At 39.3% G+C, this 72,089-nt stretch overlaps 1 protein-coding gene across 2 annotated transcripts; it reads right to left on the reverse strand.

The window, feature by feature from the left end:
* Nucleotides 1-10,982: 10,982 nt before the first annotated feature.
* On the reverse strand, nucleotides 10,983-40,324 carry LOC120880260 (dimethylaniline monooxygenase [N-oxide-forming] 3). Of its 2 annotated transcripts, none has more exons than XM_040263531.1 (9): nucleotides 40,220-40,324; nucleotides 39,226-39,363; nucleotides 28,208-28,396; nucleotides 25,160-25,322; nucleotides 24,533-24,675; nucleotides 23,266-23,465; nucleotides 16,478-16,833; nucleotides 13,793-13,865; nucleotides 10,983-13,086 (listed from the first exon to the last, which is right to left on the reverse strand). In XM_040263531.1, exons 2-9 carry the CDS (start codon nucleotides 39,355-39,357, stop codon nucleotides 12,744-12,746), a joined length of 1,599 nt encoding a protein of 532 aa, XP_040119465.1. In that variant the 5' UTR covers nucleotides 39,358-39,363; nucleotides 40,220-40,324; the 3' UTR covers nucleotides 10,983-12,743. The 2 variants fall into 2 exon arrangements, with proteins under 2 accessions (XP_040119465.1, XP_040119466.1); XM_040263532.1 differs by having other exon boundaries at nucleotides 40,081-40,322.
* Nucleotides 40,325-72,089: the final 31,765 nt, after the last annotated feature.

The raw sequence follows: 72,089 nt of genomic DNA on the forward strand, positions 1-72,089 counted from the left end.
CACTTCACTTTCACTTTCACTTTTCACTTTCATGCATTGGAGAAGGAAATGGCAACCCACTCCAGTGTTCTTGCCTGGAGAATCCCAGGGCTGGGGGAGCCTGGCGGGCTGCCGCCTATGGGGTCGCACAGAGTCGGACACGACTGAAGCAACTTAGCAGCAGGAGCAGCAGTGGTATTTGGGATGGGTTTAAAGAATGCTGGCTGATTATTTTCCTTTGACTCAAAGTCATTAAAAATTTTTTATTGTTTTTAACTTTTATATAATTTAAAAGTTAATTTTAAATTATTTCATCATTATTGTTATTATTCATTCATCATTATTAAAAAATATTGGCTATATGCCTCATGTTGTACAATACATCCTTAAACCTATCTTACACTCAGTAATTTGTACCTGCCATTCCCCTACCCCTATATTGCCCTCTACCCCGTAACCACTAGTTCGTTCTCTATATGTGTGAGTCTGCTTCTTTTACATTATATTGACTGGTTTGTTGTAAGATTTTAGATTCCACATATAAATGATATCATACAGTATTTATCTTTCTCTGTCTGACTTATTTCACTTAGCATAATGCCTTCCATGTCCACCCATGTTGCTGCAAATAGCAGAATTTCATTCTATGATTGAGTAGTATTCCATTGTATATATGTCACATTTTCTTTATTCAGTCATCTGTTGGTGGATACTTAGGTTGCTTTTATCTTTTGGTAGTTGTAAATAGAGATGCTATGAACATTAGGGTGAATGTATCTTTTTTAGAGTGTTTTTGTTTTTTTCTTGTATATACCCCGGAATGGAATTGCTGGGTCATATAGTAGTTCTGTTTTTAGATTTTTGAGAAACGTCCATGCTGTTTTACACAGTAGCTGCACTAATTTACTCTCCCACCACTAACGTATAAGGGTTCCCTTTTATCCACATTCTTGCCAACATTTGTTATCTGTAGAGTTTTGGTGATAGCCACTCTGACAGTTGTGAGGTGATTTCTCACTGTGGTTTTGATTTGCATTTCCCTGGAAGCAACAGTTAGGACTGCACATGGAACAACAGACTGGTTCCAAATAGGAAAAGGAGTACGTCAAGGCTGTATATTGTCACCCTGCTTATTTAACTTACATGCAGAGTACATTATGAGAAACGCTGGGCTGGAAGAAGCACAAACTGGAATCTAGATTGCGGGGAGAAATATCAATAACCTCAGATATGCAGATGACACCACCCTCATGGCAGAAAGTGAAGAGGAACTAAAAAGCCTGTTGATGAAAGTGAAAAGGAGAGTGAAAAAGTTGGCTTAAAGCTCAACATTCAGAAAACAAAGATCATGGCATCCGGTCCCATCACTTCATGGGAAATAGATGGGGAAACAGAGGAAACAGTGTCAGAATTATTTTGGGGGGCTCCAAAATCACTGCAGATGTTGATTGCAGCCATGAAATTAAAAGATACTTACTCCTTGGAAGAAAAGTTATAACCAACCTAGATAGTATATTCAAAAGCAGAGACATTACTTTGCCGACTAAGGTCCGTCTAGTCAAGGCTATGGTTTTTCCTGTGGTCATGTATGGATGTGAGAGTTGGACTGTGAAGAAGGCAGAGCGCCGAAGAATTGATGCTTTTGAACTGTGGTGTTGGAGAAGACTCTTGAGAGTCCCTTAGACTGCAAGGAGATCCAACCAGTCCATTCTGAAGGAGATCAGCCCTGGGATTTCTTTGAAAGGAACGATGCTAAAGCTGAAACTCCGGGACTTTGGTCACCTCATGTGAAGAGTTGACTCACTGGAAAAGACTTTGATGCTGGGAGGGATTGGAGGCAGGAGGAGAAGGGGACGACCGAGGATGAGATGGCTGGATGGCATCACGGACTCGATGGATGTGTCTGAGTGAACTCCGGGAGTTGGTGATGGACAGGGAGGCCTGGCGTGCTGTAATTCATGGGGTCGCAAAGAGTCGGACATGACTGAGTGACTGAACTGAACTGAACTGAACTGAACTGAAGATTAGTGATACTGAGTATCTTAAAAATTTTTTTATTCATTGCTTTGCAATGCTCTGTTGGTTTCTGTTACAACAACAGTATGAATCAGTTGAGTATCTTTTAATGTGCCTACTGGCCATCTGTAGTTCCCCATTGGAAAAAAGCCTATTCAGTTCTTCCGCCCATTTTTTAATCAGGTTGTATTTAACACTGAATTGTATGAACTGTTTATATACATTGGATATTAATCCCTTATTGTTCATATCATTGGCAAATATTTTCTCCCATTCAGTAGGGTGTCTTTTCATCAACCTGTTCTTTTCTGCTCTACTTTCTGGGCCTGGAACTCTGCAAACCTCATTCTTCTTTGCCAGCTGGCTCCTTTTCTGGGGGAGTTTAGAACCTAGAAAAGAAGGGACTTACTTCTTTCTATTTGCTTCCTGTTCCTGTCAGCACTACTGTAGCAATATACTTGTTCCATAGCTAGTTCCAGGTTATAGTTGTTCCAATACTCATAGAGCCAGTTTCTACATGCTGCTTCAAAGAGACAACACTAGCCAGCTGGCACCCTCCTCAGAGGTGCAATCTCAGGTCTGCAAGTTTCCTTTAAGCTTCTAAGTTCCAATTATCCCAGTCTCTTCCCTTTGTCTCTTAGGCCTGGAGGTGGTAGCCCTTTCTGCAGTTACTACCTCTATGATATTCTGTATCCTCTTTTTGTCCTTTAGGGTTTCTAGTATCTCACCGACAATTTTTAATATTATATTCTTTATATTAAAATAAATGGTGAATGGGTACTGACTAATACAAAAGTTGCTGTCAGGAATGGTCCAATAAAACAAACACTTAAAAATGACATTTGGGAGCTGGCCTGGTCATGTCCTTAGATCTGAATGTAGTGTTGAGCCCTTTGATAACTGTTGATTGGGATGCAGTAATCCATGGAAAATGGTGGTATCACAGCTAACCATATTATCACCTATGTTTGATTTTGGCAAATTGTGTACTAAAGCAAGTGCCTTGTAGGAACAAGTGGCTCTTATGCTTACCTGTGTGGCAACAAAGATGCTCAAAAGGTCAAGTGGAGGAATGGCTACTTCTGAACAAATTGAAGTGCTTAAGAAGGAAAATGACAGGCTTAGGTCTTTAGACTCTGGGCTCAATGAATGGCCAGAGAGGCAGAGCTTCTGTGGTGGACTTAAAAGAATCTCTTATTTCTTTTAGCTTCAGTGGTAATCTTGCTGGAAATCAGAGCAAATTTTACTTTTGCAGGTTTCAGAATCATAACATAAGCTGAATCCCCAGCCTCATCAAGTCTTTCAAAGAAGTTGAGAATCTTATACTTGTGAGTCACTCTACTCCTGGAAGCAGTCTACCTTCCATATCTGAGGATGCTTAAAGATCCTGTAATAACTGTGAAAGGATGGCTATTATCCTCAAGATACACCCCTATCTATCCTTTGTTGCCTTTAGATTCATAATTAGAGTTAGACCTTAGCATGTTCCAGGGGAACAGGTAAGAAGTCTGACTCAGCAGGAAAGAGTTTAGATTTAAGATGAGTTTGAAAGATGCTTAGACTCCAAGCAGAAAGATAACTGTATCTATAGGCATGAAGGGGGCTTCCCAGGTGGTGCTAGTGTTAAAGAACCTGCCTTCCAATTTTAATTAGATCCCATTTGTTTATTTTTGCTTTTATTTCCAGTATTCTGGGAGATGGGTCATAGAGGATACTGCTGTGATTTATGTTGGAGAGTGTTTTGCCTATGTTCTCCTCTAGGAGTTTTATAGTTTCTGGTCTTACATTTAGATCTTTAATCCATTTTGAGTTTATTTTTGTGTATGGTGTTAGAAAGTGTTCTAGTTTCATTCTTTTACAAGTGGTTGACCAGTTTTCTCAGCACCACTTGTTAAAGAGATTGTCTTTAATCCATTGTGTATTTTTGCTTCCTTTGTCGAAGATAAGGTGTCCATAGGTGTGTGGATTTATCTCTGGGCTTTCTATTTTGTTCCATTGATCTATATTTCTGTCTTTGTGCCAGTACCATACTGTCTTGATGACTGTGGCTTTGTAGTAGAGCCTGAAGTCAGGCAGGTTGATTCCTCCAGTTCCATTCTTCTTTCTCAAGATTGCTTTGGCTATTTGAGGTTTTTTGTATTTCCATACAAATTGTGAAATTATTTGTTCTAGCTTTGTGAAAAATACCGCTGGTAGCTTGATAGGGATTGCATTGAATCTGTAGATTGCTTTGGGTAGTATACTCATTTTCACTATATTGATTCTTCCAATCCATGAACATGGTATATTTTTCCATCTATTTGTGTCCTCTTTGACTTCTTTCATCAGTGTTTTATAGTTTTCTATATATAGGTCTTTAGTTTCTTTAGGTAGATATATTCGCAAGTATTTTATTCTTTTCATTGCAATGGTGAATGAAATTGTTTCCTTAATTTCTTTTTCTACTTTCTCATTATTAGTGTATAGGAATGCAAGGGATTTCTGTGTGTTGATTTTATATCCCGCAACTTTACTATATTCATTGATTACCTCTAGTAATTTTGTGGTGGAGTCTTTAGGGTTTTCTGTGTAGAGGATCACTGTTTATAATAGCCAGGACATGGAAGCAACCTAGATGTCCATCAGCAGATGAATGGATAAGAAAGCTGTGGTACATATACACAATGGAGTATTACTCAGCCATTAAAAAGAATACATTTGAATCAGTTCGAATGAGGTGGATGAAACTGAAGCCGATTATACAGAGTGAAGTAAGCCAGAAAGAAAAACACCAATACAGTACAGTAACACATATATACGGAATTTAGAAAGATGGTAATGATAACCCTGTATGCAAGACAGCAAAAGAGACACAGATATAAAGAACAGACTTTTGGACTCTGTGGGAGAGGGAGAGTGTGGGATGATTTGGGTGAATGGCATTGAAACATGTATACTATCAGGTAAGAAATGAATTGCTACTCTAGGTTCGATACAGGATACAGGATGCTTGGGGCTGGTGCACTGGGATGACCCAGAGAGATGATATGGGGAGGGAGGTGGGAGGGGGGTTCAGGGATGGGAACTCATGTACACCTGTGGCAGATTCATGTCAATGTATGGCAAAACCAATAAAAATAAATAAATAAATAAATAAACAATGCTACACTGGGGGGAAAAAAAAGAACCTGCCTTCCAATGCAGGAGACATAAGAGATGCGAGTTTGATCCCTGAGTTGGGAAGATCCCCTGGAGGAAAGTGTGGCAACGCACAGCAGTATTCTTGCCTAGAGAATCCCCATGAACAGAGGAATCTGGTGAGCTATAGTCCATAGGGTTGCAAAGAGTCAGACATGACTGAAGTGACTTAGAACACACATAGCCACGAAGATAGGTTTATTCAGAGAGTGAAATGTAAATTGTCTAGTTAGTTTGGAATGAAGTTTTCTTTTAGTTCTGTCTTGGTATATGCTTCTTGGAGTACCCTGGACTAATCCTTTCTCTTATGACTGGAATTTTACCCTATTTGTTTTTAAAATCAGAAAAGTTTAAAAAGACCCTAATCTGGTCTCCAGGCCACTTGAGTGGTACTCTGAGAGCCTGTCTGGTTCTTATCTATAATCCCTTATTTCCATTCAGTAGCTGGAATTTTTCATACCATCTACTTCTGGCTGGATTCTTACTCAAATGGGTAGACCATATTGAACCACAGTGTTTTTTGGAACCATTTTTAAGACTTTGACTATTGCTACCACTTGGAAACTCAGTCTTGTCTTCATTATTGCTATGAGAAAGAAATTACCACCTTGCCGTCCTCTTGAATATCAACTGATTCACTTTGTTGTACACCTGAAACTAGCGCAATAATGTAAATCAGTTGTTGCTGTTCAGTTGCCCAGTCATGTCTGACTCTTTGTGACCCCATGGACTGCAGCATGCCAGGTCTCCCTGTCCCTCACCATCTCCTGGGGTTTGTCCAAGTTCACTTCCATTGCATCAGTGATGTCTTCCAGCCATCTTCTCCTGCCCTCAATCTTTCCCAGCATCAGGGACTTTGCCACCAAGTCAACTCTTCGCATCAGATGACCAAAATACTGGAGTTTCATCTTCAGCATCAGTCCTTCCAACGAGTATTCAGGGTTGATTTCCACTAAGATTGACTGATTTGATCTCCTTGCTGTCCAAAGGACTTTCAGAAATCTTTTCCAGCACCACAGTTCAAAGGCATCAATTGTTTTGCATTCTGCCTTCTTTCCGGTCCAGCTCTTACAACTGTACATGACCACTGGGAAGACCATACATATCCTTGACTATATGGAAATCAACTATACTTCAATAAAAATGTACAGAACAGAATTAAAGTACTAATTGTGTAAATGAGATGTTGAAATATACATCTCAGCAGAGATGACATTGTCAGCTGTTTCAGTAATCCTTAATGAGAGTGAATTACAGATTCTTTGTTGAGGTTAGTGTGAAAGTAGGAGCAGTATGAAAGCATGTTATTGGAATAACATGGCAAATATACCAAGGAGCACAAAAGCATAAAGGGAGATCTTGTAACTCCAAAGCAAACCCCATTGCCTCTATAGTTTCTCCCAGTGTCAGGGAGTGCCTTGGACTTTCTACATATCTGTGGCATGGACTCAACACAAAGTTGAAACCTCTGTTTACCAGACTCCCACATAGTTACACAACAAGCAAGATGCTTTACATTTCCTCATGGGGTATGCTATTACAACTTAATCCTTTTGGCAAGAAGAAATGGGCAATTATTCTGACCAACTTATGTTTCCAATTCAGTAAGCTGTTTTTTTTTTTCAGGGCTTCCTCCATAGCTAAGTCTAATAACTGAGTTTGTGAACAGCAATCATGAATACAGTAGGTACAAAGTCTGTAAGAAAAGGTTTGAGTGCTGTAGGAACCATCTTAAGATTGGAAAAGGTAGTCAGAATTTCCTTTGTTTAATAGTGTTGTCTTAACCCTAGAAAAATGGTCAACAGAGAACTGGGCTTGTGGACTATAGTTGCTTTCCTTCTATTTTTTGTCAAAGAATTAACCTTTACTTTGCCAGGGGATTGAAAGATTCTTGGCTCTGCCACTAGCTCTTTGTATATTTATTTCCTCCTCTGCAATATAGACATGGAGACTATCCTGGTAAGCTTACATACTGCTCATGTGTTCATGAAAAGAGGATGATAAAGTAAATTTGAAAGCCCTTGGAGAACAGTGTGATGTCCTAAAAATACAGGGAATGCTATCTGGATGAGGATGGTAATAATAAGGAACAAGGGCAATCATGTACTTCTATACTTTATATAACAAGTTAATTAGCCTCATAAATTAGTAACATAGGTTTCTTTCCATTTGTTGTTCATTGTTCAGCCACTGTCATGTCTGACTCTTCACAACCTCATGGACTATAACACTCTAGGTTTCCCTGTTTGTCACCATCTCCTGAAGTTTGCTCAAACTCATGTCCATTGAGTTGGTGATGCCATTGAACCATCTCATCCTCTGCCATCCACTTCTTCTCCTGTCTTCAATCTTTTCCAGCATCAGGATCTTTTCCAGTGACTCAGTTCTTTGCATCAGGTGGCCAAAGTATTGGAGCTTCAGCTTCAGCATCAGTCCTTCCAATGAGTATTCAGGGTTGATTTTCCTTAGGATTGACTGATTTGATCTTCTTGCTGTCCAAAGGGCTCCCAAGAGTCTTCTACAATACCACAGTTTAAAAGCATCAATTCTTCAGTGCTCAGTTTTCTGTATGGCCCAGCTCTCACATCTGTATATGACTACTGGAAAAACCATAGCTTTGACTATAGGGACATTTGTCAGCCAACTGATGTCTGTGCTTTCTAATATGCTGCCTAGGTTTGTGATAGATTTTCTTCCAAGGAGTAAACATCTTTTAGTTTTGTGGCTGCAGTCACCACAATCACTTTTGTGATTTTGGAGACCAAGAAAATAAAGTCTGTAACGTTTCCTTTTTCCCCCCGATCTATTTACCATGAAGTGATGGGACCAGATGCCATGATCTTAGTTTTCTGAATGCTGAGTTTTAAGCCAACTTTTTCATTCTCCTCTTTCACTTTCATCAAGAGACTCTTTAGTTCCTCTTCACTTTCCACCATTAAAGTGGTATCATCTGCATATCTGAGACTGTTGATATTTCTCCTGGCAATCTTGAATTCAGTTTGTGATTCATCCAGCCCAGCATTTCTTATGATGTAGTCTGCATATAAGTTAAATAAGCAGGATGATAATATACAGTCTTAACATACTCCTTTCCCAGTTTTGAACCAGTCCATTGTTCCATGTATGGTTCTAACTGTTGCTTCTTGACCTGCATGCAGGTTTCATAGGGGGTAGGTAAGGTGGTCTGGTATTCCCATCCCCTTAAGAATTTTCCACAGTTTGTTGTGATCCACACAGTCAAAGGCTTTAGTGGATCTTGTGTTGTATTCCAATTATAATGGCTCACTATTGTGGGGATTTAATCTTGGGGGTGATAAGATCCTATATGTGTTTGAGAAAGATCACTTGTGTTGCTGCATAGAAATTGGAATGTTAGGATGCAAGACTGGAAGCAAAGAGACTACTCGGGAGGCTCTTAGAGTGATGATTAAGAGTTAATAGTGTTTTGGACCAAGGCAGAGGCTGTGGAGGTAGAGAGAAGTACAAACATCTGCTGATGATATAGGTAGGGAAGTAGTGAGGTGATAAGGGCTGAATTGTGTCCCCTCTCAAATTTCTGTATTGAAGTTCTAAGCCCCAGTGCCTCAGATTGTATTTGGAGAAAGGGTCTTTAAAGAGGTAACTGATTTAAAATGAGTTTTTGGTATGGGCCAAGTCCAGGATATCTGTGTGTTTATAAGGAGAAAAGATTTGGTTACAGGCACACAAATTGGGGAGACCATGTGATAACAGAGGGAGGAGAGAGGCTGTCTACAAGCATAGGAAAGACTTTAGAAGAAACCAATCCTGCTGATAACTTGGTCTCAGACTTCTAGCTTCCAGAAAGGTGAGAAAATACCTTCCTGTTGTTTAAGCCAGAAAATCTCATTTTGTTAGGGCAGTTCTAGCAAACTAATACAGGAGGCAAAGAAAAGAATGAAGGATCATGCTTTAGTTTTTGGCCTGAGAAACTGAATATTTAGACATGTTATTACCAGGGTGAATAAGGCTGAGGGAGGAACAAGTTTGGGGTATATATGTGTGTTAGTGGTGAGTAAAATGAAGAGTGGGATTTAATAGTTTTATGTTTGAGATGCCTATCTATGTGCCAGATAATACATCAAGTAGGCAGGGTTATGTATAAACAGAAAATTTATAAATGGTTATATAAGTACTTCAAATAAAAGAGAGTCCAGCCAGTCCTCGTAGCCTCTGGATGTCAATACAAAGAGCTGGTTATAATAGCTAATTGGAAGGAAAGCTGTGACCAACCTAGATGGCATATTAAAAAGCAGAGACATTACTTTGCCAACAAAGGTCTGTCTAGTCAAGGCTATGGTTTTTCCAGTAGTCATGTATGGATGTGAGAGTTGGACTATGAAGAAAGCTGAGCACCAAAGAACTGATGCTTTGGAACTGTGGTGTTGGAGAAGACTCTTGAGAGTCCCTTGGACTGCAAGGAGATCTAACAAGTCCACCCTAAAGGAGATCAGTCCTGGGTGTTCATTGGAAGGACTGATGCTGAAGCTGACACTCCAATACTTTTGCCACCTCATGCGAAGAGTTGACTCACTGGAAAAGACTCTGATGCTGGGAGGGATTGGGGGCAGGAGGAGAAGGGGATGACAGAGGATGAGGTGGCTGGATGGCATCACCAACTCGATGGACATGAGTTTGAGTGAACTCCGGGAGTTGATGATGTATAGGGAGGCCTGGTGTGCTGCGATTCATGGGGTCACAAAGAGTCGGACATGACTGAGCAACTGAAATGAACTGAATATCACTTATCAATGTCAGCAAGTTGGACTATGATTTGTATATAATTTGTACTGAGGAAAAATATGTGTTGCATGATTTCCATGTCTGCAAAGATAAACAGATCTTGGACAAGACACAAAAAGTTCAGATGTCACCCTGAGAAACCATTCCAAATGCAGAGGCAGTTGTGACATGCTGACACAATATACTGGATTAAATGTCGTATGATGTGGCTTTGGATTTGAACTGTGCTCTTTCTCGATGAGTGTATGATCCTGGATTATAATCTTTGACTCAGATTTTTTTCAATCACTATATAATGATTCTTATTAGGGGTGATTTTGTTTCATTTAGGATGAGACAAGAATATTTGAGTGGGTAGCCATTCCCTTCTCTAGGGGATCTCCCAACCCAGAGACTGAACCCAGGTCTCCTGCACTGCAAGCAGATTCTCTACCATCTGGCCCACCAGGGATGCCCTTTTTCTCACTTCTCTTCAGATATTAGAAACCATTTAAAATTCTGTTCAATGATTTTTCCAATATTTCAAACAACTTTTGAAACCCAGTGTATGTGTATTTTGTGACCCTATGGACTTGTAGCGCCACCCCCCACCCCCAGGCTTTTCTGTCCATGGGATTCTCCTGCAAGAATACTGGAGTGTATTGCCATTTCCTCCTCTGGGAGATCTTCCTGATCCAGTAATTGAACCCATGTCTCCTGAGTCTCTTGCATCGGGAGGCAGATTCTTTACCATTGAGCCACCTGGGAAGCGCTTGTTATGAGAATAGAGTGAGGTTAATAGCACTATTAAGAGAGTATATCTCTACTTGATGCACTGTGGGGACCTGAATGGGAAGCAAGTGCAAAAGGGAGAGGATATATGTGTATATATCAGTGATTCATTTTTCTGTACAGTAGAAATTAATAAAAATAAAAATTAATTTTAAAAAGAGTGAAAAGAGTATGTTGGCTATAATAGTTTAGGAAGAATATTCTATCCTTCATGAGCCAATTAATGTTTACAGAATTTAAAGAATCATATGAGGAAGAATAATATAAACTGTATCATATCAGTTTTAGTCTTCAATTTATTTTGTGCACTAGTATTTATAACTTCAACAAGATACCCACTCCAGTATTCTTGCCTGGAGAACCCCATGGATGGAGGAGCCTGGTGGGCTACAGTCCACGGGGTTGCAAAGAGTCAGACATGACTGAGTGACTTCACTTTCACTTTGATTCCATTTAGGCCATAGGGTTTTCGGAAAAGTTCTGCGCCACTTGGTAATATTTAGGAATATTTCACGTCTTGTAAGAACTTCAAAGCAGAATGCTACTCTGCTTTGTTGTTCAGTCACTCAGTCATGTCCAACTCTGCAACCCCATGGACTGCAGCACGCCAGGCTTCCCTGTCTTTCACTAGCTCATGTCTATTGACTTAACAATTAGGAAAAGGGAATGATTTAAAGTTGTGTACCACAGCATCCACAATAAATCTTAGCTCTGAAGATTAAAATACCAAGAGCATTAAAAAAGGAAAAGAAGAAAGTGTTAGAGAAAAACGTGGTCCCCTTCTCCTCCTCTTCCTCTTGTTGCTCTACAGGCTCTAGCTACAGATGAAGGTATAGGCGTGTCCTCAGTCTCTGACAGGTTAAAGCGGCTGTCCTGCTTAGACTATGCTGACTTCTGAGCCTAGCAGGACTTTTTGTGTGGTTATTAGGAACTGGTAGAGATTTGACAGGTTCCAGGGTTTTGTAAGTATTCTATCTAAAGAAGCATAATAGAGAAAGGAATAGTGGATAAGAAAGATACAATAGTATTTTCCCCCAAATCTGTGTCTGTTCCTTCATAACCAAATATAACACATTTTTTAAAAATAATAAAGTTTGTTTGGGAAAAAAATGGAAGGTATAGTAAGAAATATAGAATTTAACAATATGAAGAACCCCCTGGTAACTGATGATGCTAATGGATTATTTTATCTGCTCCATAATGTCAAATGTAAACATTTTTAACTATCAAAATTTAATTGTAACATGTAATAATACTTTAAAAATAACATTTTAGATTTATTTTGGTACTACATTCCATACGGGATATAATTCTATATGATCCATATCAGGTTTTATTAGACTTGGATCACAGCTTTGGCTAAAGATTTAATTTTTTATGACTTTCCATTCAGTTAAAAGGTATATTTGGTGCTCCACTCGTTATTGTTGTTGTCCTTATCTTGCTGCTACATGTGGAAGTTTGTTTCTTTATTGAGAATATAAATAAAATGAGTTACTTCTTGCTAACTTTCATTATAGACAGGGTCTTCATGCTACTTTTCTTGGCCAGGGAACAGGAGGAATTTCCTGGAGGACACAGCAGAAAACAAAAATAGAATATAATAGTCAAATAACCAAATTCCCCCCTTGATCCTGGTGAATAGTTTGTAAAATTAGGCTGAGACTATCATATTGTGACTACTCTGATTAATTTACTTGTTGTTTAGATTTGAAATACATATTTCAAAGACTGTTAAAGGAGAAAAGGAATCATGTCAAATATTTCAGATGAGTTAAGTTAAAAAGCATATATCTAACCATAAAATGTTATGGAAATGTTATGGAATTATGAAATGTTAGTGAAGATTAAGGGAAAATGATAAATGCTCTTTAGATCATGACATGATTCTCATATGGGCTTATTTAGAAGCCTAGAGATAGTACTGTCTTACTAATGCCCACTGAATAGGAAAATAGAAGGTGTGAAATTCTTAATTTTTAGTGAAGCTTCTTCCCAGATACTGTTAGTAATGTTCAGAATCCTAGATTGAGTGATGGCTAGAACAACACAATGAAAGCAGCAATTGATACAACAGAAATAAGAACAGGTCTGAACCAGTTGCAAAATAAGCAAGGCTTCAGAGGACTCCCAACCACTCTTGTCGTCATGGGTTTCAGTAACCGGTCCCACTGGGTCAGGATGGCGTTTCTGGCTCCTGGCCACTTTCCTGGGCCCACCAGCCTAAACTGGTATGGGGTGCAAGGGCCAAAGTAAACCTCCAATGCCAACTTTGGATCTGTGAGAAACAGCCATGGGATGTTGGGCTTTGCCCCAATGAAGGAGGCAAGTTCATCCATATAAACAACATAATCCGTCTGTATGGTATCACTTTTGCCAAACCTAGAGGAGGGAGAGAAATAAGACTGTGGCTATCCGAGCTTCGTGTAGAAACAAGAACAGGGAAAATGCCTTACACCTTTTTATCCATGCAAATCAACATCGATCCTTTTGTTGGTAAGGGAATTATTACTCATTATCCAGTACTTTGTAGATTTTACTGAAGGACTTTCATACTGATCTCACTTGGACATTCCACAACACAACAAGGCTGCTGAGAAAGGCAATTTTATCTACATTTACAAGTAGAGGAATTGTCTCTTGCTCAAGTGAAGTTATTAATTCATGGCCACTGAGCTGATTAGTGACAGAAGTAGGACTGGAGCCTAGTTCTTCTGACTAGTTCTTGTGTGGCTGAGTCATTTTATTAGAGCCACCTGTTGGAAGGCATCCTTACATTTTAGAGGATTTATGAGCTAGAAAATAGAAGTCCACATCCATGTGTTCCCAAGCTCCTCTGATTTTTAATCTTTCTGGGTCTCTTTTATGATATATTGCAAGAGATATGGAGGGCTGAAACAGGATTTAGTGGTATATCAGGTGCAAAGTATATCCTTGATAACTATTTGTTGAATGGCTGAATTTAGCTCATAGCTGTCACCCTAATGGCCCCACTCAGGAGTATTCAAGACTAAAACAGTTCTAAGTATTCACAAAGTCAGATTTTGCTATGAAAATTCTAGATCCCCTTTACCATAGATGCTCTTACAATTTGAGCTTTTTCCCCATTTTTTCATCAATATCATTCATCATGTCCTTGACAGAAGGCAAAGGGCAAGTTCCTAAAAAAAAAAAGTGGAAAGACATGATAATAGTTAAATAAGTCTGGCATAGGACTAGCCTGCAGTGTTTCTTTTTAAATAATGAGTTGTGAATCGCATTAGTATTTTCAAAATTTGTTGTCATTATCTAGCAAAATAATATCTTGAACAAATAACCAGGGAGTCATTCTGAGACAAACATATAAGTCATTCCTAATCTTTTCAGAGATGATACTTGTCACAGTGATTAAAACCAAATAACCTTTTATCTTTCTATCTTTGCTCTTAAACTGGTTATTGGATTTAAAAATCAGTTTGAAGGATTATATTCTACTCTCTCAGCTTTATTTTTAAGTATGTCATCTAATAAATTATAGTCAAAAGTATATTGACATCTCTTTTTTTTTTTGCTGTTACTAAGTAATTTGCCAGTGTTTATTTATTTATTTTAAAAATTTGTTTTTAAATTTAAATTTGTTTATTTTAATTGGAGGCTAATTACTTTACAATATTGTATTGGTTTTTCCATACATCAATATGAATCTGCCATGGGAACAAACAGATCTTCATAGGAAGTTATCTTGCTTTGCCCAAAAAGGGAATTTCTAACAGATAAGAAAGAGAATTTAATGAAGCTACAAGGTTCTCTCTGGAAAGCCAACAGCTCCTGAATGAGACTGTGGATGTGGACTGTCCACAAGTCACCAAGGATATAGGGAGGTCCTAGGAGGCCAAATCTGAGTTGGGGCTGCCCCAGGATTTCAGGCTCTTCCTGGCATTAACTAACAGAATTCTCTAAAACTTAGACCCAAACTTTTGTATTTGGAGATGCTTCAAATCTAGTGTGGTTTCTTTGGCAACTTTGGGGTCACCTGGAACAAGACTAGAATTTCCAGTCTAGCTCTGATTGCTCAAGACCTACAGTGACTCTCTGTTCCTGAAATCCCTACAGGCAGGATCATAAAAACAGTTTGTCAACATGGCCTTGTTCCAAACCTTGGAGCTGGTTCTGTCCTTGGGCAAGAGGAGAGATAGAGAAGAGGCTATATTCTTTAGTCCACCAGCTATTGCCATTGGGCTGCTTGTAATTGACCCCTTGGTCTGGTAATCCTATTCCCCCAAATTGGGTTGTTTGCCTTACCTCTCATTTTCCCTAAGACTGAGTCTTTGCATCTATTCTCTGTTGGCTGGGTCTCTGCCCTCTCTCCTTTCTTCAGAGCCCAGGTTATAACTAGTATCTTCACAGAGAGTAAGTGAATATTTTATAAACAATTAAGACCTACATTTTAATGCCAGTCTTTCTGAATCTGAATCCTGAGTTCAATTCTAGGTAGGATTTCATTCCATCACTTTCCTGGCTGCTGCCTTGCTGGAGAAACATCACCCTGTGACACATCTCTGCTTAGGACCAGGGGAGTGAAGGAGATTTAGAGAGATTGCTGATATGTAGGACCATAATGATGTGGTTGGGAGCCTGGTGGTGAGTGATGATGCAGGACATGTAGTTGCAGGTTCAAATATCCAGGATAAAAGAGCATTTAAACCCCAGCAAGTCAGGTAGGACTGGAAGCCTTACATGTGGCTTCAAAGGAAGCAGACCTGCTAAGATTCATTATCCATAAGTTTCAAGTTTAAGACCAACCAGACTTTGCACATTACACTTTGACATCTCAATTTGTTCTTTAACCATAGCTTAGTTTTATTTTCTGAATCTGCCACAATGGCATTCAGACCTTAATGTGAATCTGATTCTAGTACTTGGCGCTGGATGATGCTGTCTGCCTTCTTTCCTCGACCCTAATCAAGTTCACTGTTTCTTTTTTCTTTTTAAAATACAGGGAGTTAGGATTCCTTTCCCTTAGAGACTGTCTACAACACCAAATGCTTTCTGCTTCTACTGATCCACCACTTGTCCTTATCTAATACATGACAAGGAAGAAAACAGAGCAAGAAAGCCACTTCCTTTCCAGAAATCATACTTTTTTTTTCATGAATGTGGATATTTAAAGTTGCTGGATATTGGCTTTGAAATATCTTCTTTCATTAACCTTTCAAGCAATATCATTCTATTGAGTTTTGAAAATCTTAATTTTATAAAGTTCTTCTGGACCTAAGATGAGAAGCTCTGGTATTCTCAAGTTTAATGAAAGGTCTTGGATAATTGACAATTCTAAGGAGTTATAGGGCTTAACAGGTGGTGCCAGTGGTAAAGAACCCATCTGCCAATTCAGGAGACATAAGACATGTGAGTTCAAGCCCTGGGTTGGGAAGATCCCCTGGGAGAGGAAGTGGCAACCCACTCCGGTTTTCTTGCCTGGAGAATCCCATGGACAGAGTAACCTGGCAAGATATGGTCCATGGGGTAACAAAGAGTTGGATATTACTGAAGCGACTGAGCATGCAAGGAGTTATAAATCATAAAAACACTCTTGAATCATTGTCTTGTACTATTGTTTATGACAATCCAATATATTTTTAATTGCTTATAGAATATAGTGCCAAAAATATAGAATTATAGATTCTGGAAACTGGATGGGACCTGGGATTTTTTTCTTGTTAATAGGAATATTGTTTTCCTAAAGACTCAAAGGCATTCTCATCTTTCCCATCAATGAGATTCTTTGTCTACTTACCCTTAATTACTTGTACTGCCCAGCGAGACTGCAGGTCAGTAGTGGGGATGACAGCTCCAAGGGACTGCACAAGGCCAATCACAGCCAAGGTTGGCTTCTCCAGTGGAGGTGGGAAGATGCCTTTAAATAAGGTGACCTCATTGTCTCTGCTCTTAATGATGGAGTCATCAAGGAAGGGGTAGGCATAACTATAGCCTGTTGCAAAGATGACACAGTCAATGGACTTAAACACTGTCCCATCCTCAAAAATAGCTGAATCCTCTGTAAACTCCTTCACATTTGGCTTAATGGTCACAACACCACATAAAATGCGAGCTGGGAGTTCATCATTGAACACAGGCTCTTTCCTCAGGGTGCTGTACGGAAAACAGAAACAAGCACTAGAAAAGTACCATTTCCTTTGTTTTATTGGTCCATAATTAATTGATAGAAAAACCTACCTAAGATTTTTTAATGTGCCATGGAGTGTCATCAATATGGCTGATAGATAAAACTTATGTAGGGCCACATTGTGGAGTAACAGAAGTTGGTTTTTGCTAATCCCGTCTCTATTTCCTTTGATCTTTCTCTCTTTTCCCACAGAAGTCTCCCCAAATTCCAGAATAAGCACTCAGATCATATCCCCTATATCAGGAAAAACAAAGATCAGAGTACCTGGGTCTTTAAATTTCTTTCTTTGCTACTAATCAACTGTGAACCTTGATCAAATTAAATTTTCTTATTTTCTCTTGCCTCATCTTCCTCACCTGAAGTGGTAATAACTGCTATACCTATCTCAGATCATCGGCAGACCTAAGTAATATAAAGAATTTGGCGCAGTTTGTGGCACATAGATAGTGCTCAAAATGTTAGCCATTATTCAAGAATTGATGCTTTTGAACTGTGGTGTTGGAGAAGACTCTTGAAAGTCCCTTGGACTGCAAGGAGATCCAACCAGTCCATTCTGAAGGAGATCAACCCTGGGATTTCTTTGGAAGGAATGATGCTAAAGCTGAAGCTCCAGTACTTTGGCCACCTCATGTGAAGAGTTGACTCACTGGGAAAGACTCTGATTGGGGGCAGGAGGAGAAGGGGACAACCGAGGATGAGATGGCTGGATGGCATCACGGACTCGATGGACGTGAGTCTGAGTGAACTCCAGGAGATGGTGATGAACAGGGAGGCCTGGCGTGCTGCGATTCATCAGGTCGCAAAGAGTCGGACACGACTGAGTGACTGAACTGAAATGAACTGAACTGAACTGATTCTTAACATAATATAATCCAAAATGACCATTGTGATGTAAAGAAGATCAAATAGGAGGAAGGAAGCCAAAGTGGAAGGCTGCAGCCAGGTTCTATCATAGAGGGTGAACCCCATGCAGACAAAACCATGTCAGGTGAGGAAGTGAGGGTCTAGGAATTTAAATAAGGTCAGGAGAAGAAAGAGGAAACTGGAAATCTGGAAAGAGAGAGCTTTTGATTATTTTTTATTCAGTAATATCTCTAGTGAGTGCACAGAACTCTGCCTTAGGGGTGAACGGAATAATGTTGGAAGAAAAGACATGGTTCTTATAGGATGATGGGAACTGTGTGTGTGAGAGAGAAAGCCATAGGTAGATGCTGCTGGGGAGGAAACTGAGCCAGACAATGAGAATGGTTGGACTGCTGGTTGGGAGAAGGCTGAATTCAACCGCTCAGATTATCTGCCATTTATCTTAAACCCACTTCCATGTTGAAACTTCCTTTGTCAAGGCCACTGGGATCTTCAAGCCACCAGATCCAGTGGTCCACTCTTACTCCTTATTTTACCTAATTTATTAGTAAACTCACACTTGATGGTTTCCTCCTCCTTGAAAAACTGTGTTCGTTTTGCTTTCATGTCATCACTCACTCTTGATTCCTTTCTACCTACGTCACTATACCTCACTATTACTTCTCAGTGTCCTCTGCTGAATTCTTCTCTTCCTGACCTCTAAATAGCAACATGCCTCAGGTCTTTTGTCTTCTCTGTTGACATTCATTCTTCAAGAGATGTCATCTAGTTTTCATTTATTTAAATACTATCTATATTCTGACCAGTCCACATTTTAAACTTATGGTTTGAATCTCTCTTCTGTTTTATGTACCCACTGGTGTTCCACATTCTTCTATGCAAATACCAAACAGGCATTCCAACTTTAATACATTTAAAACTAAACTTCTGCTCCTTCCATGGTTGTCCACGTCTCAGTAGACATCACCTCCATCTTTGCTCCCTTGCTCAGATCAAAAGTCTGAGAGACATCCTTGACATTTTATTTGCTTTCACATTTGCTATTCAATCAAACAGAAAATCCTGTTCGCTTTACCTTCAAACTCTATCGCAACCTGACAACTTCTGAGCACTGATGATCCTAGTTCAGGCCACCTTCCCATCTCATCTGGGTTTTTGATAATAGCCTCTTAACCAGTCTTTCCACTTCCTTCCTTGACCTACCCCCTACAGTGAGTTATGGTCATAAAAGCCAAAGTGATCTCTTCAAACTAACTTAGACTTTGTCTCCGGTTTGGTCAGATGCCTGCTATGGTTTCCCACTGCATTCAGAGTAAAGGCCAGAGTCTTTACAGTGGCTTCCAAGACCCAGCATCAACTGGCTATTTTGATGTCTCTGGATTCAATTCCTGCTATTCTCCCCAGTCTTCTTCTCCAAGAAAAGAAGCCGCTGTATTTTGTCAAACATGGCAGTCATACCCCTGAAGAGATGATGTCCTAGCTCTTTCTACTGTCAAGAATAGTCTTCTCCAGACACCCTTATGGCTCATTTTCTCATCTCCTTCACAAATGTGCTTGAAAGCTTTTTCAGTGAGACCTTCTCTAAGGGTTGTTTAAAATTGTCTTGATGTCATCCCCTGTTACCCTTGTCTGCCTTATTTAGATTTCGTGCTGTTTGTGTCTGTTTCCCATTATTAGAATGTAAGCCCCATGAGGATAGGGATTTTATGAGTTTGTTCACTGCTATATCCACAGGTTCTGGCACATAATAAAAGCCTAATAACTATTTGTTGAGTTAATGAATTAACTTTGAGGTAAACAGCTTAGAACTTGGGTTTTTTCACCCATGTCAAAGTAATTTATTATCATGTGATTGGCTTGGAGGATATTATAGGAGAGAGTGAGGAGAAGGCTGAAGATGAAAACATTGTGGCCATAAATCAGTGGGAGTGCTCCATTAAGGGGCAGGTAATGAGAGCAACGCACTCATCTCACACGCTAGTAAAGTGATGCTCAAAACTCTCCAAGCCAGGCTTCAGCAATACCGTGAACCGTGAACTTCCAGATGTTCAAGCTGGTTTTAGAAAAGGCAGAGGAACCAGAGATCAAATTGCCAACATCTGCTGGATCATGGAAAAAGCAAGAGAGTTCCAGAAAAACATCTATTTCTGCTTTATTGACTATGCCAAAGCCATTGACTATGTGGGTCACAATAAACTGTGGAAAATTCTGAGAGAGATGGGAATACCAGACCACCTGACCTGCCTCTTGAGAAACCTATATGCAGGTCAGGAAGCAACAGTTAGAACTGGACATGGAACAACAGACTGGTTCCAAATAGGAAAAGGAGTAAGTCAAGGCTGTATATTGTCACCCTGTTTATTTAACTTACATACAGAGTACATCACATGAAATGCTGGGCTGGATAAAGCACAAGCTGAAATCAAGATTGCTGGGAGAAATATCAATAACCTCAGATATGCAGATGACACCACCCTTATGGCAGAAAGTCAAGAGGAACTAAAAAGCCTCTTGATGAGAGTGAAAGAGGAGAGTGAAAGAGTTGGCTTAAAGCTCAACATTCAGAAAACTTAGATCACGGCATCTGGTCCCAATACTTCATGGTAAATAGATGGGGAAACAGTGGAAACAGTGTCAGACTTTATTTTTTGGGGCTCGAAAATCACTGCAGATGGTGACTGCAGCCATGAAATTAAAAGACGCTTACTCCTTGAAAGGAAAGTTATGACCAACCTAGATAGCATATTAAAAAGAAGAGAAATTACTTTCCCAACAAAGGTCTGTTTAGTCAAGGCTATGGTTTTTCCAGTGGTCCTGTATGGATGTGAGAGTTGGACTGTGAAGAAAGCTGAGTGCCAAAGAATTGATACTTTTGAACTGTGGTGTTGGAGAAGACTCTTGAGAGTCCCTTGGATTGCAAGGAGATCCAACCAGTCCATTCTAAAGGAGATCAGTCCTGGGTGTTCTTTGGAAGGACTGATGCTGAAGCTGAAACTGCAGTACTTTGGCTACCTCATGCAAAGAGTTGACTCATTGGAAAAGTCTCTGATGCTGGGAGGGATTGGGGGCAGGAGGAGAAGGGGGATGACAGAGGATGAGATGGCTGGATGGCATCACCGACTTGATGGACATGAGTTTGAGTGAACTCCAGGAGTTGGTGATGGACAGGGAGACCTGGCTTGCTGCAATTCATGGGGTCTCAAAGAGTCAGACATGACTGAGTGACTGAACTGAACTGAAGTGAATGAGAGCAAAGGTAATGAATGCTGCAATGAGATAATGAATGTGAAGTCAAGTGGGTCTTAGGAAGCATCACTATGAACAAGCTAGTGGAGGTGATAGAATTCCAGTGCAGCTATTTCAAATCCTAAAAGATGATGCTACACTCAATATGCCAGCAAATTTGCAAAGCCCAGCAGTGGCCACAGGACTGGAAAAGGTCAGTTTTCATTCCAATCCAAAAGAAAGGCAACACCAAAGAATGCTCAAACTACTGCACAATTGCTCTCATCTCACACGCTAGCAAAGTAAAGCTCAAAATTCTCCAAGCCAGGCTTCAACAGTATGTGAACTGTAAACTTCCAGATGTTTAAACTGGAGTTAGAAAAAGCAGAGGAACCCAAGATCAAATTGTCAACATCTGTTGGCTCAGTGAAAAAGTGAGAGAGTTCCAGAAAAAGATCTACTTCTGTTTTATTGGCTACACCAAAGCCTTTGATTGTGTGTATCACAGCAAACTGTGGAAAATTCTTAAAGAGATGGGAATACCAGACCACCTGACCTCCTCCTAAGAAATCTGTATGCAAGTCAAGAAGCAACAGTTAGAAATGGACATGGAACAACAGACTGGTTCCAAATCGGGAAAGGAGTACGTCAAGGCTGTGTATTGTCACCCTGTTTATTTAACTTACATACAGATTACATCATGTGAAATGCTGGGCTGGATAAAGCACAAGCTGAAATCAAGATTGCTGGGAGAAATATCAATAACCTCAGATATGCAGATGACACCACACTTATGGCAGAAAGTGAAGAGGAACTAAAGAGCTTCTTGGTAAAAGTGAAAGAGGAGAGTGAAAAAGTTGGCTTAAAACTCAACATTCAGAAAACTAAGATCATGGCATCCGGTCCCATCACTTCATGGCAAATAGTTGGGGAAGCAATGGAAACTTTGCTGAGAGACTTAATTTTCTTGGGCTCCAAAATCACTGCAGATGGTGACTGCAGCCATGAAATTAAAAGACGCTTGCTCCTTGGAAGAAAAGTTATGACCAACCTAGATAGCATATTAAAAAACAGAGACAGTACTTTGCCAACAAAGGTCTGTCTAGTCAAAGCTATAGTTTTTCCAATAGTCATGTATGGATGTGAGAGTTGGACCATAACGAAAACTGAACGCTGAAGAATTGATGCTTTTAATCGTAGTGTTGGAGAAGATTCTTGAGAGTCCCTTGGATTGCAAGGAGATCCAACCAGTCAGTCCTAAAGGAAATCAGTCCTGAATATTGATTGGAAGGACTGAATCTAAAACTGAAACTCCAATACTTTGGCCACCTAATGTGATTCACTGACTCATTGGAAAAGACCCTGATTCTGGGAAAGACTGAAGGGAGGATGGGAAAGGGATGTCAGAGGATGAGATGGATGGATAGCATCACCGACTTGATGGGCATGCATTTAAGCAAGCTTTGGGAATTGGTGATGGACAGGGAAGACTGGCATGCTGCAGTCTATGGGGTTGCAAAGAGTCGGACACGACTGAGTGACTGAACTGAACTGAATGAGTGAAGCACCAAGTCCTGCTTTGCTTAATTTTGCAGTTAAGAAAGAGGTTTTAGAGCAAGATGGCTAAGAGTGAGGCACTTTGGAGTCAGCAGATCTGGGCTTGTTTCAATCACTATTTCTGACTTCCTAGCTGTGGGGCTTTGGTAAACCACAGTTTTCTCATCTCTCAAATGAAGATTATAATAGAGCCATCATCATGGTTGCTGTGGGTCCCCTGGTGGCTCAGACGATAAAGAATCTGCCTGCAATGCAGGAGACCAGGGTTTGATCCCTGGGTTGGGAAGATCTCCTGGAGAAGGGAATGGCAACCTACTCCAGTATTCTTGCCTGGAGAATCCCATGGACAGAAGAGCCTGGTGGGCTACAGTCCATGGGGTCACAAAGAGTTGGACACGACTGAGATTAACACTTTCACTTTTTCATAGTCGTCCTGAGAGTAAAGGGAGATAATGCATGTCTGAGACTTAATAAGGCTCTGACATGTATTAAGTACTTAAAAACATGTTGACTATTATTATCATTACTCTAGGGAGTAAAATTCTTGACCTGTTATATAACTTTCCAGCTGTGCAAATCTGGTAAGGGGAATTGTGAAACAGGAAAACACTCCTAATTTTTGCAATTCTTTGTCCTCTGAAATGTGAGAGGTGATTACTTCACTTTGATTTGTCTAGGGGTTATTTCACACATTAGGGTTGTTGACAGTGAAATAAAAGTTAGCAGGCATTTTGTATTTAACTCTGCTTTACCCGTTTAAAGGCATCAAGCCATAGTTCTCGTGCTTGAATCTGGCATTCATTTGCTTCATGTACCACCAGTCAGAGATGACTGTCGGTAAGGTGTTCTTGAGGAATGTTTCAAATCGAGTGATAAACAGCATGTCCCATGGATAGCCTTCATCCCAGACCCGGCTCATCACCCAGGAGCCACTTCGGGAGCTGATGATGACCTTGAAAAACACCAGTTCAACTGTTAACATGGTGACTGTCTGTAGTGGATATGCCTCTCAGATCTGCCTTTAGGAATGGAGTTATTACACCACTGCTGGCAGTGCCCGGAAGGCAGTCCTCAGCTCTCAGCCCTCTTTGGGAGTTGCTTTGGTGAAGAGGGGGCCTCCCCCAACATCTTATAATCTTTTTGGATCCCCTGCATTCAGTGACCGGATGAGGGAGGAACACAAAGACCTAGGGTCTCTCAATTTGTCTCACCCTCTCCTTCCCCTGCTGTGTCCACAAACCCATTCTCTCCATCTGTATCTTTATTCCTGCCCTGCAAATAGGTTCACCTGTACCATTTTTCTAGATTCCATATATATGCTTCAATATATGATATTTGTTTTTTTTTTCTTTCTGACATTTCACTCTGTATAACATGCTCCAGGGGCTCTGTGATGACCTAGAGAGGTGGGATGGGGGTGGGATGAGAGGGAGGCTCAAAAGGGAGGCAATATATGTAAATAAAAATAAACATCTATACTGGTAAAAAAAAAAAATGACCCAGCCTCTCACTTCAACTAGGGACAATTCAGAAGGATTATCCTAGCTTCAGAGTAAATAAAGGAAAACTTCTTTCCCTTCCCTCAGTGGTATTCATACAGAGAGCACTCCCAAATAAACTTCCTGCACTATAACCTATATCTTAGGGTCAACACCTGTCAAATCATTTCTGTGGTATTTTCATCTTTCAGCCAGATCTTCTCTGGTGTAGGTGACCAATAACTGAATACTGGTCATATTTCTTCTAGTGCTTGTCTGATGATCCCACTGGTTTGGGAAGAATTTATTGGACACATTAGACACCAAACATCCCAAAGAATCAGCTTGTTGAATGACATCATTCCAGCTGATGTTCTGCCTTTGCCACATCAAGCTATTTAAAATCCCACCTGTTACCAAAGGGCATTGAGCTATATGAACTGCTACTTACTTTTTGCATCAAGGACTCTGCCCTCCCCGATTTCTTTCACACTTTTCAAATCGTATTAAAGATAGTTCCCTGAGTATCAGGGAGGCATACTTTTTCGGCTATGTGGCTGAGTTCTGAGGCGATGTCACAGCCCGAGTTCCCCAGACCAATCACCAGGACTCGCTTTCCCTTGAAGATTCCTGGTTCTTTATAGTCCCGGCTGTGGAAGCATTTGCCTTTAAAAAGTTTTATTCCTGAGTGAAAAAGTGGAAAACACATGAATTATTTTGATTTTCACTTTAAAAAACTGCTATAACAGAGCTTGTTAGTGAATACGGTTGCAGTAATAGGAATTTTAATACTTAAACTATGTCAGATACAGTGTATCTAATTGTATAGATATATGTGCTCAGTCGTGTCCAGCTCTTTGCGACCCTATGGACCATAGCCCACCAGGCTCCTCTGTCCATGGGACTCTCCAGGCAAGAACACTGGAGTGGGTTGCCGTGCCCTCCTCCAGGGGCTCTTCTCGACTCAGGGATCGTACCTGCATCTCCTGCATTACAGGCAGATTCTTTTACCACTGAGCTGCCTGGGAAGCCCACTAGATACAATAAAAGGATATTTTAATTTAATGTGTACTTTTATAAACTATACTTCTGTATACATAAGAAAGACATCATCAAGGTCACTTCTTCATGCAAGATGTATGGATGGCAGCGTAAACGTTGGCCTTACCTGGAAAGGACTCTTTAGGTATGTTGGGGTACACATGATGTCCAGAACAAATCATCACGGCATCAAAGACAGCTGATTCCTTTTTACCATCTTTTTCAGTGATAACATCCCATTGGCCAGTGGTTGAGAAATCGGGACGCTTATTTACACTGGATACAATTGTCTAAGAGAAACACAGAAAGATAATCTTTATTCAATGCCTAAAGGCAGATTTGGCACCAACATCATCAAATAGTATGAAGAAAATCCTTAATAGTGCCTTAGGAAAAATACTTAATTCATTATGAAGGTACATATTATAAATTCAAAATTCCTTTTAAATAAGTCAAAGCATAAAATAAGCTATATGATTATTAAAAATATTTATTTATTTTTGGCTGGGCTGCATCTTTGTTGCTTCACAGGCTTTCTCTAGTTGCAGTGAGTGGGGGCTACTCTCTAGTTATGGGGTGAGCGCTTCTCATTGTGGTGGCTTCTTTTGTTGCAGAGCACAGGCTCTAGGGGGTATAAGTTTTAGTAGTTGTGGTGCAGAGTGTAGGCTCATTAGTTGTAACTCTCAGGCTTAGTTGCACATGGCACAAGGGATCTTCCTGGACCAGGGATCAAACCAGTGTCTCTTGCATTGCAAGGCAGATTCTTATCCACTAGACCACTAGGGAAGCCCCTATCTATATATGTGTATGTGTGTGTGTATGGGTGTGTGTGTGTGTTTTTAAATCCCCACATAGTTCCTTGTGTATGACCAGTATTCTCTGCAGTACAAGAATGATTCATTTTGGGGCTCTGACGATTGAATTATAGTTTACAAGAGGCAGGTAGCCCATGTAGTAAATAATCTGGTGGCCAATAATTTACATAGTAACAGCAATTTTCTAACGTATTTCTTTAGCCATTTTATTTTTTTAAACTGCTTTAAAGCCTTTATTTGATCTTCAGAATAAGATACATAGTTGCTTCATTTTATATATGAAATGGAGACTTAAAGAAGTTAAATAATGTGCATAAAATCCAATAACTAGGTTCAAAATTTAAATATAGTCCTTGATTCTACAGCTGTTTCTCCCACTGACTTTCCAATTTCATTCTTTAGGTGGTTCATATTTTGGTCAAGACACAGAGTTTACATGAAATAGATCCTGTAAAAATACAGTATTTCTTTACTCTCATCCTTTTGCTATGTGTTTGAAGTCAAATTTACACTTGACAAAAAGTCAGCCAAGGAAGCTGATCTCAATCACAGTGCCTGCTACATGATGAGGAAGGTACTATTTAGGACTGTTCTCTTCCAAAGGACGGGAAACACCCAACCCTGACTTGATAACATTTCTGAGGCAGTCTCACTCAAGTGACAACATGCTTTTCTTTTTCTTCTTTGTCCCAGTTATACCACACTGTTTCTTAACAAAGTAAGAGAATGAGCTGGACTGAGAACTGAAGGCAGAGTTAAAAGCGCTTGCAGGGTTGTTGTTCTATTGCATTTCTCTCTGTAGGTTTGAAGATGATGCCAACTGGCCAAGAGTTACAAGTTTCCTCCCCAAATGAATCATGTAACTTTCACTATTTCATAACATGGACACTCCCTATAAATTGGAACAGATGGCTTCTCAGGGGAAAATTTCCATAAACAATATCAAGGGATATAAGGGAGAAAGAAATGTGACCATAGTGTCTATTACAGTAGGCCTTCAAGAAAAGAGGATTCTATTTTTTTTTTTTTTTAAACTTTGTACTTGTATGGTCATTGAGTTTTGTGAAGATGCACTGATATCAAACCCTATCAGGGTTTTGTCATTATCGGAGTGAAATTAACCCGGCAGCTTCCTTAATGGTCTCTTTGCTAGATTAAGAAGGCCACCTTTCTCAGATCATCAAAACATAGAAAGACTTTCCAACTTTGCCAAATGATCATAGAATCATATGGCATCTCAGCGTTAGAAATTAAGAGCTACTCTCTAGTTGTGGTATGAAGGCCTCTCATTGTGGCGGCTTCTCTTGTTGCAGAGCACGGGCTCTAGGGCGTGCAGGCTTCAGTAATTGTGGCATGTGGGCTCAGTAGTTGCAACTCTTGGGCCTAGCTGCCCCTTGTATGTGGGATCTTCCCAGACCAGAGATCGAACTGGTGTGCATTGCAAGGCAGATTCTTATCCACTGGACCTCCAGGGAGGCCCCTATCTATATGTTTTATTAAATTTTATTTCCACGTGGTTCCTTGTGTATGACCAGTATTCTCTGCAGTATAAGAGTGATTCCTTTTGGAGCTCTGACAATTGAATTATAGTTTACAAGAGCTACGTAGAACATGTAGTAAATAATCTGGTGGCCAATAATTTTTGTAGTAACAGCAATTTCCTAATGTACTTCCTTGTCATTTTATTTTTAGTGTTATTGTCTCAAAATGAAAGATATCATCTATATCCAGAGTGTAAGTTCTCATATGTTAGTATACTTAAGGATCACCTAGAAAATCTTTCTTATTTTCTGACATAAACATTTAAGCTTATAATTTTCATAAAAGTTTTTGTGCTTACTACTTTCCATAAATATTGATATATCAAAATTAAATAATCATTTAGCTCTAAATATTTAAAAATTTCCCCTGCAATTTCTTTTTTTGACCTGTAAATTGTTTAGGAATAATGAGTTCTTAATTTATAAATTCATGTTTACCCAAGCATTTTTCTCTTTGCTCTTATTTCTAAGTTTATGGCATTTTGATCCAAGAACTATGTATAGTTAAAAATTTCCTGTGGCGGATTCATGTTGATGTATGGCAAAACCACTACAATATTGTAAAATAATTAACCTCCAATTAAAATAAATAAGTTTATATTAAAAAAATAAAAAACAAAAATAAAAAAATAACTAAAAAAAAATTCCTACATATTCTTAAGAGGAATGTGTGCTTTCTAAATCTAGGGTCAAAGAAGCCATACTATTAAAATTGCTTACAGTTGAGAAAGAGATAGTGAAAGGAACAAATGGGGATCTTGTAATATAGAATTCCTCACAGTTACACCCCCAATAACTTTTTTTAAAATAATATCTTACCTTAAATTGTATGTATTTCAGGAGGTTCTTTTCTTTGGCAAACATAGTAATATATTCCTGGAGCTTGCTGTTATGCATAAAGTTAGGAAAATCATCAGGAAATGGGAAGTCTGGAAAACATGTCATCTCTTTGGAAGAGTTGGTAAAGACTGACTGATAAATGCTGGCCCTGCCTTCCTCTACATGGTCCTGTGAAAGAAACATTTTAAATGGATCAGAGTTTGTAAATGAGTATATTTATCATGGTCAGGACTAGCCCCAAATAATTATCACTCATTTTTGGTTGGTCTTTTCCAAAAGTAAATGCAATAAGATGAGGCATAAATTAACTTCACTTAAATTATTTGATGATAATCAAAGGAACTTAGAATGTGAAACGAATCACCAGTCCAGGTTCGATGCATGATACTGATGCTTGGGGCTGGTGCACTGAGACGACCCAGAGGGATGGTACGGAGAGGGAGAAGAGAGGGGGGTTCAGGATGGGGAACACGTGTGCACCTGTGGTGGATTCATGTTGATGTATAGCAAAACCAATACAATATTGTAAAGTAATTAGCCTCCAATTAAAATAAATAAATTTATATTAAAAAAGAAAAATATATCTTTATTCACATCTTTTCTAAGGTAAGGGAAACAGATTCTCAATTTCATCATGTCCTTTTAAGAATATATAACTGGATTAATTTTGTTGCTTTGAACCATTAATTACAGTGATAGTATTTCCCAAAACTTACTTGTGCATGATTTCAATATGCCAGCTCATGATCATGGACAGGCAATGTGATGTATACATGCAATGGAACATTATTCAGTCTTAAGAAGAAAGGAAGGTCTGATACATGCCGTGATATGCATTAACACTGAGGACATATGCTGAATAAAGTAGACCAGTCACAAAAAGACAAATTCTGTATGATTCCATTTTTCTGAGATACCCAGAGTGATCACGTTCACAGAGACTAAGAGAGTGGTGGTGGCTTGAGGCCAGGGAGAGGGAGGAATTGAGAGTCAAATTGTTTAATTTCTGCAGAGTTTTACTTTGGGAAGATTAAAATGTTTTGGGGAGGGATGGTGGTATGATTGTATGATAACGTCAATGAACTTAATGCCACAGAACTGGACACTTTAAAATAGATACATGGTAAATTTTTATTGTGGTTTATTTACCACAGTGAAAAGAAAATTTTTTTTTTCACTGAATAAAGAAAGGAATAAAGAACGGAATAAGGAGAAAGGGGAATAGAGGCAGAAAAGGAGATTACTTAAATCCTAAGCATTATTCTTTGGGCTAAAGTTCTGAAATTAACATAGGTCCATCTATGCTATCGTTTTTCCAGTAGTCATGTATGGGTGTGAGAGCCATAAAGAAAGCTGAGCATAGAAGAACTGATGCTTTTGAACTGTGGTGTTGAGGAAGACTATTGAGAGTTCCTTGGACTGCAAGGAGATGAAACTAGTTAATCCCAAAGGAAATCAGTCCTGAATATTCATTGGAAGGACTGATGCTGAAGCTGAAGCTCCAATATTTTGGCCACCTGATATGAAGAACTGAATCATTGGAAAAGACCCTGATGCTGGGAAAGATTGAAGGCAGAAGGAGAAGGGGACAACAGAGGATGAGATAGTTGGATGGCATCACTGACTCAATAAACATGAGTTCGAGCAAGTTCCGGGAGTTGGTGATAGACAGGGAACCCTGGCATGCTGCAGTCCATGGGGTCACAAAGATTCAGACACGACTGAGCGACCAACCAGACATGTTAGAAAGATTGAGCAAAACTCGAGGGCAGAGGGAATTTGTTTTCACATTTGGAATTCTGGTAAGATATCACTTCAAAGGCTCCCCAAAACAACCTGGGTTGGGGAGGGTTGGCACTGAAGAGTCAAGTAGCAGTGATTAGGAAGAGGTAACATGATTAAGAAAAGCTCAGACCTTAGTTTAGCTCTCTTGAACTCATTCAGTTTGAATAAAACATAAGAGTTCCTGCTTGTTCCCAAAGGGGATGCAGAAGTCATCTGAGACTCTTCGTAGCTAGTTTGCCAGAGAGTTGCCAAGGGTTGGGGTCAGCTAAGTGGTATTTTAGTAGAGCTGAAGAATGGACCATTTGGGTCAGGGACTCAGTCAGCAAACTGCACCTGATAAGTGGAGTCTGTTCACCTAGGAGTTTCATCAACCCCTGACAGCTAAGGGAAGACAGTTCCAGGTTCATTAACTGGCTTTTGGTTGAAGATTACTGAAGGATAGGCATGAAGGGTAATCACCTACAATAGGAACATCAGGAGACCAGAGGATTCAGAGGACAGCCCAAGACTGTGTTTGAATTTGGGAAACTTTGGCTTTGCTTCACCACAAGGTCATATAATTTCTATTTCTGCATAATCCCAGAGACAATTTTAGAAAGAGCGGAGGGACAAGGAAGGGAAGCTAAAAGACTGAGTATTGCTCCTAAAGAGACCTAGAGATTAAGCTGTGCCAAATGGGGTACTCCTTGGGTCTTAGCATGATTTTATGTTTTTCTCTATGTAATTCTGGATATTTGTCTTGTCCTATTTATGCTAGATGTCAAAGAGTGACCTGAACACTTAGTAGTCTAGTATTACTTACAGAAAAAACATTTCAAAATATTAAGAACTCCCAGAGAAAATGGGAGAGGATCTCCCTGGACAGAGTGAGAGTTTTAAGTTTGGCTGACATGCTTCACTCAAGAATTTCGTATTTTCCTTCAACTGGTAATATGAGCTATATGGTAGACAGAATTTTAAGAATGACCCTTAGTGTATCTCATCCTTGTGTAGTCATTTGCCCTTTGAGTATGGATGAAATCTGTAAATATTATATCACTCCTCTGACTATGTTGTTAAGTATTATTGAATCACATGATCCCTTTACAAGCAGAGTTTTCTCTGGCTGGTATCAGAAGTCAGAGGTTCAAAACATGAGGGGAATTCAGCTGGTTCCTGGTTTTGAAGATGGAGAGAGACATATGCCAAGCAATACTGGCAGCCTTTAGGAGTTGAAAGGAATCCCATTTATAGCCAGCAAGGAAACAAAGACCTTAATCTTGAAAAAACAAGGAACTGAATTCAGCCACCACCCTGTAGTGTGCAGGTTCTGTCCGTGTGCTTCCAGATAAGAGCCCAGCCCAGGCAGCACCTAATTTTTGACCTCATGAAACCCTAACCAAAGAACCTAGCTGAACTATGCTGTACTTCTGATCTGTGTTAGTGAAAAGTGAAAGTGAAGTGGCTCAGTCGTGTCCGACTCTTTGCAACCTCATGGACTGTAGCCCACTAGGCTCCTCCGTCCATGGTATTTTCAAGGCAAGACTACTGAAGTGGGTTGCCATTTCCTTCTCCAGGGGATCGTGCCAACCCAGGGATCAAGCCCGGGTCTCCTGCATTGCAGGCAGACGCTCTTACCATCTGAGCCACCAGGGAAGTCCGTTGATCTGGGTAACTGAGCGTAATAAAGAAATATTGTTAGCTGCTTTGCTGCTGCTGCCGCTGCTAAGTCGCTTCAGTTGTGTCTGACTGTGCGACTCCATAGATGGCAGCCCAGCAGGCTCCCCTGTCCCTGGGCTGCTTTAGTTTGTGGTAATTTGCTATGCAGAAATAGAAAACTAATACAAAGTCCAAGGTAAAGTTTTGGAGCAAGGCAAAGTTGAGGAAAATTATGTAACAACAAAGGAGGAATTTTATATAATAAAATGATGCAAACCCTTGAGACAGATTTGAGGTGCTTTTGCAATTTGGGCTGTTCCAGGATAATGAATTTCCCTAGCAATGCTGAGCTGATTGGTGTTTAGTTTTTCTTAGGTTCTCCAAGGGCCATGGTTACTGAAAAAGGAGTTGCAGCATCAGCTAATCACATCATCTGTGACTTGCTATTAAAAAAAATATATATGTTATGAACATCTTATTGTTCCTATTTGGTATTATAGTGTATCTCAGAGTCCATGTGTATAGACTGATCCTTTTAAGTTGATCATATGAGAAGTTCATAAGAGGAGGACTAAGATCATAAATGACATTTTCAAATATAATTATTTTTTTGGGGGGGGACAAGTGATCAAAAAAGAAGCAACCTTGCTTATCTATGGAAGTAGCTTTATCTATTGTTTTAAAATTACTAAAGTAACTCAACCTTCTGATTACATATGAAAGATTATGCAGATGTATTTAACTCTTTTTCCTCTAAAATTGGGTTTCCCAGGTGGTGCTATTGGTAAAGAACCTTCTTCCCAATGCAGGAGATACGGGAGACCTAGGTTCAGTTCTAGAGTTGGGAAGATCCCCTGGAGTTTGAAATGGCAACCCACTCCAGTATTCTTGCCTGGAAAATTCCATGGACAGAAGAGCCTGATAGGCTACAGTCCATAGGCTTGCAAAGAGTCAGACATGACTGAAGTGACTTAGCATGCACACACCCCTAAAATTACTGTAAAGGTATCAGAGGTATAAACCCACAGGGAAAAAAAGTGAAAGCAAACAAGAAACAAAAACAATATTTTGAAAGTAGAGCACAGATGGATGAGTGATAACTGACTTACCAGATCAAAGAAAGCGGAAAGTTAAGAATGTGGTAAGTCGCAGATCAAATAGTGATCTTATAAGATTCAAGGTCTACAGTCTTTTACTTCATATATTTTAATTTCATAGAAAACTGCCAAGGAGGTACTCTCATATACTCTTCTAAAATGAGAGAATTAAAAAATAGTAGGAAGATTAAGTTTTCAGAAAACAGGGTTACCCAGGATAATAGCAGTGTGGTTAGCCTAGAGAAGGGAAGCAATCCAGAAGAGTGTCTTTAAGAGACAGTTAAGAGAAGAATTAAGCCAGTGAAACACCTCATATATTTAACTGTTCAGAGGAGAGTCAAAATTATGTGGGAGAGGTTGGGGAGTGAAATAGAATAGCATTGTAAAATTAAATCAACAAAGACCACAAGGCAGTTATTAACGCCAGTGAAAACAAAAAGTTAATCAAGAAAGTATAATCAGAATCCACTAAGCAGCTTAGCAATGATATTTACATGGTTGTAATAATATAGACATGAAGGTTAATTAAACAAAAAGAATGATATGACTATAGGAAAAAGAGAAAATGGAAAATTTTGTAAATGAATCTGTTCCAAAAATTCTAAGGGATTATTGTTTTTATGTAGCACCAGTCAAAATAAATTGTATAAATTTATTTATTTTTGAGAAAATTACAAGAAATGAATCAAAAATGAACATGATAAAACACAGAATTCAAACTCAGCCTAAAGAGGCTACATATTAGAGTAAGAGGAGATCCAGGGTTACCTGATTTTCTGACTTTTCAAAAAAAGACATTTCCTTAGATTTTTATGTGAAATATCCTGGTTTTAAAATAATGGACTGAAATTAAAAACATAGATCAAATAAAATGGACCAGCTTTAGTGTGAAAAGAGCCAAGCTGGTCTGCTAACCCTACAACATATATAAACTATTGATTTTTGTCTGGCAATTTTGTGATCATCCACCTCATTGAATTATTGTATTTTTTTATAACCATTTTCCAATTGATATCCTTCATGGTATAAAATCAGATAGTCAGCAGTTGATAATTTTTCATCCATTCTATTTTCTCTTTTTTGAGTTATCATTTGTCTTACTGAGTCCAAACTTCTAAAAGAACATTAATTAATAGATCTTTTTTTTTTTAATTTTTTTCAGTGTTATTTTATTTATTTATTTTATTTATTATTTTTTTAAATTTATTTATTTATTTTTAATTTTTACTTTACAATTCTGTATTGGTTTTGGCATAGATTGACATGAATCCACCACAGGTGTACATGCGTTCCCAAACATGAACCCCCCTCCCACCCCCCTCCCCACAACATCTCTCTGGGTCATCCCCGCGCGTCAGCCCCAAGCGTGTCATATCCTGCATCAGACATAGACTGGCATTTCGATTCTTACATGTTATTATACATGTTTCAATGCCATTCTCTCAAATCATCACACCCTCTCCCTCTCCGAGTCCAAAAGTCCGCTATACACATCTGTGTCTTTTTTGCTGTCCTGCATACAGGGTCATCATTGCCATCTTCCTAAATTCCATATATATGTGTTAGTATACTGTATTGGTGTTTTTCTTTCTGGCTCACTTCACTCTGTATAATTGGCTCCAGTTTCATCCATCTCATCAGAACTGATTCAAATGTATTCTTTTTAATGGCTGAGTAATACTCCATTGTGTATATGTACCACAGCTTTCTTATCCATTCATCTACTGATGGACATCTAGGTTGTTTCCATGTCCTGGCTATTATAAACAGTGCTGCGATGAACATTAGATCTTTAAGAGAGAACTTAATTTCCTGGAGGCAGTATTTTCCATCTTCATTTTGTTATAAATTTCTATTTTATTGTATTGTCAACTGAGGATTTCATTTTACTTACATACTTTTCCAAAAAATTTGAGTATTTTTTGACTTAAGAATCAGTTTTAGAAATGTTCCATCGGCACTTGAAAATAAGGCATATGTCATCTTTTTAAAATACAGGGTTTGTTGTATATCAACTAACGACAGACCAAAGTGCAAGATGCAATGCTTGCTAAGTTACTGTTTGACCAAATCTATGATCCGTAAAAAACCAAAACAAACAGAAAACAACTGTGTAAATATTAGTCAGTTCATAAGATTGCATTTTCAAATTTAAAGAGTCAAAAAAACTCTAAAAGGGACTCCAAAGAAAAACATTTTTTCTTTCCTTAAAAAAATTAACATTGTTTTCTATACACACCCGTGGCAGATTCATGTTGATGTGTGGCAAATACAGTATTGTAAAGTAAAATTAAAAAATGAAATAAAATAAAATTAACATATAGATTAAAAAAATTAACATTGTTTTCTATCTGAAATGATTTTCCCTTTGATGAAAGATCAAACTGTAGATCTCTTTGTAGAGTTGCTAGTTCATAATGAAAAGCACTGAGCACTAGAAATTTAATTAGGGCTCATATAACTCAAAGATGTCAGGTCCCTAGAATACAAATTTTTAGTGTCATATTAGAATATTCCAATCACATTAAAAGCCAATGTGTCTGAGGCCTTGCTATTGAAAAGTAATTCAGTGGTAGATTAGTTGCCAAATCTGCATCAGAAAGCAATGTGATTTTGAAATATGATGAGAGTTTTCTACTATTCCCTTGCTAGAGTGCATGTGGGAGGCGAAGGTAGAGGAATTCACAGCTTTGGATGAGTTGAGGATGCTTGACAGTGATTATAGTCAACACAAGGAGAGACTAAATATTAAAGATCAAATTGATACATAGGCTAGAAAAAAAATCAGAGGAAGTGAGCAAAAGATTGCATGCCCAGAAAAAGGAGACTTTATTCATGATACTTCAGGCCAGAATCTAGGAAATTTGTTGACATGTTGTTTGTGGAACTCCTGAGAAAGACCTTCTCCGTAGACCTGCAGCCTAGTCATAAAGTATTTTCTCAGTGATCAAAGCAGGTGAGGCAAATACATCATTCTGCCTTTAGATCTGGGTTAGAAGAAGGAACTATTAATAGAAGGACCTAAGAAAGTGCTGTAGGAAAAAGCTACAAAAGTTTGAATTATGTGCACATTCCTTTTTTTATTTAATTTGGCTGCATTATGCAGTACACAAAATCTTAATTCCCCGACCAAGGATCGAACCCATGGCCCCTGCATTGGAAACGTGGATTCTTAAACACTGGACTACCAGGGAAGTCCCTGTGGTTTTATTATTATTATTTGTTTTACACTTAGCTAATGATTGGATTTTAGAAAATGTAAAATGCTGACTTTTTAAACTAACTGTAATGAAAATACAAAATTTAACTTGATTTTATAGTATAATCCTATAATGTGATTTCTAGGTATACTGCTACAGACTCATAGAGGTATTTGAGAAACACTGCAAGTCACAGTATCATTTGCATCTTCAAGTCCTCCCACGGAGGTGAAATAATTAGGGAACTCTGAATAATCAACTGTATTAGTTTCATGTGGCTTCTATAATAAGTTACCACAAACCTGACAGCTTAAAGCAACAGGAATCTATTCCCTCATGAGTCCAGAGGCCAGGAGTTGAAAACCAGCATCACTGGGCCTAGCTCAAAGTGTTGGCAGGGCCAAGTCCATTCCAGAGGCTCTAGGGGAGATTCATTATCTCTTCCCGCTCCTGCTGGATGCCAGCATTCCTTGGCTTTTTTAGCATCTGGGGGCCACCAGTATTCCTTGACTAATGTCTCCTTCTCGGTCATAGCATAGCATCTTCATATCTCTCTTTCTGATAAAGTCATATTCCCTTTTTTCTTTTGTTTCTGTATGTCAAATCTCTCTTTGCCTTTCTCTCTCTTTCTCTTTTAAAGTTTATTTTATTTCCTGGCTGTGTCAGGTCTTAGTAGTGGTATGTGGGATCTTTCATTGAGGTGTGTGGGCTTAGTTGCCCCAGGGCTGGCATGTAGGATATTTCATTTCCTGACCAGGGATCGAACCCATGAAATGTGGATTCTTAACCACTGGACCACCAGGGAAGTCTCATGCCTTTCTCTTTTAGGGATAGATGTTATGGCATTTTGGCCCCACACAGATAATCCAAGATAATCTCATCATCTCAACATTAATCATACCTGTAAATATCTTCTTTTCCCCTCATTAGGAATATTTACAGGTTCTAGGATCAGGACCTGATATCTTTGAGGGGCCCATTGTTGGAATAGCCTATCACAGTCCACTGTCAGGCCACTAAGGATTCACATTTATCCCACATGTCAAATACATTCACTTCATCTCAGCATCTCGAAAGTCTCAATCCACTGCAGCATTAAATCAGGTTTAAACTCTCACTTATATATCATCAGCTCAATAATTCTAAATCTCATTATCTAAACTATCTGAATCAGGTATCAAAGTGACTCAGTGTAATTCACCCTGGGACAGAATTCTCTATTTCTGGACCTGTCAAGCTAGAAAATAAGTTATCTTATTTCAAAATATAATGATGAGACAGTCATAGTGTACCAGTAACAAACATTCTTATTCCAAAAGGGAGAAAATGGAAGGAAAAAAAAGGAGTCATCAGTCCCAAGCAATTTTGGAATCCAGAAGGGTAAGTTTCATTAGGTTTCAAGTTCTGGGAAATAAGCATTTGTGTCTCAAGGCTCCAGCTTCTGGGTTTGAGGTTCCATCCTCTGGGGTAATTTTTGTTTTTCTTGAAGAGTACATCATGCTTGTAGGTGAGTAGTTTATCCATCCATGATGCCAAGTTCAAATTTTAAAGCCTTTCTTGAGCAACAGGAGAGGCAGCTGCTCTCAAAAGCTTTATCAGCAGTGTCTTCCTTCAACAATGCTTTGCAAAGTAAGTGTGAATGTGAGGATCTGGTTAAGATCACTGGGTAGAAGACCTGCCAGCTCAACAGGCCACTTGTTGAAATGGCACCTGGCAATTTATTAAGGGATTAAGAATTCAAACTGGAAATGCAAGTCAGACTGAATTGGAGTCTTGTCTTTGCCATTCACAAGCTATTTACCTTTTTTTTTTTCTTTTAAGCTTCAGATTCATTTGTAAAAGGGAAAAATTCATACCTCGCTTATAGGATTATTATATATTATATAGATTGAATGAAATGAGAAAGGTGTTTGGTATATAGACATTACTTAATAAGACAGCCCTATCAGCCTTCACTGTGCTAATCTGAAATTCTGTCAGCACATTCCAGTGACAAACACTGAGCTCCGCAGTACTGGGAAGCTGCTGTATAGCACAGGGAGCTCAGCTCAGTGCTCTGCAATGACCTACAGGGGTGGGATGGGGGTGGGTGGGAGGTTCAAGAGGGAGGGGATAAATGTATACATATACATGTTGTTGTACAGCAGAAACTAACACAGCATTGTAAAGCAATTACACTCCAGTTTTAAAATAATCGATACTGGGTGGTTCAAAAAGAGTTCTTTGAAACCTAGAAAATATCTATATTAATAAGAACAATTCTCATATATTGATAATATTTAAAGAGCCATCATAGACACTTTCTTCTTAAACATAACATTTCTATTAAGGTATAAAATTTAACACTAATTTTGTACTTGCAGAGGGAATAGTGATTTAAAAGGGGTTACTGGGGACTTTTCTGGTGATCCAGTGGTTAAAACTTCATGCTTCCAATGCAGGGGGCACAGGTTTGATCCTGGAAATTGAAATCCCACATATTGTGTGGCATGGTAAAAACAAAAAAATGAGGTTATTGATCTTCCTGTGTTCCTATGTATTTATGGTTTATCAGAAGAAGAAGAAAACAGGAGTAGGCTTAACCAGACAGTATTCCTAAGGTTGTAGATACGGAGAGAGTTGGGGCACAGGGAAGCCGCCACACCTGATGATATACTTGTTAGACAACACAGGAAGAGATCTAACAGCAGCTTACAAGCATACCTGCTGATAGAATCCTTAATATAAATGCATAGAAGTAAGCCTGACAAGCTACAGTCCATGAGGTTGCAAAGTGCTGGACACGACTTGTGACTGAACAACAAGTCACTGAACAACTTCAAATCAGTGTGTCCTCTTCTTGGTTCCTCTTGCAGCAATCTCAAGAATTATGTATTTTTGGCAAGAAAAAAGTCAGCACCTGAAATCTTAAAATCTGTGGTCTGAATCTCTAAGAGGTTGTTCCAGAAACTGAACAAATGAATGGAAAGAACCATCACTTTTTAAATGATTAGCTCATGTAATTCTGTTACATAAACTTAACCAATATTTGACCATGGATTTTATCCCCAAGTGGCTCACTTATTAATGATTTATGGGTTGAGTTCTATACACAGACACTGACCAGCTCACTATCCCATTTACTTCTGAAGTAAGCAAGGGATTTACTTTCCCACCTGCTACTGATGTTAAGCTTTGTAGAGCAAGTGTAGCTGCCATGACAGCCTGTGCTCAAGCAACGTGTTCTCGCACACTTCCGCCTTCACTCCCCAGTCTGCTGCAGTGATGTCCCACTCACCGAGAATTTCCACAGGCCCCCAACATCTTCACCCTTCTCAAAGCAGGTGGGTTCCAGTCCCTCTTCTAGGCAGCTCCTGATGGAGGCCAGGCCGCTGATGCCTGCTCCAATGATGGCCACTTTCTTCACCATGGTTGCCTGTGCAGAGGCCCAGAGATTCACAACTAAAACACATACGCACACACTTATTCCCACAAACTGTTATGCATATATGGAAAAAGAAACAAATATATGTGTGTAAGTATATATGTATATATGACACATACATATATATATACACTCATGTACATATACTCATACCCACTCCCATATGTATATATGAAGAGACATATGTATGTGTATGTATATACATACACACACACATTCATTCCTTCTTTCTACTTTACGTAAGGCTTGATGAAGAATAAGGTCTGGTTCCATCTGTATTTCAGTATGCCAGATAGTCACCTGTTTCTTCCTCTAGTAATGTTCTTAACCTTCTCAATTAAAAATAAAAATCTTTGCAACATTTCTATAGTTAAGTTGGTTTTACTTGAATGATTCATGTTTGGGGGGGGAATGAAAATACCTTTAAAATTTATTTCAACTCCTCCTGCAAATAAAAAAATAAATGAAGTGGCAGATGTAAAAAATAAAATAAAATAAAATAAAATAAAAATCATCTCTTTATCTAAAAATAACTTCTCACTAGCTACTACCCTTAACTTCTGTTCTAAAAATTTGTTTCCTAATCTTTTCCTATTCCTGACAATATCTTTAGACCCTACTGTTACTTCTTCTTTTCTTTTTTTTTTAGGCAAAATCACATAGCTACACAGAAAAGTAGATTTGGATAACAAAAATTATAATCCTTACTGCTCAGAAAAAAAAGATCTCTGTTGAACTATCTGTCATTCTCATTTTGGCCATTTTTGGTATAAATGTAGCATACTCCTCCATTTACCAGTCCCACTCCCCTCCCTCTCAAATCATTGCAGTATCATTCTTTTTCTACCTTTTGGTGATCTTCCTCTTTTCTGTAGATTTAAGTCTTGTCCAAAACGTCTGAGCAGTTTGAAAGAAAAAATACTTCCCTGAACCAATACTCTAGGAGGGTGGTATTGGAAAATGGGAGGAGCTACTCTTAAAGAGGAACTTGCTTCTGGGTCTTCCAGCATGTGAGGCAACATCCATGCCCCCAGAGAGTTGGTCTCTGCTCCAAGCTATTGGCCACCCAGTCCCTGCTTTCCATTAGCAAACCCAATCTAATGCTTACAATCCTGGACTTTTGGCCTGGGACTCAGGCACTTGTCCCAGATAGATGACTCTGCAGTTTTCTGCTCCATTTTATGATGTGTTATTTAAAGTTTACTTTATTTTTCTCATTTCTAATTCTTCTGTAGGTATTTCATAGTAGCCCCCCACCCCTGCTCCCTCCAATACTCTTGAAAACTAGTTGCTTAACTGAGATTTTTTGGTCCCTGCAGTGATGATGAGTTTTCTCTCTTTCTTCCTATTCTCTCTTTTGACCTTTGAGGTCAAAGGTTAGATTTTTCAAAAATGTCTTTTATTGATTCTGGCTACTGTGTTGTCATGGAAAAGATCAAATTCCATACATTGATTCATTTGTACCAGGTAAAATTAGTTAGTCATAAGACTAAGTAAACTATACCTAACTCCCAGTCATGAGGTATATTGAAGTTTGTAAAAATTGTTTTCCTACTAATCGTGTTCCTTAAAATTATGATACTTCAATTATTTTAAAATTGATATCTCAATTATTCTCATTAAGCAAAGAATGTTTAAAATAAACTGACATACATTTAACTCTGGAGAAATTGCTCTTTATGTCTTTTGGATGTGGTAATCCTCATCTCTTAAGTAAATATAGTAAAGTGGAGAGTCAGAAACACCTCAGATCTTAGTTCAGTCACTTACAGCAGTGTGACATTGGTTAAGTCATTAAGCCTCTTCAATTCTTGTTTTATTCATTAATCAAATGAAGATCTACACTACTACTATTTCTTGCTCAACTGTCACAAACTTAGAGGATATAAATGTATTTGAAAATCACTGCAGATGGTGATTGCAGCCATGAAATTAAAAGACGCTTACTCCTCGGAAGGAAAGTTATGACCAACCTAGATAGCATATTCAAAAGCAGGGACATTACTTTGCCAACTAAGGTCCGTCTAGTCAAGGCTATGGTTTTTCCTGTGGTCATGTATGGATGTGAGAGTTGGACTGTGAAGAAGGCTGAACGCTGAAGAATTGATGCTTTTGAACTGTGGTGTTGGAGAAGACTCTTGAGAGTCCCTTGGACTGCAAGGATATCCAAGCAATCCATTCTGAGGGAGATCAGCCCTGGGATTTCTTTGGAAGGAATGATGCTGAAGCTCAAACTCCAGTACTTTGGCCACCTCATGCGAAGAGTTGACTCATTGGAAAAGATTCTGATGCTAGGAGGGATTGGGGCAGGAGGAGAAGGGGACAACAGAGGATGAGATGGCTGGATGGCATCACGGACTCGATGGACGTGAGTCTGAGTGAACTCCGGGAGATGGTGATGGACAGGGAGGCCTGGCATGCTGCGATTCATGGGTTTGCAAAGAGTCAGACTTGACTGAGCAACTGAACTGAACTGAACTGATATATATATATATATATAAATCTGGCATGTAGTTAGCAATATATATATAAATCTGTCATGTAGTTAACAATATGGTAAATGTACATTGTAAGTAAGAAGAAACCACTTTTTAATTTTATTAAAAAAATTTTTTTTACTGTGCTGCATGGCATGCAAGATCTTAATTCCTTGACCAGGGATCAAACCTGTGTCCCCTGCAGTGAAAGTGCAGAGTCAACCACTGGACCACCAGGGAAGTCCCCAGAACAACTTTTTAAAATCATAGGTTTCCTAAATTTTGTAGGCTGCAATTTAGTTCACATGATTTTATCTCCTCTCATTTTATATAGAGCTCTTTTTAGTTTTTAATGCTGCACAAACTATAGTGATCACAGATACCTTTCTGAGGAAGCAGTACTGTCTATATAACCTTATTTTGTCTAAGGGTGTGCACATCACACCCAGTTCTATCTTGGCCTCTGATGCTATTATCTCTCTCCACAAGGTAAAAAAGGCTACTCTTCCCCCTTTCTGCCCTTTATAGGAGTGTATTTCATCTATGGTGTACCCATTAACTAGCCCATCCTCTCTCCCTGGCACCTCAGCCTAGTTTTTGGTTGCTGCAGTTTTCTGCAAAGCCCTCTCATCTTCAGAATTTCAAATGCCCAGGCCCTGGTTGGAGGAGTGGCCACTCCCTGAGTCATCGCCTCCTCTTTTTCACACTCTTATGTGGTTTCCTTCAGGATTTCTGGAGTGGGGTTGGGTGAGAGAGAACATTAGGAATAACAATTTAGCTTAGAGAGTGTGGCACCCCAAAGAGGAGTCCTTGGTGGATCATAAGATTACTGTTAATTCCTGGCCACACTGCCTACACACTCTATTTGACTATTCTTCTCCTGAATCCTGTAGTTTCAAGGTTCTAGGTGATAGTTTAAAAGTGAGTGCTTCCATGAGAGGAATGACAACGATTTCCTGAAGGAATGTTGGTGCTGAGCACCTAGACCCTACTAGCTCTCTCTCTTTTCTCTGTTGTTAGTCTTGTACAGTCCCCATAATTGCACAGAAAGATGCATTTACAAGCTTGTAAAGAGGTGTTCATTGTGTAGTACCTGGGGAATTCAATGCCTCCTTTCCTCACATGAACTCTAGAGCTGAGGTTGAGAAACTTTTTCTGCAAAAGGCCAGAGATTAGATACTTTTCCTTTGTAGTCTGTACAGTCTCTGTTGGAATGATTCCACTCTGTGCTGTCATGTGAAAACAGCCATAGAAAATTGATGGGCATGGGTGTGTTCTCAGAAAACTTACTTATAGACACTAATATGTGAAGTTCATATAATTTTTTTGTGTTATAAAATATTATTCTTTGATTTTCTTCCATTTCAAGATGTAAAAGTGACTCTTGGCTTGCAAGTTGTACAAAACAAATGGGACGAGACTTGGCCAGGTCTATCCCTGCATCACCGACTAGATGGACAAGAGTTTGGGTGAACTCCGGGAGTTGGTGATGGACAGGGAGGCCTGGTGTGCTGCAATTCATGGGGTCGCAAAGAGTCGGACACTACTGAGCGATTGAACTGAACTGAACTGATCCCTGCTTTAGAGAAACAGCCTTATTCTAGTGAACCATTGCTCAGGGTATTACGAGTCTTCTGTGAAGTGAAGGTACTAAAATGCTTCAAAGTATGAGCATGTAATTGTGTTTTTAAGAAATTTCCTAGGGAAGAAAGTTTCGAAATAAATATGCCTTTACCAGTTCAGTTTAGCAATCCTGATATATTCTTCTGTAGTGGATGTTCATCACACTCCTGCTTGCCTCTGAAATGAGAATAAGGCAGAATTACTCTTCAACTAATGGAGGTATAGCTGGGAATGTCGCCCATTCTCTGAGACAATAATTAAGTTATTAGTTCCATCTGTTTATTTATCTGCTTATATGCAGAGATTATGAATCCCAAAAGGCTGCAACAATGGCCAAGAATGATGTAAAATGAAGGTAAAAAGTCCAACTAAGTAAAGACAAATCCAAGTCAAACATGTCCTTAACTAATATGTTCCCCTGTATACATATTCCCTTCAAGATCAGTTGAATTCCAGAAAACTCTTTGAATCCTACTGTATAAGAGATCACTGATTCCTGACACTGCAGCTCTCCCACCAAAGCCACTGCCCACACTCTGACTGCAAAGAAATGCTCCCACAGACACCCCTCAAGACTGGAATAGGTAGCTGTTTCACCTAATTCATAGAGACAGAAAAAGTTAAACAAAATGAGAAGATGGAAGAATATATTTCAAGTGAAAGAATAAGAAAAACCCCTGAAACAAAACCTAATGGAACAGGGATAGTTTATCTCTGCTGAAAGAGAAAACCTTATAATCTAGGATACTTTACCCAGTAAGTTTATCATTGAGAATTGAAGGAAAGATAAATAATACAGTAATACCAGCTGTTAGTATTGGGAATTAAAGTAGTAAAAACACAGCTGTAATTAGAATGGATCAAATGGTAGTTGTATTTGATGCTGAGATGTGGCTGGTGGTTTTAGATCGATAATTCTAGTAATAAAACTGATTGCACCTAAAACTGATGAGTCAACTGCTAAATGTAATGAAAAGTTAGTCAAATCTATCGAAGACCCTTCAAGAGTTAAATTACTGGTTAAGGACAGTTTTTCCCCCTCCAAGGGATCTTTCCATCCTAGGAATCAAACCCTTGTATCCTGCATTAGTAGACAGTTGTTTACTACTGAGCCATCCAGGAATCCCTAAGAGTGATGATGGGAAAAGTACAGCTTACATTGTTTATAGGAGACGCTATATCAGGATCTCTAATTACTAATGATATATACTAATCAACTGCCAAATCCCCTGATCATAATAGATATTACTATAAAAAGATTATTAGAATATGGCCAGTTGATAAATAGGCCAGATTTTTTTAGTTGTGTTTGGTTAAACCTTCCTCAGTATTCTAAATGTAATTGATATTACAGCAATAATTGATATATCTAGATTTGTTGTTCTTGTTGTTGTTCAGTTGATAAGTCACGTCTGACTCTGCAACCCCATGAACTGCAGCACAGGTGGCTTCCTCGTCCTTCACTATCTCCCAGAGTTTGCTCAAACTCATGTTCATTGAGTCAGTGATGCCATCCAACTGTCTCATTCTGTGTCACCCCCTTCTCCTGCCTTCAATGTTTCCCAGGATCAGGGTCTTTTCCAATGAATCATCTCTGAATTTGATATAAAATTGATCTAAGTGTTAGTTTTTATCATGTTGATAAGATTAAGCTTGATATTAATGGAATGAATACCTTGTGTAACTTCTGGTACTCAAAGTGGAATGGGGAATGTCAAAGTTTTATAATAAGGGCTACTACAGTAATAAAAATGTTGGATTAAAAATTTTAATAGACGTTCATTGATGAGAATGTATTAATTTAATACCGATAGCCGTTATGGGAACTATAGATGCAGTGGCTTGTGTTATGAAATATTTAGTGGACACTGATGGGTATCAAGATGGCAGAAGAGTAGGAGGTGGAAAAGTTCACCTTCTACAAGTGGAATGATTCACAGAGAACAGCTACTGAACACCAACAGAAGACCTTAGACTTCTGAAAAGACAAGAAAACCTCCATATAATTGAATAGGACAAAAGGGGCGGGGAGGGGGAAGAAGAAACTGGATGGGGCCTGCACCTCAGGGAGGGAGCTGTGAAGGAGGAAATGTTCTTGCACCCAAGGAAGTCTCCTCACCAGTGGGGAGATTAGACTGGACTGAGAGGGAGCTTTGGAGCCTTGGAAGAGAGCACGGAAACCAGATAATGGAAGGCAAATGAAGGGTAACCTGCACAGAAGGTCAGCATTGCAGCCCTCTGCTCCCCAGCCAGAGATATTTATCTGTTGGCAGGGGTTGGGGCTGGGTGCTGAAGCTCAGGCTTCAGAGGTCAGGCCCAGGGAGAAGACTAGGACTGACTGTGTGGAAACAGCCTGAAAAGGCTGGGCTGTGGCAACTGAGTGTGTACTCAGAAGAACCCTGGACTTGCCAAGGTGCAAGGCAGCCTTAATTGGGAGCATGTGAGGAGAGGGGTGAGACCACTGGAAGATCCTTTTTCCTTGTGAGTGTTCCTGGGCAACAAGACACCACCTACAGAAACTCTGGAGGCAGGCTTGAGTCACTGCTGCATTGTGAGCTCCAGATATAGGCACTGGCTGCCACCACAGATGGCCCTGCCCCTGCTGCCCTGGGAGGGCACAGAGAGCACCAGCACTTAGGAAATCTGGGAGCAGGCTCCAGGCCCTGCCCTCTTTGTCTGGGGGTGGGTGGGTGAAGATAACCCCTGTCCCTAGGAAATCCATGAGCAGGTACCAGGCCCTGCCCCTACTCTTCCAGAAGGACATGGAGAGTGCCAGCCCCTAGGGAATCTGTGAACAAGTGCTGGGCTATGCCCCTGCTATTGTAGAAGTGTGTAAAGTGTACCTACACGTCTCCTATCAAGGGGATCATGGCCAACACATGGAGGAAGGAGACAGCAAACATCCAAAGTAAAAGCAGCTCCTTGATTTTGGAAAAGAGCGTGAAGTAGAAGGACTTGAGCTCACCTTCTCTTGAGAAAACACCAAAACACAACTAACTGCTAAACAACCATCAATAGAAAAGACTGGAATCTACCGACCAAGATATTTTACATTCAAAGGCAAAGAAAAAGCCACAATGAGATGGCAGGAGGGGGAACTTTCATGACATAAATCCTATATCTGACAGGTGGACAACACATAAACTGGAAAATAATTATATCACAGAAGTTCTCCCACAAGAATGAGCCCTGAACCCCACACTAGGCTCTCCAGCCTGAGGGTCTGGCATTAGAAGTAGAAATCCCCAAAACATTTGACTTGAAAGGCCAGTGGGGCTTGAGTGCAGGAGTTCCATAGGTCTTGGGAAACAAAGATGCCATTCTTGGAGGGTGTACACAAGGTTTCACATACACTGGGACCCAGCACAAAGCAGAAAATCCATAGGAGCCAGGACTGGACTTCGCTGTGAATCTTGGAGGAACTTCAGAGGGAGGAAAGTGTCAACTGCTGCTCACTGAGGTGGCAAAAACACTGGTGGCAGAAGCCCTAGAGAATATTGATCAACATGAGGTCTTCCTGAGGTCAGCATTTTGTCATCAAGACCTTGTTCTACCCAAGAGCATATAGGGTCCAGAGCTAGAATGCCTCAGGCCAAAAACCCAGCAGGATAGAAACACAGACCTACCCCTCAGCAGAAAGTGTGCCTAAAACCAAACTAAGCTCACAGTCACCTATAAACACACCCTTGACATGGTCCTGCCCACCAGAGAGACAAGACCCAGTTAGCAGAAGGAAAGAAGTCATCAAGATCAGAGCAGAAATAAATGAAATAGAGACCAAGAAAATAATAGCAAAGATCAATGAAACTGAATACTGATTCTTTGAGAAGATAAACAAAATTGATAAACCTTTAGCCAGATGAACCAAAAAAAGAGAGGACTCAAATAAAAAAAATTAGAAATGAAAAAGAAGTTACAACTGATACCACAGAAATAAAAAGATCATAGAGACTACTACAAGCAGCTATATGCCAATAAAATGGACAACCCAGAAGTAATGGACAGATTCTTAGAAAGGTACAACCTTCCAAGACTGAACCAGGAAGAAATAGAAAATATGAACAAGCCAATCACAAGTACTGAAATTGAAAGTGTAATTTATAAACTTCCAACAAACAAATGTCAAACCAGATGTCAGAAGTCAAAACCAGATGGCTTCGCAGATTAATTCTATCAAACATTTAGAGAAGAGTTAACAAGTATCCATCTGAAACTCTTCCAAAACATTGCAGAGAAAGGAACACTCCCAAGTTCATTCTATGAGGCCACCATCTCCTTGACAGGAAAACCAGATAAAGATATCATTAAAAAAGACAATTACAGGCCAATGTCACTGATGAACATAGAAGCAAAATTCCTCAACTTAACACCAGCAAACCAAATCTGACAATAGTTTAAAAGGATCCTACACCATGATCAAATGGGATTTATCCTAGTGATGCAAGAGTTCTTCAATATATGCAAATCAATCAATGTGATACACCATGTAAGCAAATTGAAGAATAAAAAGCACCATACACAAAAACAAATTTAAAATGGATTAAAGATCTAAATGTAAGACAGGACACTATAAAACTCATAGAGGAAAGCATAGGAAAAACACTCTTTGACATAATTACAGCAAGATTTTATTTGACTCACTCCTATTGTAAATAGTGTTGCAATGAACATTGGGTACATAGCCAGGACATGGAAGCAACCTAAATGTCCCTCAACAGATGAACAGATGAAGAAGGTGTGGTACATATATAAAATGGAATAAAACTCAGCCATAAAAAGGAACAAAACTGGGTCATTTGCAGATATGCGGATGGATTTACAGTCTGCTAATCACTGCACCAGATATCAAATTGCCAACATCCGCTGGATCATCAAAAAAGCAAGAGAGTTCCAGAAAAACATCTATTTCTGCTTTACTGACTATGCCAAAGCCTTTGACTGTGTGGATCACAATAAATTGTGGAAAATTCTGAAAGAGATGGGAATACCAGACCACCTGACCTGCCTCTTGAGAAACCTATATGCAGGTCAGGAAGCAACAGTTAGAACTGGACATGAAACAACAGACTTGTTCCAAATCAGGAAAGGAGTACATCAATGATGTATATTGTCACCCTGCTTATTTAACTTATATGCAGAGTACATCATGAGAAACGCTGGACTGGAAGAAACACAAGCTGGAATCCAGATTGCCAGGAGAAATATCAATAACCTCAGATATGCAGATGAAACCATCCTTATGGCAGAAAGTGAAGAGGAACTAAAAAGCCTCTTGATAAGAGTGAAAGAGGAGAGTGAAAAAGTTGGCTTAAAGCTCAACATTCAGAAGACTAAGATCATGGCATCTGGTCCCATCACTTCATGGCAAATAGATGGGGAAACAGTGGAAACAGTGTCAGACTTTATTTTGGGGGGCTCCAAAATCACTGCAGATGGTGACTGCAGCCATGAAAAAAAGATGCTTACTCCTTGGAAGGAAAGTTATGACCAACCTAGATAGCATATTCAAAAGCAGAGACATTACTTTGCCAACAAAGGTCCGTCTAGTCAAGGCTATGGTTTTTCCCGTGGTCATGTGTGGATGAGAGAGTTGGACTGTGAAGAAAGCTGAGCGCCAAAGAATTGATTATTTTGAACTGTGGTGTTGGAGAAGACTCTTGAGAGTCCTTGGATTGCAAGGAGATCCAACCAGTCCATTCTGAAGGAGATCAGCCCTGGGTGTTCTTTGGAAGGAATGATGCTTAAGCTGAAACTCCAGTACTTTGGCCACCTCATGCAAAGAGTTGACTCATTGGAAAAGACTCTGATGCTGGGAGGGATTGGGGGCAGGAGGAGAAGGGGACAACAGAGGATGAGATGACTGAATGGCATCACTGACTCGATGCACGTGAGTTTGAGTGAACTCCGGGAGTTGGTGATGGACAAGGAGGTCTTGAGTGCTGTGATTCATGGGATCGCAAGGATTCGGACACGGCTGAGCGACTGAACTGAACTGATACAGAAGTAAGTAAGTAAAAAAAAAAAATTATATATTAGCACGTATACGATGCAAAGAAATAGAGGAAAACAATAGGATGGGAAAGACTAGAGGCCTCTTCAATAAAATTAGAGATAATAAGGGAACATTTCATGCAAAAATGGGCACAATAAAGGACAGAAATGGTAAGGACCTAACAGAAACAAAAGAGATTAAGAAGAGGTGGCAAGAATACAGAGAAGAACTGTACAAAGAACGTATTAATGACTCAGATAACCATAATGGTATGATCACTCACCTAGAGCCAGACATCCTGGAGTGTGAGGCCAAGCAGGCCTTAGGAAACATCACTATGAACAAAAAAACTACTGAAGATGATGGAATTCCAACTGCACTATTTCAAATCCTAAAAGAGGATGCTGTTAAAGTGCTGAACTCAATATGCCAGCAAATTTGGAAAACTCAGCAGTGGCTGCAGGACTGGAAAAGGTCAATTTTCATTCCAATCCCAAAGAAGGGCAATGTCAAAGAATGTTCAAACTACTGCACAATTATACTCATTTCACATGCTAGTAAGGTAGTGCTCAAAATCCTCCAAGCTAGGCTTCACCAGTATGTGAATGAAGAGCTTTCAGATGTAAGTTTAAATCAATTAAAGAATTAAAAAAATTTTAGTCCATGAAATTTAATTTTTTGAAACATTTTAGGGTTTTAAAATTTCATTTAATTGGGAGTTAGGTTAGAGCATGTTTGGTTGAGATTGTATATAATTGGAGGATATATGCTATAAATTATGAGATAATTAAAATTATGTAGGCTTTGTATGAATTGTTATGAGGCTTCCTAGTTGGCTCCATGGTAAATAATCCACCTGCCAATGCAGGAGACACAGGAGATGTGGGTTGCAAGAGTCTGACATGACTTGGCAACTAAACCACCACCACCACTTTCAAAAGCAGAACATTCTTATGAAAACTTTTGTAAGACAGTGGCTTAAAAGGAAGAAGCAATTACATTGATGGTGGATGCTCCAGATGTAATAAATAGAGATGAAGCACAAATGCTTATAGACAAAGTTGAAAGCTGTGGTGGCTTAATGCTATGCTGAATTTTGTACCCAGGGAAGGAGCTTGGTGGGGCCATTCTCCTGCTTGGGGCACATGCTGCCTCTATAAGGATTCCTGCAAAACAAACATTGAATGCAATTTTTGCTTTTCACCTTTTTTTCATAAAAGTGAAAATCTTTGCATTTCTTTTGGATACTGAAAACAGGTATTAATGTAGGTCTTTTGTAAAGGTAAAGTGGCATAAAACAAAATTTTGAAAAGTGGGGTAGGGGCGTACCTGTATAACATGTATAGGTAAAGGTCTATGAAGGGTTAAGAGGGCTTGTTAAAATAATTTTGTTTGATGATAATAAGTATACAAGTTCATAATTACATTTTTTATGTCCTACAAGTATTGACTAATTAACCCCTTTTGGTTATGATATTGGTTAGGGTTATAAGTTAAAAGGCAATAGGGTTACAATTTGTTTGACTGTGTTAAGGCCTTTGATGGCCATTACTAATTCATAGTATCCCCCATAATTAAAAAGATACCAAATGTATGACAGCACAATTATGTGGGAGCATGGGATGATTAGTCATTAGTCCCCCGAGATGTCTTATTTAAGGGACTAGATAGACAGTTTTAAGTGGAATGATCTTGAAGTAAGAACCAGATGTAAGCTATAGTTTCCAATTACAACTATCACACAATATGGGCCTGGAGAGGGAAGAGGGGCATAACCCAAGTGAGTTTTGTTTCCCAAAGCTTGGTAATTAAGGAAAGAGAATGGCTATGAGAAACATGGTGATGAGAATTGATGTAATCTATAATAGCATTTATTTAACATGGAAACAACCTAGATGTCCATCAGTAGATGAATGGATAAGAAAGCTGTGGTACATATACACAATGGAGTATTACTCAGCCATTAAAAAGAATACATTTGAATCAGTTCTGATGAGATGGATGAAACTGGAGCCGATTATACAGAGTGAAGTGAGCCAGAAAGAAAAACACCAATACAGTATACTAACACATATATATGGAATTTAGGAAGATGGCAATGATGACCCTGTATGCAGGACAGCAAAAGAGACACAGATGTGTATAGCGGACTTTTGGACTCAGAGGGAGAGGGAGAGGGTGTGATGATTTGGGAGAATGGCATTGAAACATGTATAATAACATGTAAGAATCGAAATACCAGTCTATGTCTGATGCAGGATATGACACGCTTGGGGCTGACGCGCGGGGATGACCCAGAGAGATGTTGTGGGGAGGGGGGTGGGAGGGGGGTTCATGTTTGGGAACGCATGTACACCTGTGGTGGATTCATGTCAATCTATGCCAAAACCAATACAGAATTGTAAAGTAAAAATTAAAAATAAATAAATTAATTAAAAAAAAAAAAAAGAAAACTGTTAGTGGATATATACCATATACTTTACCTTGGGGAGTAATTACACATGAATGGATGAAAGACTAAATTTAGCTAAGACTAAATATATGAACAAAATTTAACAAATAAAACAGCTAAAAAATTTTAATCAGAAAAATAATAAAACCAAAAAGTTCTAGAACTTAGGTAATAAAAGATTACATTTCAGCTGGGAGCTAACAAATAGGTAAAATTGACACAGGAGTCTGTGACAAAGTTTGGCTGTGACTTATGGAGTTTTTTGACCCTTGGATGCACTGTTGAGAAACATAGACTTGGAAGTTGTATGTAACCATACCTGCTGAATCATTCTTCCACCTAGTATTCTTTTACAGACAAAAGGGCAAGGTTGCTATTACTCACACTGTTAATATTACCCTAAGAGCAGGAAAATCAAAGGTTGTGATGAAAGAACTAAATAAAAAAGAGCATACCTTGCATCTGAGTTCACATCAGTTGCACAAGTTACAAATAACCACAAGTCACCAAAAGGTAAGCCACAGGAAATACCACCAGCCTTCCATCTAGAGCAGGAGGTCTGAGGAATAAGTATCATTTTTATGACTCATTAGAAGGAGATTCATTGTCTTGGTGGCTTTTATAAATTTGGGGGGCAGCTGGGAGAATAAGAGAGCCTTTTGGCCCTGTTCCATCTCCCAGATCCTCTCACTTTGAACCAGGTTGATGTACAAGAGCCAAAAAGATTTCCTAAGATGGTTTTGGATCTGTGAAGAATAAGGGGATGAGTTTGACGTTCACACCAGAAAAGTTTAGACATTTCACTCATAGAGTCCACATACTGTACTTAAGAGAAATACGCCACCTAGAACACACATAAAAAGCAATTGGAAACAAAACAGTAAGCTTCTTAGCTGATGTTAACTTGATACTCATGTCTGCATTTTAAAGCAATAATTTTCAAAATTTAGTTTCTGCTTAGAATTTTAAAACTTGAAAGGACATTAAGGATTGAAATTCTGAGTGGCCTCACCATGACATTTTTGGCAGGATGATGCTTCAATGTGAGGGATTATTTTAGTGACTGCAGTATATTTAGCTTGCCTGGTACCACCCAGTCAATAATGCCGGTAATATATCTCTGGCATTAGGATAACAAAAACCCTGTCCCCACACATTTCCAGATGCTTCTATGTGGAAGTACTGATGGCACTGAGAACCCTTATTTTATTTTTAGGCAAAAAATGATTAAAGATATTAATTGTCTTATTCAAATCATAGCTAGCTAGTTCAACAAATATTTCATAGTTCTTACCATGTGTCAGTCACTGAGCTAGATGCTGATGATACAAAGATTTGTAAGACATAGACTGCAGAGTCTAGCACAGGAGGCAGACATATAAATAGTTGATTTCACTATTATATATATGGACTTCCCTGGTGGCTCAGATAGTGAAGAATTTGCCTAAAATACAGGAGACCTGGGTTTGATCCCTGGGTCAAGTAGATTCCCTGGAGAAGGGAATGGCTACCCACTTCAGTATTCTTGCCTGGAAAATTTCATGGACAGAGGAACCAGGCATGCTATGGTCCATGGGATCACAAAGAGCTGGACATGACTGAACAACTATCATTGTACACACACACACACACACACACACACTCACACACATATATTGCCAGTGTGCTGAGACAGATGCCATATTAAATTGGCAAAATTTGGCAAAATAGCAAATAGATAAAGTTTGTGGAGCTGGTTGGATTTTATAACCATGGAGAATATAGACAGTACCTTTTGTTTGTATCTTAAATTATATTCATATGCATTTTTCATACATTAATCTAGTAAATGAGTGCCTACTGTATGTGCAGTAATGTTCTAAGCATTAGGGATACGTTTCTTCATGTAGCTTATATATGAGTGATCTCTTCTGTTGTGACTATTTCAGTTCTACTCCTAAATGACTGACAATAGTCGTATATCTCTAAAACTTAGGATCCTATCAGTTAGTTTAAAAATAAGTATCCTTTCATTTCATGATTCCTTCTAAACCCAGAATATCATCAAGAGGAGGATACCCATCACTTACTGGCCCCTAAGTAATATAGAAGCAGTTAGAAGTTACAATAAAAATTTTTGAAATTGCTTTCGAAAGTATGTTTATGAAAATGTTACATATGATAAGAAAATGGTATATTTATGATTACTGTAGATTTTATCCATATATTGGTTAAGTTGATTTGAAGATTAGCATCATTTTATTTATAAGAAACTTTGTTAACTAGTTTTGTTGGCTTCAATTCTGAGTGGAATCAAGTGTTCTTTAATCTTTAATCAGAGAACAAATTGAACTCTTTCAAAGCACATAACTTAGCATTTCGGGTGTGACAAAAGTTAAAGTTAATCAAGTATGCTGCATTTTAAAAATGTTAAAGTTGTATGTTCTCTGTTTTACAGTAAATTATTTCTTCTTTATTTCCAAAGAATTAGTCTCAAAGACACACATTTATTTGACATCTGAACTATAACTGTACTATCTACTGTTGAAAGAAAATTCAGAGAAATTTACTTGATGTTAATATTATATTGTGCAAGAAACAAGCTGTTCTTAACAGGGAGACTTCAAACCCCAAAGTGGTATGAAACAGAAGGATGTTACAGGATGACTTCTAAAGTGAAAATGAAAAAGGTGTTTAACCTTTAAAATGATGATGAAAACGATAATAATTATTACTATAAGGGTTTCCAGGTGGTAGGGAATTGGTTAAACATGATTATCTTATACTATTTTAGGAAGAAGACTGAAGTTTCACTTATTATTATCAGAGTCATTTACTACTATGTCTTAGTTATCATTACCATTGCATAATAATATTAATATTACATTTCTAAAAATAGGTGATATATTATTACACATGTCAGAATGTATCTCAGAAGCATAATATTAAATAAGCATGAAATGAATGAATAAGGTTTAAATAGTTTTTATGCATAATCCCCATGAACAGTATGAAAAGGCAAAATGATAGGATACTGAAAGAGGAACTCCCCAGGTCAGTAGGTGCCCAATATGCTACTGGAGATCAATGGAGAAATAACTCCAGGAAGGATGAAGGGATGGAGCCAAAGCAAAAACGACACCCAGTTGTGGATGTGACTGGTGATAGAATCAAGGTCTGATGCTGTAAAGAGCAATATTGCATAGGAACCTGGAATGTCAGGTCCATGAATCAAGGCAAATTGGAAGTGGTCAAACAGGAAATGGCAAGAGTGAACATCGACACTCTAGGAATCAGCGAACCAAAATGGACTGGATTGGGTGAATTTAGCTGAGATGACCATTATATCTACTACTGTGGGGAGGAATCCCTCAGAAGAAATGGAGTAGCCATCATGGTCAACAAGAGTCCGAAATGCAGTACTTGGATGCAATCTCAAAAATGACAGAATGATTTCTGTTCATTTCCAAGGCAAACCATTCAATATCACAGTAATCCAAGACTATGCCCCAACCGGTAACGCTGAAGAAGCTGAATGGTTCTATGAAGACCTACAAGACCTTTTAGAACTAACATCCCCAAAAGATGTCCTTTCATTATAGGAGACTGGAATGCAAAAATAGGAAGTCAAGAAACACCTAGAGTAACAGGCAAATTTGGCCTTGACATGCAGAATGAAGCAGGGCAAAGGCTAATAGAATTTTGCCAAGAGAATGCACTGGTCATAGCAAACACCCTCTTCCAACAACACAAGAGAAGACTCTACACAAGGACATCACCAGATGGTCAACACCGAAATCAGATTGATTATATTCTTTGCAGCCAAAGATGGAGAAGCTCTATACAGTCAGCAAAAACAAGACTGGGAGCTGACTGTAGGTCATGAGCTCCTTATTGCCAAATTCAGACTTAAATTGAAGAAAGTGGGAAAAACCACTAGACCATTCACATATGATCTCAATCAAATCCCTTATGATTATACAGTGGAAGTGAGAAATAGATTTAGGGGACTAGATCTGATAGAGTGCCTGATGAACTATGGACTGAGATTTGTGACATTGTACAGGAAACAGGGATCAAAACCATCCCCATGGAAAAGAAATGCAAAAAGCCAAAATGGCTGTCTGGGGATGCCTTACAAGTAGCTGTGAAAAGAAGAGAAGTGAAAAGCAAAGGAGAAAAGGAAAGATATAAGCATCTGAATGCAGAGTTCCAAAGAATAGCAAGAAGAGATAAGAAAACCTTCCTCAGTGATCAATGCATAGAAATAGAGAAAAACAACAGAATGGGAAAGACTAAAGATCCCTTCAAGAAAGTTAGAGATACCAAGGGAACATTTCATGCAAAGATGGGCTCAATAAAGGACAGAAATGGTATGGACCTAACAGAAGCAGAAGATATTAAGAAGAGGTGCAAGAATACACAGAAGAACTGTATAGAAAAGATCTTCCTGACCCAGATAATTATGATGGTGTGATCACTCATCTAGAGCCAGACATCCTGGAATGTGAAGTGAAGTGGGCCTTAGAAAGCATCACTACAAACAAAGCTAGTGGAGGTGATGGAATTCCAGTTGAGCTGTTTCAAATCCTGAAAGATGATGCTGTGAAAGTGCTGCACTCAATATGCCAGCAAGTCTGGAAAACTCAGCAGTGGCCACAGGACTGGAAAAGGTCAGTTTTCATTCCAATCCCAAAGAAAGGAAATGCCAAAGAATGCTCAAACTACCACACAATTGCACTCATCTCACACGCTAGTAAAGTAATGCTCAAAATTCTCCAAGCCAGGCTTCAGCAATACGTGAACCATGAACTTCCAGATGTTCATGCTGGATTTAGAAAAGGCAGAGGAACCAGAGATCAAATTGCCAACATCCGCTGGATCATGGAAAAAGCAAGAGAGTTCCAGAAAAACATCTATTTCTGCTTCATTGACTATGCCAAAGCCTTTGACTGTGTGGATCACAATAAAGTGTGGAAAATTCTGAGAGCGATGGAAATACCAGAGCACCTGACCTGCCTCTTGAGAAACCTATATGCAGGTCAGGAAGCAACAGTTAGAACTGGACATGGATCAACAGACTGGTTCCAAATAGGAAAAGGAGTACTTCAAGGCTGTATATTGTCACTCTGCTTGTTTAACTTCTATGCAGAGTACATCATGAGAAACGCTGGACTGGAAGAAGCACAAGCTGGAATGCAGATTGCCAGGAGAAATATCAATAACCTCAGATATGCAGATGACACCACCCTTATGGCAGAAAGTGAAGAGGAACTAAAAAGCCTCTTGATAAGAGTGAAAGACGAGAGCGAAAAAATTGGCTTAAAGCTCAACATTCAGAAGACTAAGATCATGGCATCTGGTCCCATCACTTCATGGCAAATAGATGGGGAAACAGTGGAAAGGGTGACAGACTTTATTTTTTTGGGCTCCAAAATCACTGAAGATGGTGACTGCAGCCATGAAATTAAAAGACCCTTACTCCTTGGAAGAAAAGTTATGACCAAACTAGATAGCATATTCAAAAGCAGAGATATTACTTTGCCAACAAAGGTCCATCTAGTCAAGGCTATGGTTTTTCCTGTGGTCATGTGTGGATGCGAGAGTTGGACTGTGAAGAAAGCTGAGTGCTGAAGAATTGGTGGTTTTGAACTGTGGTGTTAGAGAAAACTCTTGAGAGTCCCTTGGCCTGCAAGGAGATCCAACTAGTTCATTCTAAAGGATATCAGCCCTGGGTATTCTTTGGAAGTACTGATGCTAAAGCTGAAACTCCAGCACTTTGGCCACCTCATGTGAAGAGTTGACTCATTGGTAAAGACTGATGCTGGGAGGGATTGGGAGCATGAAGAAAAGGGGACGACAGAGGATGAGATGGCTGGATGGCATCACTGATGCATGACTCGATGGACATGAGTTTGAGTGAACTTCGGGAGATGGTGATGGACAGGGTGGCTGGCATGCTGTGATTCATGGGGTCACAAAGAGTCGGACATGACTGAGCAACTGAACTGAACTGACTGCATAATCTCCATAATGAAACTTGAGTTCACCAAAAAAAAAAAAAAAAAAAAGTCTGGTTAGTTTTTTTAGTAGTCATTATTAAGTCAATAAATCATCCAAAACACTCCTATCTGAACAGAAAGTCTGGTTAGAAATCTACTTAACATCAAGATTGATGACTTTTTCAGTCCTATTCTTGTGATTAATGTTATTGGGCTCAAGACTTGAACAGGGAATGAGGCAGTAGAGAAAATGAAGACAAAGAGGGAAAAATCCAAGGAGAGATACTTAGAATCAGACAGACCTGGTTTGAAACTGAGTTCCAGTATGTATTAGCTGCATGACCTTAAGAAACTGATTTCATTTCTTTTGTAGATTTCTTAATCAAATATGGAATGTAACTACTGCAAAAGGTGGCCACAGGGACAAATCAGCTGGTATATATGGAACATAAGCATGAGCTTCTTGTCAGAGAATATTTTTGCACATATACACATTTAGCAGCAAATCACAATCTTTCTGGAAAAAAGCACATCTGAGGAGAGAGATGTAGGAACAAAAGTATACTCTTCTGTTTAAGAGAAACTTTCTTAGGTTAAGGGATTGCACCCTATATAGCTCTTAGTAGAAGTAAGCAAACAGCTCTAGAAATCAAGTGATAAATCACTATAAATTGTCTTAATTTAGTCACTTAAGCCAATGCTATACCTAAATGTTTTGCCCTGAAACATGCATTAGAGCAATGGTTCTTGAACAGCAGTGAACATCCAGATAGCTTGGATGTATTACAAATAAAAATAAAGAGATTACCATGACTAAGCTTCATTTCTGATCATTGGATTAGAAACTAAGGGAGACACCCAGGAGTTTATCACTTTCTCATTAGTACCTGACCTCACCCACTAGCCCTCAAAGAAAAGAAACAAAAACATCCCTTAGATATGAGAACTGCTGAGTTTAAGGATCTGGAAAGTCTAGTACATAAACTTGACCAAACTATTCAAGATTTGGTACCTTGGCCACACAGGTTAAGGGTTATAACTGCCTCAGCCAGCTCTTTAGTATGGAGTAGCACTTTCATATATCATTCTGCTTCATGTCTTTTAGAATAATGGAATCTGCCTGCAATGCAGGAGACCCATGTTTGATCTCTGGGTCAGGAAGATCCCCTGGAGAAGAGAATGGCTACCTGCTACAGTATTCTTGCCTGGAGAATTCCATGGACAGAAGAACCTGGTGGGCTACAGGCCATGGGGTCACAAAGAGTCAGATACGAGTGCCTAACAGTTTCACTTTTCACTTTTGTTTATGGTTAACTTAGCCACAGGGAAAACCGCTGCTACTGCTAAGACACTTCAGTTGTGTCCGACCCTGTGCGAGCCCATAGATGGTAGCCCACCAGGCTCCCCCATCCCTGGGATTCTCCAGGCAAGAACACTGGAGTGGATTGCCATTTCCTTCTCCAAATTATCTGGTTCCTATTCCAGAGTGTGGATGTGAGATACTTTTAAAGTCTTGTGTTACTTACATAAAGTCTAGAAGTGGCTCTTTCCACTTACTGGATATTTGATCTTGGCCAAATTACTTAATATTTCTGAGTTTCATAAAGTTAGGATATTAATAGTAGCAACTTGATAGGAATGTGTCATAATAATAATTCCTACATTAAATGACTAGTTTCTATTATAATTAGGACTTTGAAGTCTCAGATAGGAAAAACTCAAGGAAGTAGCATTAGTTATATAATGATGATTAACAAAACTTGTTCCCAACTAGACATGCTCTAAACTATAAAACCACCCAGTACAGAGGCCAGCAGAAAGCAGGTTCTCCGAAGTCCCAGTTCTATGATTCCCTTTCCCTAACTCAAGACAATATTTTATGTTCTGCCTTGTTTCTTATTTTACACCGAGTTATTATCTCTTGTATTATCTAACTTCCTATTTGTCTTGTCTTTAAACTCTTTGAAGGAAGGGAATACATACTCAACTCATGGTGATATCCCCAGTGTCTCGCACAAGACCTTGAAACAGAAAGTGCTCAATGAAAGTGTCAGTCGATGGGATAAAAACAGTTTAAAAAAAAAAAGATAGAAAGGGGAGATAGGAGTTTGTGGTGAGTAGAGTCAAGTGTGTCTGATGCAGAGTACCCTAGTACTTGTGAAGTTGTGAAGTCGTGTCTGACTCTTTGTGACCCCAGGGACTTTAGTTCACCAGGCTCCTCCTAGTACTAGAGATGTTTAATCTCTCCCAGCAGTTGAGTTTTGGCCTCTGCAAGTCCCATCTTCAATTCAGTTCAGTTCAGTCGCTCAGTCGTGTCCGACTCTTTGTGACCCCATGAATTGCAGCATGCCAGGCCTTCCTGTCCATCTTAGTTATCCAAATTTCAGTTCAATCGCTCAGTTGTGCCCAACTCTTTGTGACCCCATGGACTGCAGCATGCCAGGCCTCCCTGTCCATCACCAACTCCCAGAGTTTACCCAAACTCATGTCCATTGAGTTGGTGATGCCATCCAGCCATCTCATCCTCTGTTGTCCCCTTCTCCTGCCCTCAATCTTCCCAGCATCAGGGTCTTTTCAAATGAGTCAGCTCTTCACATCAGGTGGTCAAAGTATTGGAGTTTCAGCTTCAACATCAGTCCTTCCAATGAACACTAAGGACTGATCTCCTTTAGGATGGATGGGTTGGATCTCCTTGCAGTCCAAAGGACTCTGAAGAGTCTTCTCCAACACCACAGTCCAGAAGCATCAATTCTTTGGTGCTCAGCTTTCTGTGTAGTACAACTCTCACATCCATACATGACAACTGGAAAAACCATAGCCTTGACTAGGCGGATCCTTGTTGGCAAGCTAATAATCACAAAATTTAAATACATATTTGAAAAGCATTTAAATAATGCAAATATTTCCAAAAGATACATGTTTGAAGCTAAAATTATGATAATTTAAAATCAAATATAACTAACATTACTAAATGTAGCTAATTATAGATTGAACCTGAGGTGTGTAGCCAGGCAGATACACCCATACTTGATATATCCCCAGCAACTGAGTGGCGTGAAAGTATTCTTTAATACAATCAAATGTCATGTTTTAGAGAAGAACATGACTTAGATAAAATTTGTTTATGAAGCTGGATTATAAAAGTAGGTTGGCTCACTACCTCCAGCGGCCACAGGACTGGAAAAGGTCAATCTTCATCCCAATTCCCAAGAAGGGTAGTACCAAAGAATGTACTAGCCATCAGTCAGTTGTACTTATCTCCCATACTAGTAAGGTCATGCTTAAACTCTTGCATGCTAGGCTTCAGTTTTATGCAAATCATGAATATCCAGATGTCCAAGCTGAGTTTATAAAAAGGAAGAGGAACTAGAAATCAAACTGCCAACATTTGCTAGATTATAGAGGAAGCAAGGGAATTTCAGAAAAACATTTTTCTCTGTTTCATTGACTATGCTAAAGCCTTTGACAGTGTGGATCATGACAAACTGTGGAAAGCTACTAGAGAGATGGGAATACCAGACCATCTTACCTGTCTCCTGAGAGACCTGTATGCAAGACCAGAAGCAACAGTTAGAACCCTGTATGGAACAACTGATTTGTTCGAGAAAGGAGTATAACAGGGCTATCTGCTGTCACCCTGTTTGTTTAATCTATATGCTGAGCACATCATGAGAAATGCAAGGGTGGATGAGATACAAGCTGGAATCAAGACAGGTGAGAGAAGCATCAACAACCTCAGATATGTGGATGATATCTCCCTAATGGTAGAAAGTGAAAAGGAACTAAAGAGTCTTGATGAGGGTGAGAGAGGAGAGGGAAAGAGCAGGCTTAAGACTAAATAGTAAGAAAACTAAGATCATGGCATCTGACTCCATTACTACATGGCAAATAGAAGGGGAAAAGTTGGAAGTAATGACAGATTTCCTCTTCTTGGGCTCCAAAATCACTGTGTATGGTGACTGCAGCCATGAAATCAGAAGACTATTGCTCCTTGGCAGGAAAGAAATGGCAAACCTAGACAGTGTGTTTAAAAGCAGAGACATTACTCTGCTGACAAAGGAACATATAGTCAAGGCTATGGTCTTCCCTGTGGTCATGTAGAGTTGCGAGAGTTGGACCATAAAAAAGGCAGAATACCAAAGAATTGATGCCTTTGAATTGTGCTGAAGACTCCAGAAAGTCCCTTGGACAGCAAGGAGATCAAATCAGTCAACCTTAAGGGAGATCAACCATGAATATTTACTGGAAGGACTGATGCTGAAGCTGAAACTCTAGTATTTTGGTTCTCTGATGAAAACAGTCAATTCATTGGAAAATTTCCAGATGCTGGGAAAGAAGGAGAAGAGGACATCAGAGGATGAGATGGCTGGATGGCATCACCAATGCAATAAACATGAACTTGGGCAAACTTCAGGATATGGTGAGGGGTAGGGAGGCCTGGCATGCTGCAGTCCATGGGGTCACAAAGAGTTGGACATAAGTTGGTGACTGAACAACAACAGGCTCACTACTAAATATTTTAGTTTCTGAAATATCCTTTCACTTTTAATCAGACTACCAAAATAGGAAAGCTGGAAAGTGAAAAAAAAATTCTTGGAAAGAAGTATCATTTATTCAGTTACATTGAAGGTACCATTCTCATCTCTATTTGAAGAAAAAAATCTCTTTCATTGAAATGCCTTTGTGTCACTGCAAATCAGAATGGTGGGAGATGTTTCCAAGACTATACAAATATAGAAAGGAGCAATGGTGATAGGGCCAACAAGACTTTCCCATAGATACAGAATATGGTGAAAGGCTACCAACAAGAGGGTGATTGAACAAGGAGCATCGAGGCTTGCTGGATTTCAAAGGCAGAAGCTGCGTCTCTATTTCTATAGAAGAGTTATGACAGATAAAATGCAGAATGTCTTGAATGCAGTTAGTGAGAATACAAAACAGAGATTGAGGGATGAGGATGTAGAAATGGGAACCTGAGGAGTGGAATAAATGAAATAGTGAACTTCCCTCGTAGCTCAATTGATAAAAACTCTGCCTGCAGTGCAGGAGATCTGGGTTCGATTTCTGGGTTGGGAAGATCCCCTGGAAAAGGAAATGGCAACCCACTCCAGTATTCTTGCCTGGAGAATCCCATGGAAAGGGGATCTACAGTCCATTAGATCGCAAGAATCAGACATGACTTAGTGACTAAACCCCCCATAGCCTCTTAAGAAAGAAGTGAGTGAAGTCACTCAGTCGTGTCCAAAAAAGAAAGAAGAAACCTATATATATATTTATAATTAAAAGACTTTTTATTTATTTTACTTATTTATTTTTATTTTTGGCTGTACTAGGTCTTAGCTGCTGCATGTGGGCTTTCTCTAGTTGCAGCAAGCAGAGGCTATCTCTAGTTGTGGTGCATGGGCGTCTCATTGTGATGTCTTCTCTTGTTATGGAGCACAGGCTCTGTAGACTGCAGGCTTCAGTAGTTGTGGTGCATGGGCTTACTTGCCCTGCAGCATGTGGAATCTTTCTGGACCAGGTATTGAACTCATGTCCACTGCATTAGTAGGCAGATTCTTAACTACTAAACCACTAGGGAAGTCCAGACCTCCATACTTTAGTAGGATGTGATTTTATTTTAAAGCTCCTAAAAGCAAAATGAATAAAATACAAAACTATGCCTTAAAACATGAACACCATATTTTGTTTTATCTTTGTGCTTGACTGCAGATTAGAAACAACCTCACTAACTTTTTTTCCCCTCTCTCCTACCACCTCTGGTACCCACTCCCTGCAATAAAAATAGAATGCCTGAGTTTTGGAGTAAAAATTATTCTAAATCAAATAGATTGGTGGTAAGAAAGGGAATAGAAGCAAATGTTCATGGGGCAGGAACTTGGAGTTGAGTGGTTTCTTGGATGATAGCTTCTACTTTTTTTCAACACAAGGAGCAGAATCATGAGTTTGTTTGTTTTTTTTTTTTCACTAGTTTATTTATTTTACTCACTAGTTTGTTTATTTTTGCTTTATTTCCATTACTCTGGGAAGTGGGTCATAGAGAATCCTGCTATGACTTATGTCAGAGAGTGTTTTGCCTATGTTTTCTTCTAGGAGTTTTATAGTTTCTGGTCTTACATTTAGATCCATGATCCATTTTGAGTTTATTTTTGTGTGTGGTGTTAGAAAGTGTTCTAGTTTCATTCTTTTACAAGTGGTTGACCAGTTTTCCTAGCACCACTTGTTAAAGAGATTGTCTTTTCTCCATTGTATAGTCTTGCCTCCTTTGTCAAAGATAAAGTGTCCATAGGTGCATGGATTTATCTCTGGGTTTTCTATTTTGTTCCATTGATCTATGTTTCTGTCTTTGTGCCAGTACCATACTGTCTTGATGACTGTTGCTTTGTAGTATAGCCTGAAGTCAGGCAGGTTGATTCCTCCAGTTCCATTGCTCTTTCTCAAGACTGCTTTGACTATTCGAGGTTTTTTGTATTTCTATACAAATTGTGAAATTATTTGTTTTAGTTCTCTGAACTTTACCGCTGGTAGCTTGATAGGGATTGCATTGAATCTATAGATTGCTTTGGGTAGTATACTCATTTTCACTATATTGATTCTTCCAATCCATGAGCATGGTATATTTCTCCATCTATTTGTGTCCTCTTTGATTTCTTTTATCACTATTTTATAGTTTTCTATACATGGGTCTTTTGTTTCTTTAGGTAAATTTATTCCTAAGTAGTTTATTCTTTTCATTGCAATGGTGAATGGAATTGTTTCCTTAATTTCTCTTCCTGTTTTCTCATTGTTAGTGTATAGGAATGCAAGGGATTTCTGTGTGTTAATTTTATATCCTGCAACTTTACTATATTCATTGATTAGCTCTAGTAATTTAGCTCTAGTCGTTAGGGATTTCTGTGTGTTAATTTTATATCCTGCAACTTTACTATATTCATTGATTAGCTCTAGTAAATTAGCTCTAGTCTTTAGGGTTTTCTATGTAGAGGATCATGTCATCTGCAAACAGTGAGAGTTTTACTTCTTTTCCAATCTGGATTCCTTTTATTTCTTTTTCTGCTCTGATTGCTGTGGCTAAAAGTTCCAAAACTATGTTGAATAGTAGTGGTGAGAGTGGGTATCCTTATCTTGTTCCTGACTTTAGGGGAAATGCTTTCAATTTTTGGTTTATCATATATGGCTTTTATTATATTTAGGTATGTTTGGTTTCCCTGGTGGCTCAGACAGTAAAGTGTCTGCCTGCAATGCAGGAGACCAAGGTTCGATCCCTGGGTCGGGAAGATCCCCTGGAGAAGGGAATGGCAACCCACTCCAGTATTCTTGCCTGGAAAATTCCATAGAGGGAGGAGACTGGTAGGCTACAGTCCATGGGATCGCAGAGTTGGACACGACTGAGCAATTTCACTTTCACTTTCACTTTCATATTCCTACTATGCCTGCTTTCTGGAGGGTTTTTTTTTTTTTTAACATAAATGGATGTTGAATTTTGTTAAAGGCTTTCTCTGCATCTATTGAGATAATCATATGCTTTTTATCTTTCAATTTGTTAACGTGGTGTATCACATGGATTGATTTGCAAATGTTGAGAAATCCTGCTTCCCTGGGATAAAGTCACTTGGTCATGATGTATGATCTTTTTAATATGTTGTTGGATTCTGTTTGCTAGAATTTTGTAAAGGATTTTTGCATCTATGTTCACCAGTGATATTGGCCTGCAGTTTTCTTGTTTTGTGGCATCTTTGTCTGATTTTGGTATTAGGGTGATGGTGGCCTCATAGAATGAGTTTGGAAGTTTACCTTCCTCTGCAATTTTCTGGAAGAGTTTGAGTAGGATAGGTGTTAGCTCTTCTCTAAATTTTTGGTAGAATTCAGCTGTGAAGCCATCTGGTCCTGGGCTTTTGTTTGTTAGAAGATTTCGGATTACAGTTTTGATTTCTGTGTTTGTGATGGGTCTGTTAAGATTTTCTATTTCTTCCTGGTTCAGTTTTGGAAAGCTATACTTTTCTAAGAATTTTTCCATTTCTTCCAAGTTGTCCGTTTTATTGGCATATAGTTGCTGATGGTAGTCTCTTAAGATCCTTTGTATTTTTGTGTTGTCTGTTGTGATTTCTCTATTTTCATTTCTAATTTTGTTCATTTGATTCTTCTCCCCCCCTTTTTTTATGAGTCTGGCTAATGGTTTGTCTATTTTCTTTATCTTCTCAAAGAACCAGCTTTTAGCTTTGTGGATTTTGGCTATGGTCTCCTTTGTTTCTTTAACGTTTATTTCTGCTCTAATTCTTATGATTTCTTTCCTTCTACTAACCCTGGGGTGCTTCATTTCTTCTTTTTCTAGCTGCTTTAGGTGTAGAGTTAGGTTATTTATTTGATTTCTCATCTGTTCCTTGAGGTAGGCTTGTATTGCTATGAACCTTCCCCTTAGCATTGCTTTTATTGAATCCCATAGATATGGGGTTGTTGTGTTTTCATTTTCATTCGTTTCTATGCATATTTTGTTTTCTTTTTTGATTTCTTCTGTGATTTGCTGTTTTTAATAGTTTTTTTTCCTGTAGTTGATATCTAAACTTACTGCATTGTGATGAGAAAAGATGCTTGAGATGATTTGAATTTGAAATCTACCAAGGCTAGATTTATGGCCCAGGATGTGATATATCCTGGAGAAGGTTCCATGGGCACTTGAGAAAAAGGTGAAATTCATTGTTTTAGGGTGAAATGTCCTATAGATAGCATTTAGGTCTAACTGGCCCATTGTTTAATTTAAAGCTTGTGTTTCCTTGCTAATTTTCTGTTTCGTTGGTCTATCCATAGGTGTGAGTGGGGTATTAAAGTCTCCCACTATTATTGTGTTACTGTTAATTTCCTCTTTCATGCTTGTTAGCATTTGCCTTACAAATTGCAGTGCTCCTCTGTTGGGTGCATATATATTTATAATTGTTATATCTTCTTTTTGTATTGATCCTTTGAACATTATGTAGTGTCCTTCTTTGTCTCTTTTCATGGCCTTTATTTCGAAGTCTATTTTATCTGATATGAGTATTGCTACTCCTGCTTTCTTTTGGTCTCCATTTGCATGAAATATCTTTTTCCAGCCCTTCACTTTCAATCTGTATGTGTCCCTAGGTTTGAGGTGGGTTTCTTGTAGACAGCATATGTAGGGATCTTATTTTTGTATCCATTCAGCCAGTCTTTGTCTTTTGATTGGCATTCAACCCATTTACATTTAAGGTAATTATTGAAAAATATGATCCCATTGACATTTACCTTGTTGTTTTGTGTTTGAGTTTATAAACCTTTCTGTGTTTCTTGTCTAGAGGAGATTCTTTAGCATTTGTTGAAGAGCTGGTTTGGTGGTGCTGAATTCTCTGAACTTTTGCTTTTCTGTAAAGCTTTTGATTTCTCCTTCATATTTGAATGAGATCCTTTCTGCGTACAGTAATCTGGGTCATAGGTTTTTTCTCTTTCATCACTTAAAGTATGTCCTGCCATTCCCTTCTGGCTTGAAGAGTTTCTATTGAAAGATCAACTGTTATCCTTATGGGAATCCCCTTATGAGTTATTTGTTGTCTTTCACTTGCTGCTTTTAATATTTTTTCTTTGTGTTTGATCTTTGTTAATTTGATTAATATGTGTCTTGGGGTGTTTCACCTTGGGTTTATCCTGTTTGGGACTCTCTGGGTTTCTTGGACTTGGGTGGCTATTTCCTTCCCCTTTAGGGAAGTTTTCAACTATTATTTCCTCAAGTATTTTCTCATGGTCTTTCTTTTTGTCTTCTTTTTCTGAGACTCCTATGATTCAAATGTTGGGTCATTTAACTTTGTCCCAGAGGTCTCTGAGGTTTTCCTCATTTCTTTAATTTTTTTTCCCTTTTTCCTCTCTGCTTCATTTATTTCCACCATTCTATCTTCCACCTCACTTATCCTATCTTCTGCCTCAGTTATTCTACTGTTACTTCCCTCCAAAGGGCTTTTGATCTCAGTTATTTCATTATTCATTATTGATTCACTCTTTTTTATTCTAGGTCCTTGTTAAACTTTTCTTGCATCTTTTCAATCCTTGTCTCCAGATTATTTATCTGTAACTGCATTTTGTTTTCAAGATTTTGGATCATTTTTACTATCATTTTTCTGAATTCTTTTTCAGGTAGACTCCCTATCTCCTCCTCTTTTGTTTGGTTTGGTGGGCATTTATCATGTTCTTTTACCTGCTGAATATTCTCTGCCTTTTCATCTTGTTTATGTTGCTATGTTTGGGGTGACCTTTCTGTATGCTGGAAGTTTATGGTTCCTCTTTATTGTGGAGGTTCCTCCCTGTGGGTGGGGTTGGACGAGTAGCTTGTCAAGGTTTCCTGGTTAGGGAAGCTTGCGTTGGTGTTCTGGTGGGTAGAGCTGGATCTCTTCTCTCTGGAGTGCAAGGAAGTGTCCAGTAGTGAGTTTTGAGGTATCTGTAGGTTTGGTGTGACTTTTGGTCGCCTGTATTTTTGTGCTTAGGGTTATGTTCCTGTGTTGTTGGAGAATTAGCTTGGTATGTCTTGCTCTGCAACTTGTGGCTCTTGAGTGGAGCTTGGTTACAGTGTAGGTATGGAGGCTTTTGGATGAGTTCTTGTCGATTAATGTTCTCTGGAGTCAGGAGTTTTCCGGTGTTTTCAAGTTTTGGATTTAAGCCTCCTGCCTCTGGCTTTCAGTCTTATTCTTACAGTAGCCTCAAGACTTCTCCATCCATACACTACCAATGATAAAACATCTAGGTTAATGGTGAAAAGATTCTCCACAGTGGGGGAGCACTCAGTTAGGTTCACAGAATTACATGGAGAGGAGAAGAGGGAGGAGGGAGATAGAGGTGACCAGGAAGAAAAGAGGGGGAATCAAAAAGGGAGAGAGCAATCTAGCGAGTAATCAATTCCCTATTTGCTCTCCATAGTCTGGAACACTCAGAGAGGTTCATGGGGTTCCATAGAGATGAGAAGAGGGAGGAAGGTGATAGAGGTGACCAGGAGGAGAGGAGGGGGAGTCAAAAGGAGAGAGACCTATCTAGCCTGTGATCAGTTCCCTAAGTGTTCTCCACTGCCCAGAATACCCAAAGAGATTCACAGAGTTAAATAGAGAAGAGAATGGGGAGGGAGGAGGTAGAGGTGACCTGGGGGAGAAAAAGGAGGGTCAAAGGAGGAACGAGCAATCAAGCCAGTAATCACTCTCCTAAGTAAAAATGGGCACTGAAGATTGGATTCTTAAAGGTACAGAATTGATAACAAATACCAAAAAGCAAAGATTAAAAATCTAGAGTAGAGGTTAGACTCTCAGAAATACAATATTAAAAAACCAAAACAAAATCGCTAAAGTTATTAAAAAAAAATATATATATATAATTTGCTTTAAAAATAGGGTCTTTTTTTTGCAAGGTAATAGTAGATTTTAAAAATGAAAATTAAAGGAGTAATAAAGAACTTAAAAAATTAAAAAAATTCTAAATGATAATAGTAAAATATATCTAGGAATTTCTCTGGAGATGTAGAGGGCAGTGTGGGGTCAATTCAGTTTCAGATAGTTCCTTGTTCCAGCTTATACTTCTTCTCAAGGTCTATAGGTCCCTTCCAATGTAGCTAATGCTACCGGCAGGGTTTTAATCTGTTCCTATGTCACATCCATAGAGGTTCCCTCTTCTTTGTTTATTTTGACTTGCTCTGTTTTCAAGTCTCTTCAGTATCTAACTTCCACCCTGACACAAGGGAGTGAAGGTGGTCATTTATTTAGGCTCACTTGTTCAATTGTACTGCAGGGAGGGAGGAAAACTGCAAACAAATATCACTGGCATGTGTGGGGAGTGCTCGCAGTGTCTGGGCCACACTGGGTTTGCCCCTGCTCATGGGGTGTGTGCTTTCCCAGTCTACACTGCACAGGCTCCAGGTTGCTCTCTAGGGAACTGTCTAAGGCCGACCCTGAGTTGCATGCACTTTCCAGGTCTATGCCACTCATGTTCAGGTTCTTGGGTACTCCACAAAGGCACAGACTCAGTTGGGCCTGTGTTTTGTGCCCTCCCCAGGTCCGAGCATCTCAGGTGATCAGGTGCTTAGTAAGTGCATACTCCCCAGGTGGGGCAGTGTGTCTTATCACCTACCTGGTCCCAGCCACTCAGTTTCCTGGGTGCGCAGCAGGAGCACCGTCTCAGGTGTGCCCCGTATCTCCTCTGGGGAGCTGATATCTGGCTGCAAACCACATGGTGGATGTCAACCATCCAGGATCCCAGGAAGACTTGGTTAGCAACTGGGAGCCTGCTCATCCCTTGCCTTCTGGTTCTGGCTGTCACCTGCCTGCTTCTTTGCCTCTCATGGGAGATGGGCTGGCCCACAGCTGGCTAACTCTCCTCTTGTATTTGCTCAGTCCTTTGTCTGGCTGCGCGGGTGCAAGAGGGCCAAGAGGAGCTACTCCACTTTCAAGGTCAGGAAGGGTGGCCATTAGGAGATACCCCTCGTCCAAGGTAAGGAGCAGCAGCTGTGCTTTCTGGAGCGGCCATGAAGAGATACCCCATGTCTAAGCTAAGCGAAACCCAAATAAGACTGTAGGTGTTGCGAGAGGGCATCAGAGGGCAGCAACACTGAAACCATAATCACAGAAAACTAGCCAATCTGATCACACGGACCACAGCCTTGTCTAACTCAATGAAACTAAGCCGTGCCATGTGGGGCCACCCAAGATGGGAGTGTCATGGTGGAGAGGTCTGACAGAATGAAGTCCACTGGGGAAGGGAATGGCAAACCACTTTAGTACTCTTGCCTTGAGAACCCCATGAACAGTGTGAAAAGGCATAATGATAGGATACTGAAAGAGGAACTCCCCGGGTCGGTAGGTGCCCAATATGCTACAGGAGATCAGTGGAGAAATAACTCCAGAAAGAATGAAGGGGGTGGAGCCAAAGCAAAAACAATGCCCAGTTGTGGATATGACTGGTGATAGAAGCAAGGTCTAATGCTGTAAAGAGCAATATTGACTAGGGACCTAGAATGTCAGGTCCATGAATCAAGGCAAATTGGGAGTGGTCAAACAGGAGATGGCAAGAGTGAATGTTGATATTCTAGGAATCAGTGAACTAAAATGGACTGGAATGGGTGAATTTAATTCAGATGGCCATTATATCTACTACTGTGTACAGGAATCCCTTAGAAGAAATGGAGTAGCCATCATGGTCAACAAAAGAGTCCGAAATGCAGTACTTGGATACAGTCTCAAAAACTACAGAATGATCTCTGTTTGTTTGCAAGGCAAACCATTCAATATCATGGTTATCCAAGCCTACTACCAACCAGTAACACTGAAGAAGCTGAAGTTGAATGGTTCTATGAAGACTTCCAAGACTTTTTAGAACTAACACCCCCAAAAGATGTCCTTTTCATTATAGGGTACTGGAATGCAAAAGTAGGAAGTCAAGAAACATCTGGAGTAACAGGCAAATTTGTCCATGGAGTACGGAATGAAGCAGGGAAAAGGCTAATAGTTTTGCCAAGGAAACGCACTGGTTTTAACAAACGCTCTCTTCCAACAACACAAGAGAAGACTCTACACATGGACATCACCAGATGGTCAACACTGAAATCAGATTGATTATGTTCTTTGCAGCCAAAGATGGAGAAGCTCTATACAGTCACGAAAAACAAGACCAGGAGCTGACTGTGGCTCAGATCATGAACTCCTTATTGCCAAATTCAGACTTATTGAAGAAAATGGGGAAAACCACTAGACCATTCAGGTATGACCTAAATCAAGTCCCTTATCATTATACAGCGGAAGTGAGAAATAGATTTAAGTGACTAGATCTGATAGACAGAGTGCCTGATGAACTATGGATGGGGGTTCATGACATTGTACAGGAGACAGGGATCAAAACCATACTCATGGAAAAGAAATGCAAAAAAGCAAAATGGCTGTCTGGGGAGGCCTTACAAATAGCTGTGAAAAGAAGAGAAGTGAAAAGCAAGGGAGAACAGGAAAGATATAAGCATCTGAATGCAGAGTTCCAAAGAATACCAAGAAGAGATAAGAAAGCCTTCCTGAGTGATCAATGCAAAGAAATAGAGGAAAAAAAACAGAATGGGAAAGGCTAGAGATCTCTTTAAGAAAATTAGAGATACCAAGGGAAAATTTCATGCAAAGATGGGCTTGATAAAGGACAGAAATGGTATGGACGTAACAGAAGCAGAAGATATT

The sequence above is a fragment of the Oryx dammah genome, unplaced genomic scaffold (genome assembly GCF_014754425.2).
Source record: "Oryx dammah isolate SB20612 unplaced genomic scaffold, SCBI_Odam_1.1 HiC_scaffold_21, whole genome shotgun sequence".
In the NCBI taxonomy this organism is placed as follows: domain Eukaryota; kingdom Metazoa; phylum Chordata; class Mammalia; order Artiodactyla; family Bovidae; genus Oryx; species Oryx dammah.

Coding starts and splice junctions, on each gene's coding strand:
- LOC120880260 (XM_040263531.1), bottom strand. CDS start 39,357: ATGGTGAAGAAAGTGGCCATCATTGGAGCAGGCATCAGCGGCCTGGCC. Junction 16,834..23,265: donor GGCTTGATGCCTTTAAACGG/GTAAAGCAGAGT, acceptor TTTTCCGTACAG/CACCCTGAGGAAAGAGCCTG. Junction 13,866..16,477: donor GGCAGTACAAGTAATTAAGG/GTAAGTAGACAA, acceptor TTTTTTTTTTAG/GAACTTGCCCTTTGCCTTCT.